The following is a 72,089-nucleotide window of genomic DNA, read 5'->3' as shown; positions in this document are numbered from 1 at the left end:
GGCGTGCATGGTCTCCCGAGGTGGAGACGAAAGGGATGAATGTTTGTTTCACCTCGGGGAGTCGCATGACATGGAAACCTGTCCCGTGGTGGAAGAATTGCTTCAGCGGCTCATGGATTGCGGGCAGCTTGAAGTGTCCATAGGTGGAAGGGAAGAACCACAAATTTGCATGCAGTCGGAAGAGAAGAAGGTTCCTCTAACCCCCAAGGCCCTAGTGATATGTTTTACTAGGAAAGGGACCGGCTCCACACCCATTTACCCCCGGACGGCACCCAAGCCAACACCATTTGCATATCAAAGTAATAAGGTCATTCCGTGGAAGTATACCCCTCCCGCGTCCAGCGAAAGAGTTGCAACCGAAGTTGACTCCCTGTCGGCTAAGGTAACCAACATCACCGGCCTCAGTGGCGTAACCCGCAGTGGTCGGGTGTTCGCTTCCCCTCACCCGGCGGAATTGCCCTCCAAGGGAAAAGCGCCCATAGTCCAAGAGCCCACAGACGTAGCCACCCCCTCGAAAGAAGTAGATCCTCCAGTGGTAAGAGGGGCTGAAAAGAAAGAAGGTCTTCAAGGTAAGACAGTGACTTTGGAAGAGGCCCATGAGTTCCTTCGCCTCATCCAACAAAGTGACTTTAAGGTAGTCGAGCAACTGAATAAAACTCCAGCAAGGATCTCTTTGCTTGAACTGCTCATAAATTCCGAGCCTCATCGCGCGCTGTTGATAAAGGTCCTTAACAATGCCCATGTAGCACATGATATCTCAGTGGAAGGTTTCGAAGGCATCGTTAATCATATAACCACCAACAATTATATCGCGTTTGCGGAAGAAGAGATTCCCATTGAGGGGAGAGGACACAACAAGGCTCTACATGTGTCGGTGAGATGTATGGACCATGTTGTCGCAAAGGTACTTATCGACAATGGATCAAGTTTGAATGTGATGCCGAAAACCACTTTGGAAAAGCTTCCTTTCAGTGCGTCACGTTTAAAACTGAGCTCGATGGTGGTGCGAGCCTTTGATGGTACTTGGCGGGAAGTGATGGGGGAAATCGACATTCCCATTCAGATAGGCCCCCACACTTGCAACATGGTGTTTCAAGTAATGGATATAAATCCCGCCTATAGCTGCCTTTTGGGAAGACCTTGGATTCATGCGCTAGGAGTGGTCCCTTCAACGCTTCACCAGAAATTGAAGTTCGCAGTGGGTGGACTTTTAGTGATAGTGTCGGGTGAAGAGGATATGTTAGTGAGCTGCCCCTCCTCCGCCCCGTACGTAGAAGCGGCAGAAGAATCATTGGAAACGGCTTTCCAATCCTTCTCTCTCCAACACCGCCATAATGGTGGCGCGTGTTATGCTCAGGAACGGATTTAAGCCCGGAATGGGTCTAGGCAAGGACGGCCTCGAAAATGCCGATGTGGTCGATATCAAGGGAAATCCATACAAATATGGATTAGGGTATGAACCCGGGATGCCGGGGAGGAGGAACGTGCCATCAAGATTTCGGGCGGATAGAGTATGGCTCGGCCGTATTAGCCAGTGTTTCACCAGTGCCGGAATGGTGTCCGAGGAGGAGGTGGCCGCAATAGAAGAGGAGTTCCCTCAAGACCCACCAAGTTTTGTGCAACCATGCCACCCCGATTCCCAAGTGGGGAACTGGCGCGTGATAAGCCAGTCAGAAGTCTATACCGCTGATTCAATGTAATTAGGGCCTATAGATTTCCTTTCTCTTTTGTTTTATGAAACCTACCTTATTAAATAAACAAAGAGATCTTGTTTCATCTGTTCTTGTAGTTCCACCTTTTCTCATATCATTTTGCATGTTTTTGTTTCTTTTGTCTTGTTTGGTATAGATATGAGGGTCGATTCTTTGAGGATCCTAACAACAAGGGTTTGACAATCGATTTCGATCGAGATATAAGCCAAACGATAAACGAGGAAGAAGAAGAGGACGTCCTTTCACCAGAGTTGGAGAGGTTGGTCGCTCAGGAATAACGTGAAATGAAGCCTCACCAAGAAGAAACCGAATTGGTAAACTTGGGGACCACGGAGGAAAAGAAAGAAGTAAAGGTAGAAACCGGTATGACCGCGCCTATCCGCCAAGGCTTGATAACCCTTCTTGAAGAGTATCAAGATGTCTTTGCGTGGTCATATCAAGACATTCCCGGTCTGGATTCCGACATTGTGCAACATAAGTTGCCTTTGAATCATGGGTCTTCCCCGATTAAGCAAAAGTTACGAAGAATGAGACTCGAGATGTCTTTAAAAATTAAAGAAGAAGTAAGGAAACAGTTTGATGCAGGTTTCTTAGCTGTGGCGCGGTACCCGGAGTGTGTGGCCAACATTGTCCCGGTCCCGAAAAAGGACGGCAAGGTTCGAATGTGTGTAGACTACCGGGACTTGAACCGAGCCAGTCCTAAAGACAATTTTCCCCTGCCACACATTGATATATTGGTAGATAATACAGCCAAATTCGCCCTTTTCTCATTTATGGATGGTTTCTCGAGTTATAATCAAATAAAGATGGCACCCGAAGATGTAGAAAAGACCACTTTCGTCACCCTATGGGGGACATCCTGCTATAAATGATGGCCTTCGGGCTGAAAAATGCTGGGGCAACCTATCAGCGTGCCATGGTGGCGTTGTTCCATGACATGATGCATAAGGAAATAGAGGTCTACGTAGATGACATGATTGCCAAGTCTCGGACTGAGGAGGAACACCTTGTCAATCTGTGTAAGCTGTTTGGAAGGTTGCGGAAATACTAATTAAAACTAAACCCAACCAAATGCACCTTCGGGGTAAAGTCGGGGAAGTTGCTAGGATTTATCGTAAGTCAGAAAGGGATAGAGATAGATCCCGAGAAAGTAAAGGCCATCCTTGAAATGCCGGAACCACGCACGGAGAAGCAGGTTCGGGGGTTTTTAGGCAGGTTGAATTATATCGCGAGATTTATCTCGCAATTCACCCCTACCTGTGAGCCCATTTTTAAGCTATTACGTAAGAACCAGGCGGTCCTGTGGAACAGTGACTGCCAAGAGGCCTTCGAGAAGATCAAGCAGAGTCTTGTAAACCCCCCGGTGCTCATGCCACCTGTAACAGGAAGACCTCTTTTCCTGTACATGACCGTGTTGGACGAGTCTATGGGGTGCGTGTTGGGTCAGCATGATGATTCTGGGAAAAAGGAGCAAGCCATCTACTATCTGAGCAAGAAGTTTACCGCATGTGAGATGAATTACTCAATGCTGGAAAGGATGTGTTGTGCTCTGGTATGGGCATCCCATCGGCTTAGGCAGTACATGCTCAGCCATACCACGTGGCTTATTTCCAAAATGGACCATGAAATACATCTTTGAGAAACTGGCCCTCACAGGACGAATCGCTAGGTGGCAGGTGCTATTATCTGAATTCGATATCGTTTACGTCACCCAAAAGGCGGTAAAGGGAAGCGCCTTGGCGGATTATTTGGCCCAGCAACCCCTCCAGGATTATCGACCGATGCACCCCGAGTTCCCAGATGAAGATATCATGGCCCTGTTCGAAGAGAAATGGACGCACGAGGACATAGACAAATGGATTGTTTGCTTCGATGGGGCATCTAATGCTTTGTGCCACGGAGTAGGGGCAGTCCTGGTATCCCCGGATGGTCAGTGTATTCCTTTCACGGCTCGGTTAGGTTTTGATTGTACCAACAATATGGCCGAGTACGAAGCATGCGCCCTCGGGGTTCAGGCGGCCATTGATTTTGATGTAAAACTACTCAAGGTGTATGGAGACTCAGCTTTGGTGATACGCTAGTTGAAAGGAGAATGGGAAACTAGGGATCCAAAGTTGATACCCTATCAAACTCACATCTTGAGGTTAGCCAAATACTTTGACAACATTTCCTTCCACCACATACCTCGGGAAGAGAATCAAATGGCTGATGCACTAGCCACCCTGGCATCCATGTTTCAACTTGCCCCACACGGGGATCTGCGGTACATCGAATTCAAATCTCAAGGCAGGCCGGCATATTGTTATGCAATAGAGGAAGAGCGGGATGGGAAACCGTGGTATTTCGACATCAAACGGTATGTCGAGAACAAAGAATACCCACCAGGTGATGGAAGCTTGCTTGTGGGGCTTCTATGGAGGCTGGATCTTTGAGCTTCAATGGGGTCCTTTAATGGTGATTTTCCACCATGGAGATGCAGCGGAAGACAAAGGAAAAGAGGTGAGAGGAGGCGCCATCCATTAAGGAATAAGCCATGGAAGAAGGAGCTTCACCACCAAGATGAGCCTTGGATAAGAAGCTTGGAGATGATGCTTCAATGGAGGAAAAGAAAGAGAGAAGGGGGGAGCACGAAATTGAAGGAATAAAAGAGGGAGAGAAGTGGAACTTTGAAGTGTGTCTCATAAGACTTTCATTCATCAAAGTTACAACAAGTGTTACACATGCTTCTATTTATAGACTAGGTAGCTTCCTTGAGAAGCTTTCTTGAGAAAACTTCCTTGAGAAGCTTCTTTGAGAAAACTTCCTTGAGAAGCTAGAGCTTAGCTACACACACCCCTCTCATAACTAAGCTCACCTCCTTGAGAAGCTTCCTTAAGAAGATTCCTAAAGAAGCTAGAGCTTAGCTACACATACCTCTCTAATAGCTAAGCTCACCTCCTTGAGATGAGAAGCTAGAGCTTAGCTACACACCCCCTATAATAGCTAAGCTCACCCCCATGACAAAAAACATGAAAATAAAAAAAAAGTCCTTATTACAAAGACAACTCAAAATGCCCCGAAATACAAGGCTAAAACCCTATACTACTAGAATGGCCAAAATACAAGGCCTAGACGAAGGAAAAACCTATTCTAATATTTACAAAGATAAGCGGGCTCATACTTAGCCCATGGGCTCGAAATCTACCCTAAGGCTCATGAGAACCCTAGGGCCTTTCCTTGGATCTCTAGCCCAATCTACTTGGAGTCTTCTAGCCAATGCCCTTGCGGGGTAGGATTGCATCACCAGGGATTTCTGACAATGACAAAAGGACGTTGAGGAGATTGGCTACTGGTTTCTTTGTAAGCGGTACCATCCTGTACAAACGAAACCACGACATGACCCTCCTACGATGCGTAGATGCCAAAGAGGCGAACTTTATGATTGAGGAGATCCACGAGGGTTCCTTTGGGACACATGCCAATGGGCATGCTATGGCCAGAAAAATCCTTAGGGCCGGTTATTATTGGCTCACCATGGAAAGCGATTGTTGTGCTCATGTAAGGAAATGTCATAAATGTCAGGCCTACACGGACAATGTCAATGTTCCGCCACATCCTCTGAAAGTTATGACCGCCCCTTAGCCTTTTTCCATGTGGGGAATAGATGTCATTGGGGCCATCGAACCCAAAGCGTTGAATGGTCACCGCTTCATTCTTATGGCGATAGATTACTTCACCAAATGGGTCGAAGCAGCTTCTTATACTAATGTCACAAGGAATGTGGTAGTTAGATTCATAAAGAAGGAGCTGATTTGTCGATACGGACTCCCCAGGAAGATCATTACTGACAATGGTACCAATCTGAACAATAAGATGATGCAGGAAATGTGCGAGGACTTCAAGATCCAGCATCACAACTCTACCCCTTATCGGCCAAAGATGAATGGGGCTGTAGAGGCTGCGAATAAGAATATTAAGAAGATTGTTCAAAAGATGACAGTGTCATACAAAGATTGGCATGAGATGTTGCCTTTCGCCCTGCACGGATACAGAACCTCGATGCGAACTTCTACTGGGGCAACGCCGTATTCCTTGGTTTATGGGATCGAGGCAGTACTCCCATTTGAGGTAGAAGTTCCTTCTCAGTGGATAATAGCGGAGTCAGGCCTAGAAGAATCAGAGTGGGCCCAAGCACACTACGACTAACTCAATCTTATTGAAGGTAAGCGTTTGGCAGCCATGAGCCATGGGCGTTTATATCAATGAAGGATAAAGAACGCATTCGACAAAAAGGTACGCCCGCGCAAGTTCAACGAGGGGGACCTCGTGCTAAAGAAGATGTCCCACGCTATTAAGGATAATCGAGGCAAATGGGCCCCGAATTATGAAGGACCTTTCGTGGTGAAAAGAGCTTTTTCTGGGGGTGCTCTGATACTCACCCACATGAATGGCGAGGAGCTGCCCTCGCCCGTGAACTCCGATGTAATTAAACGATATTACGCTTGAAGTCTGGGGCAATCGAGAGGACCGTTGCATGTTTTTATTTCTGAGTTTTTCTCGTTCTTCTTGGTTTTCTCTAGGGATTCCCATTCACTGTATTTGTCTCGTTTCTTTGAAAAGAAAAGATGGGCGAGGTTTCAGTCCTCCCTTTGGTTTCAAACCTTGTGTTTTAGATTTGTTATAACTTAAGCCCTCTTCGCTCGGTGTATGGGGTGCCCCAAACGCTTATTTAAAATTGAATCTAACCAGCCTTCACTAACATAAAATCATCGCATAAGAAACATTCATATATGCACATGCACATGCATATCTTGTGATAGCAAGGAGCAGAATCGTCTCAGGCCACGGTCAGAAGTCAAGACAAGTCAATGGTAGAAATCGACCAAGGTAAGACGATGACCGGTCACGATTGGCCGCATATTGTTTGTCTCCTACTTGCAGGTACTTAGGGAGGGAGGCGAATGGAGGATAGGATCGCGACCGACCAATCGTCACCCCTTCCCGGCGCTGGGCCAGCGGAGAACGTCGCTGCAAGGCAGCCCAGTATCCTTTGAATTTGAAGTATTTTACTACTGTTGTTTGTTTTTTAAGTAATCGACGCCTAATTCTAACTTAAGTAGGTTCAAGTAGGCAAAACGCTAACCCATAAGAGGGAGGGGGGGCATGGTTAATGCACTTTTAAAAAAAAAAAAAAAAGTTGGCAGGTTAGCTTGCCTGGGCGAGCAACCCCTGCACTCAAAATATAAAAACGAGGGAGGGGAACGTTTTTGTATCCAAAAACTTCCCCCCCCCCCCCCCTTCATTCAAAAGTGTGGACTCACGAAGGCTTGCGGTTTTTGCTCCCCTAAGCCACTTTTGGGTGCATTTTGCTTTCTTTTTTGGTGTTTCTACTCACTCCAACAAGTAAGTATTCAATCCTTGAGTTTTTAGCTTCCCATTGATGTGCTTTCTTCATCTTTTGGTGCTCTAAATTGTGAGAATGTGCTTATATTTGTGAGGCAGTTTTGGGTTGCTTTGATGCTTGTTTTCTTGAGTTGAGGATTTGAATGAGAAGGCCTTAGGCCTATGTTGTATTCTGAAGCAATGGGGCATGCCACATTTCTCCCATTCTCTTGTAATTTATGTCCCAATGTGAGACCACCAAGTGTTCGGTGAAATGCCCCAATGATATATGGGTATGATTTTGCAAAATTGGAATGTTGGGACTGTTATATATATATAGAGACAGCATAGGAGAGTCAAAATAGGTGCCCAAATGCAATTTCAAGTTTAGGAACCCAAACTCTTTAGCTTCAATGCAAGAAGATATACTCATGGCTAGGAATCCAAAATTTGGTTTTAGAATTAGAAAAGCATGAAAATTAAGACTTGCTTGTGAGAGTTTTTATTTGAATTTGGGCTGCCCCATGTTTGATACTTTGCGCCTAAGTAACGTGGGAAATGTTGTTCAATGGTACGTAGATATATGTGAAAATATAAGAGGCATGGGATTCCTTGCCGAGTGTGAATGATTATCTTCCTAAACGAATGTATGATAGTAGGGGATTCCCTTTTGAATGCAAGTGTGTGCATAATGTAAATAGCTTGCCATGATGAATAAATGTGAGTGAAACAATAAAAATTTGTATGATATATATTTCAAACATATGTAGGTAGTTTGTAAATAGAAAATGTTTAGGATATAAATTAAGTGTGAGTTTTGACGCAATGCCTTAGGCGTGAGAATGCATGTTCTTTTCTAATGCATATATGCATGACAATTAAAATGTGATGGATGGCCTCTATGTTGATATAAATAGTAGGATATTCCACACATACGTGTTTTAGCTGTTTTTGGGTGAGGGGTCAGTTCGTTCTAAAATCAGAGAGATTAGCATGACATTTTTTGCGTTAAGATAAGCATTATCTTGTAAAACTAACTTCTAAATGTTTGTTCTCGCAGGAAATGGCCCCGAGGAAGCTTGCCTCAAAGAGATCTAGGAAGGATAAAGCGGCTGAAGGAACCAGTTCCGCTCCCGAATATGACAGCCACCGTTTTAGGAGTGCTGAGCACCAGCAGCGCTACGAGGCCATTAAGGGATGGTCATTCCTCCGGGAGCGACGCGTCCAGCTCAGGGATAACGAGTATACCGACTTCCAAGAGGAGATAGTTCGCCGGCGGTGGGCATCACTGGTTACCCCCATGGCCAAGTTCGACCCAGACATAGTCCTCGAATTTTATGCCAATGCTTGGCCTACGGAGGAGGGCGTGCGAGATATGTGGTCCTGGGTGAGGGGTCAGTGGATCCCGTTTGATGCAGACGCTATCAGCCAGTTCCTGGGATACCCTTTAGTGCTGGAAGAGGGCCAGGAGTGCGAGTATGGCCAGAGGAGGAGCCGGTCCGATGGGTTCGATGAGGAGGCCATTGCCCATTTGCTATGTATACCGGGGCAGGATTTTGCCCGGACTGCTTCCGGGAGACGGGTGCGGATCATGCGCACCAACATGACCACCCTGACTCAGATCTGGATGACTTTGCTGCTCAGCAACATCCAGCCCAGCGATCATAATTCCGACCTCCCCCTGCCGAAGTGTCAGCTGGTGTACGCCATCCTGACACGGATGAGCATACACGAATGACCAAGTAAAATGGATCATTTTTAAGGTCCAACGCCTTAAAATGATCACCTTTCAAGTAAAAAGAATCGCTTGATTCACGCATGAGAAAGAACTATGTAGGTCTGATTTCCTCTTTGATGGAGGGTACGTAGGAGCAAAAGCCCCGCTTTTGTCGACCTCAAAAAATAAAAAGAAATAAAAGTTAAGGTAACACAATTTCCACAATTCTAAAAAATAGGCTGTTTTCCTTTGAGACAAACGTGAGAGGTGCTAATACCTTCCTCAAGCGTAAATACAACTCCCGAACTTAGAATTTTCATTTTGACCGGTTTCCTTCGGTTTTTCCGACGTTTCCCACAAATAAACGTTGGTGGCAACTCTGCGCATCTTTCCTCCTTTGGAAAGCACACCCGTGAGCCTCGCCTTCGCTCGCCCGCAAAAGGGCACGTTGCGACACATTGAAATACAAAACAAAGCCTTGCTTTTATAGACTCTTCATGTCTGGTCAAGAAAACCATTAGAAGAGTTATAACTTTAAGAAAAACTTAAAACCAATTTGAAAAAGTCAAAAACTATTTGAAGAGTTACATCTTTTGATTTGTTCAAAAACTATTACCGGTAATCGATTACCAAATCAGTGTAATCGATTACGCAAAGCTTTTTTGTGAAAGAATGTGACTTTTCACATTTGAATTTGAATTTCAACGTTCAAGCACACTGGTAATCGATTACCAAAACATTGTAATCGATTACAACTTTTTGAAATCAATTGGAACGTTGTAAATTTAGTCGAAAAATTTTTCAAAAACATTTTGCTACTGGTAATCGATTACAACAATCTGGTAATTGATTACCAGAGAGTAAAAACTCCTTGGTAAACATGTTTTAAGAAAAATCCATGTGCTAATCAGTTTTTGAAAACAACTTTTTCATACTTATCTTGAATAATTCTTCTCTTGATTCTTGAATCTTGAGTCTTGAATCTTGATCTTGATTCTTGGAAGCTTGAACCTTGAATCTTGAATCTTGATTCTTGAAATCAAATTTCCTCTTGAACCTTGAAGTGTTCTCGATTCAATCTTGAACATCTTGAACTCATTCTTTGATTCTTTGAGATCATCATCTTTTTTATCATAAAGTGTTCTTGACCTTTGAGCTTTTTGTCATCACCTTTGTTATCATCAAAACTCCTTTGAATCAATCTTGATTCATCATGAAGCTTGCTTCTACATTTTGCAGAGCTTTACTTTAGAGATATTGTCATTTTCTTTTGATATTTTTCACCAAGTCGCTTGTTTTGTAGAGTTTGCCTTCTATAGACTTCAATGAAGGATTCGTTACAAGATTATTGGATTGAGCACTTACCACTAGGCCAAAAGTTATAGTTGATAGTTAGGGCACAACTCTTTCTACTTAAAAGTATAACAGCCCAAGTGCCACGAGACGACTATGACTTGACCCACCTGGGCCTCCATCACTGGACAATTGATGCCACAACCCAAAAAATAGGGGTTAGTGCTAATTCCTTGAAATGATCGTTGTCTCACACTGAGAAAAAAAGCTATGTGGCATACTCTGATTTGAGAGGAGAGAAATAAAGGTACAAAGAGCTGCATGTGCTCTATGTCCTCGACAAAAGAGACCCTAGAAGAATATTCTATGTAAACCTTCTATTTTCTTCTATTATGTCATTTCCTTAAATTCAAATGTTAACAATCCAAATAAAGAGAGGCAAAAGGAATTTTTATGAGCAAGAATACATGTACTTCCCTTTTCAGCTAGCATAACTTTTTGTACTACATTAAATGTAATGAAGGTATGTATGAGACATATACCAACTGAACATGAGTGTTAATCATACCTAGTGTATAGCACTAGTTAATATAAAGAGTGGAGGCTCTTGGTTTTATAACGCGTTGGATGCTGATTAATACTTAACATAACATTTTGATCTTTGAGTGTAGATGAGATTTATAGATAATGTTTAAGTCCTTTAGCAAAGTTGGTCATGTCCATTTGTCATAAACTCATAAATATATCAACAATTTATACACTTAGTTAATCATCAAAATCTAAGGTAGGTGTGAATGGTGGTCCAGACCTGACAAATCAGCCTCATTAGGTGCTTTAAACTGTTGTTGATCACTAAAGTTTTTTATTGTGGGGCTCTTAAACTCCACCTACTTAGTGACAACCTTAGCCTTTCCCAACTCTTCTTCAAATTTAGAATGCAGCATAGAGAGTTCATCAAAGATGACATCTATATAAATGACCTTTCTTTTTTACAAAGACAAAATTCTAAATCCTTTGACTCCATCTCCAAAGCCCATAAAGACACCCTTCTTGGTTCTAGGCTCCAACTTACCTTCACTTACGTCACAGTATGGTTGACCTCCAAACACCTTCAGCTTTGAATATTCAGCAGGTCCGTTAGACCATACCTCAATAGGGGTCCTAAAATCCATGGTAGTGGATGGTGACCGATTCACGAGATAGCATGTTGTGCTAACTTCCTCAACCCAGAAACTCCTATTCAACCCAAAATTGGATAGCTTCTATTTGGCCCTTTCCATTAATTTTTATTCATTCTTTCATATACTCTATTATGTTGTGAAGTATAGCATGAAATATGTCATCTTGCAATGCCTTCATCTTTATAGAATTCATTTAATTCCCTAGAACAGAATTCCAAGCCATTGTCAGTCCTAAAACACTTCATTATCTTTCCTATTCGATTGTTCATAAGAATCATCCAATGCTTGGAAACATTTGAAAACTTTAGATTTATGCTTCATCATGAATACCCATGTCATCTTGGAGTAATCATCAATGATGGAGAGGAAGTACCTTATCTCAAAGGCCCCCAGTAATCATAATGGACGTAGTCCAGTATGGCCTTTGTAGTGCGCACAACCTTTGGGAATTTCACTTGATGTTGCCTCCTATAAACACAATTGTTGGATCAAGTGGCCTAGGAATAATTAAGAGGGGAGGGTTGAATTCATTATTAATGAACCTTTACTAATTAAAATTTACCCTTCTTAGGCTTTTACTATGTTGTTAAGAAAGTAAAGAACAAAAATATAAACTTAACCAAAAGTAAAAGCGGTAATTAAAGTGCACAATGGAAATTAAAAGAGTAGGGAAGAAGAAGACAAACACACAAGAGTTTGATACTGGTTCAGCAACAACCCGTGCCTACATCCAGTCCCCAAGCGACCTGCGGTCCTTGGGATTTCTTTTCAACCTTGTAAATTCCTTTACAAGCAAAGATCCACAAGGGATGTACCCTCCCTTGTTCTCTTTGAACAACCTAGTGGATGTACCTTTCACTAGAACTGATCCACAAGAGATGTACCCTCTCTTGTTCTCAGTCACAACAACCCAAGTAGATGTACCCTCTACTTGTACCACAAAGGATGTACCCTCCAATGTTTTAAGACAAAGTTCTCAGGTGGTTAGTCCTTCGAAACTTTGTGAAGGGGGAAACAAAAGAATTCTCAGGCAGTTAGTCATTTGAAATCTTTTGTTTATGGGAAAGGGAAGAATCAAAAGAATTCTTAGACTGTGTCGTTTTGAATTCTTTGACAAGGGAGAAGGGAGACACAAAAGAATTCAGGCGGTTAGTACTTCGTTCTTTTGGAAAAGGGAGAAGAGAGACACAAAAAGAATTCAGGCGGTTAGTCCTTGGCGAATTCTTTTTGGCAAAGGGAGAAGGGAATGAAAAAGATGAATAGCACAAGTTTTGTTTTCAAGGTTTGGAACACCAGAAAACTTAAGAAAGCTTTAGACAAAGGAAGAAGAATAAGAAATTCAAGAAGATGTTCAAAGAGACTCAAGGGTTGTAAAGGATTGAAATCAATGTATTCAATGTGTTGTAAAATGCAAGTTAAGGTCTTGCTTTTAAAGACTCTTCATGTCTGGTCAAGAAAACCATTAGAAGAGTTACATCTTTTGATTTTTATTCAAAACTTATCACTGGTAATCGATTACCAAATCATTGTAATTGATTACACAAAGCATTTTTGTGAAAGGATGTGACTCTTCACATTTGAATTTGAATTTCAACGTTCAAACACACTGGTAATCGATTACCAAATCATTGTAATGGATTACACCATTTTGAAATCAATTGGAACATTGTAAATTCAGTTGAAAGCTTTTTGAAAACAATCTTTGCTATTGGTAATCGATTACAATAAACTGGTAATCGATTACCAGAGAGTAAAAACTCTTTGGTAAGAGGTTTTGTGAAAAATTCATGTGCTACTCAATGTTTTGAAAACACTTTTTAGTACTTATCTTGATTGAGTCTTTTCTTGATTCTTGAATCTTCAACTTGATTATTCTTGATTCTTGATTCTTGATTCTTGAAACTTGAATCTTGAAACTTGATTCTTGAATCGTGAAATCAAATTTCCTCTTGATTCTAGAAGTGTTCTTGATTCAATCTTGAACTCATTCTCTTGGGCTTTTTGTCATCATCTTTGTTATCATCAAAACTCCTTGAATCAATCTTGATTCAACATCATGAAGCTTGCTTCTACAACAATGCTCACAAAACTAAAGTGGTCCCCACCTTATGATTTCCAAGCAAGTCATGCTTGCTTAGAATTTCCAGTCCTTTTTCACTCATATGGCCCAGACTTAGATGCCACAGTGAATTATCATTGGACGAGCCATTGGATGCATAGCTCCCTGCTTGTGAAACTATTGAGACAGAGCTTGTCATAGTGGACCCTTAAAGGATGTACATATTTCCTTGCTTGGTCCCCTGCATTAACACAAACTTCTATTTTTCTCTAATTAGCATAACCTCACCTTTAACCAGCAAGAAAAACCTTTTGAATCCATGGCACCCACAAATACTAGAATTTTCTGAAGGTCTAGAACATGACAAACCTTGGATAAGGTTCTAATAATCCTAACATGCATTCTAATTTGTATACAACCTATACCGACTGACTTGCAAGGAGGATTGTTACCCATCAAAACATTACCACCAAACTTCTCCTCATATGTAACGAACTGGCTTATGTGTTGACACATATGATAAGAACAACTTGAGTTTAGTACCCATTGCTCAGAATGTTGTTGTGGTTGTTCACCAACAACCAAAACCAAATTGTTTTCTAATAAGGAAGCATTATGAACCAAGACAACAATAGAATCTTTCTTTGGACAATCTTTCTTTCAATGACCAACTTGTTCGTAGTAATTACAGATGTCCCTTGGTTCAACCTTGATCTTCTTGTTGCCTTTGCCTTTCTTCTTCTTCTGTCATCTAGTAGAATCAATCATCGATAATCCAGACGCAGAGGTTTCATCACCATACCTAGACATTTTTAGTTAAAGTTCTCTAGAATAAAGACTAGACTTGAATTCTTCAAGCTTAATGGAGTCTTTGCCAACACTAAGAGAACTCACAAAATTCCCATAGGAAGTGAGGAGAAAGGCTAACAGAATCATTGCCCAATCTTCATATTCTATCTTGACATCAATGTTGTGGAGCTCCATCATAATATATTTTAACTCGTCGATATGTTCTTTTAGTGACGTACCTTCTCTCATTCAAAGACCAAACAAACCTCATTTCAAAAGCAACTTGTTACAAATTGGTTTTTTCATAAAGAGCTTCTCTAGCTTGAGCCATAAAGCAAAAATAGTATTCTCTTCAGAAACTTCATAAAGAACTTCATCAGATAGTGACAAGAGAATCAACGAGTAAGGTTTTTCATGTTGCAACTCAAGAACTAACTAATCAACCTTCAATGGTTGATTAGAAAAAGGTGCCCAGATTCCATGTTCTTTCAACAAGGCACACAACTTGATGCACCATAGGTTGAAGCTATTTTTCCTCATGAATTTCTTAATCATGAATGTGTTGATCATCTTCTTGATCAAATCATGAAGATGCAACATGAACAAAATAGAATGGTTGACCTCTAATGACATAGACCCACCACAAAATAGATGCACACTTTATATGCATCAAAGCTCTAGATACTAATTTGTTGGGAAAGATTTGAGAAATTCTATTTAGATAGGGAAATTTATATGATAGAAGGAGAATAGATATCGCACAAAATTTTAAGTTTATTGCGAGTAACAAAATTTACAATGAAGGGGTTCAAAGCACTCTCAATCTCAATGAACTTAGAATACAAAGCTCCTTATAGAAGTGATAATAGATACCTATCTAAATGGAAACAGTTACGACAGGAAAAAAATATAAAACAGTTACAGTTACAACACAACCTATGTTAATGAACTGCCAGACTGGACACTCCCTTCTATATGACTAGACGTTCCACCAAATTATAGAAGATTGAATGGCCAATACAGAAGACAAGAGTATTGGACCAGAGGTGTAACAACCCACCTCATCGCTACGACACCGCTACTCTAAACAGCATAAATTTCAATTTTTAAATGAAAACTTCGTTAATTTGCTTATGAAAAATTAGAGTAAGTTTTTCGGGATATACTTTCACCAAACAACGCACAAATACTTAAATGAATATGTGTGTGTGCGTGTGTATATACTAAGTACACATCATTCACATGACGAAAAGTAAATTAGTTCATACATGTAATTAAATCTGTGATTTACATCCTCAAATCAAAAGAATTATAGAATCAGCTACAGAAGAGTTGATTAACAAAACACAATTTTCTCCCAAAATAATCCCAATGTTATCACATCGGCTTGGCGGTTCCAACAAAAGAATCTCACTCCATGTAATCAACTGCTATCCATCTGCTCCCATGAACGAAGGTTCACAATCATCACAAGTACCAACCACACGGTACAAAAGAAATTGCAAGGGTGAGTTTATTATAAAGGGAATCAACACAAAAAAAATCAAATGACCATGATTAGTATGAAAACATTAATAGATACCATAATCATACACAAATATCCATCAGATCATCATACTCTTAACAATCATCAAATTTTCCACAATCCTAATCAATCATGCTCAGTATGTTGCATGCAACTGATCTCAACTCTCAAATGCAATGTGTTACCATTTGTCAAGAAATAGCCTAAGTGTGCCCACGTGACACTCCCCCCCCCCCCCCCCCCTCCATGGTGACCAGCCTGAGTCTCAAGGGAGTTACAAACCAAGTGACATGCCCCCAAGTACAAGTATTTTCCCTCATGAAAAACTACAAGTACTTACTGACAAAGTTTATACTATTTCCATGTAGTATATGAAGTATGAAACATAGGCACCATCAACGCACTGACCGTGGGACATCTAACTTGGTCACCGCACCCGTAAATACAGAGCACACATCATCACAATGACATCATCAACATCGACATTATCTCATTTTGATGTCATTATCATCATCAACATCATCTCATCTCAATATCATCAACAACATCAACATCATCTCTTTTCAATGATATTCTCAACATCAATATCATCTCTTCTCAATATCATCATCTCACCTCATATCATTATTATCATAAACATCAACATCATCTCATCTCTTTGTTATCAACATCATCAGTAATTACATTCCATATATATACACATACAAATTCTTATGCATGGGATTCACACTCCCCAGGTCTTTAGACAACAAAAGTCTTATACAACAGCGGTATCATTCACAACTTCCATCATCAATAACATTTAAATCGCATCCTATTAGTCCAAGACATAGTTTTTCTTGAAAACCCGCATGCAACAGGGACAGACATGCATAACTATAGTTGGGTTCCCTGACTCCAACTATGGTGTCAAAGCAGTAGACCAAAATAAACTCCCCCTCACCTATGGTGAGCTCTTCATTAGCTCATTTTTGCGTCACTCAAAGGCCTCTCTTATTCACGTTCGTCGGTCCAAACACATAGTTCGATATACCAAATTGAAGGGAATTTAGTATAGATTTCAAAAACAAAGTTTATAATAACATTTAGGGTCAATTACCCCTGTCAAAACAAAAAAGGGCTAAGTGGTGTTTCGATTTCTACCACAAAGAGACATCATTTTGAAATTCCGATAACACCAATATGATCGAGGTTCAGCGAAGGTCACAAAAATAACATCAATTCTATAAAAAGGTAACTTTTACAACGTCTCATTTGTTAGAGATAGGGGGAGCAACATGAAGACTTAGCCTTGAAGCTTGAAGAAACTTGAAGAAGTTTTGTCTTTTACATGCCCAACTCTCTTGAGTGGCATTTGTATTGATTGTTATATTGTGTGTTGCATCTGAGTCTCTATCTTTTCATATAAGCATCATGCATCATCATGTAGGAGTAAGAAGAAAGGTTCTAAAGTTAGAAAATTTCAGTGTTTAAAACTCTCAATTTTAATCGATTACAAGCATGACTGTAACCGATTATACAAGTGTTTGTAGCTTGCAGAGAAGTTTCGCGTATCGGTTTAATTGATTACAAGGTAACTGTAATTGATTACACAGTTCAGATTAGACAATGATTGGTTTTTCATAAGTCTTTGCTTAAATCGATTACCAAGTTATATAATCAAGTACTTCTCTCTTAAAAGTGTTTCAGAAGTGATCAAGAACACTTTAATCGATTCCATCAAAAATATAATCGATTACATTATTCTTGAAAGTTTTCCAATTTTTAGGAAGAACACTTTAATTGATTGAAATGATAATTTAATCAATTACTTCTTCTAAATAATCAATTACATTGTATATTTAATCAATTACAAGTGGTTATAACTATTTTCTCTATATATATCCACCTTGTGTGATGAAGCTCCATTGGAGCTTGTAGGCCTTGGATCTTCTTCATCAATGGAGTCCTTTGCTTCATTAATATCAATGGTAACAGAATGGAGAAGGAAGAAAGATGATTGGAGACGCCACTTCAAGGAGAAGATGAGTTAAGAAGAAGCTCACCACCAAAGGAAGCCATGGATAAGAGCTTGAAGGGAGGAGAAGATGAATGGAGGGAGAGGGAGAGAAGGAGCACGAAATTTTGTGCCTCAAATGAGGTCTGAACTTTGAATTTTAATTCTCAAATTTCAAAAAATGCACACTCATGGCCTTTATTTATAGCCTAAGTGTCACAAAATTGGAGGAAAATTTGCATTTCTATTCAAATTTCACTTGAATTTGAAATTGAATTTGTGGAGCCAAATTTTGGAGCCAAAATTTCACTAAATATGATTAGTGAATTTTAGCTATGTTTCATCCCACTAATCCAAGATCAAGTCCAAGATTCTCCACTAAGTGTGTTTAGGTGTCATGAGACATGTAAAGCATGAAGGACATGCACAAAGTGTGACTGTATGATGTGGCAATGGAGTGTAGCAAGCAAATGCTCACCCCTACCCTCTAAAATTTAATTGGATTAGGCTTCTACCAATTCAATTAAATTTATTTCCAACCACACACATCAAATATTCACTTAATGCATATGAAATTACAAAACTACCCCTAGTACAAAAAGTAGTCTAGGTGCCCTAAAATACAAGGGCTGAAAAATCCTACATTTCTAGGGTACCTTACCTATATTATGGACCCTAAATGAAAGGCCCAAAAATAATGAAACCTTAATCTAATATGTACAAAGATAAGTGGGCTCATACTTAGCCCATGGGCCCAAAATATACCGTAAGGCTCATGAGAATCCTAGGGCCTTCTCTTGCATCTCTGGTCCAATCTTCTTAGAGTCTTCTATCCAATGCCTTTGTAGGGTTGGATTTCATCATTGTGTTCTCACTTTAGTGCGTGAAAAATAAGTTGGAAACTTGTATAAGCTAAAGTAAGTGATAAAGAAGAGAAGATAAAGTGCTTAGATACAGTGTGACTTACAACTTCTAATATTTGATTATAAAGATCATAGTGTGAAAAGTGAGTTGTGAATTTCTCTTAAGTTCAAAAAGGCACTCATTCATTCAAGCAAGGTTCTTGCGTATGATTGATCAGGTTGTGTCTTTCTTTGACTCTACTTTTCGTGTAGTTGGCACATTTTTAGTATATGCATGAATTTCTTAAGGCATGCTAGAATAGGTTTTTCTAGTTTGGGCTAAGGGTAGGTTTCTCTTGGGCTCTTATTCACCAAGGACCCTAAGGTTGGGTACCTTAGTCTTTTTTTCTAGGGTAGGAACTGAAATTTCTTGTAAGAATTCTATATGCATAGTGAAAATCTAATTCGGGTTGGATTAGATAATTGGATTAGCTTCTCTAGAGATAAAGAGTGAACCAATATAAAAAATGGTGTACATCTTCTCTTGATCTTATCTTTCTTTATTATTCTGGTCTTGATCAATTTACTGAAGGTTAAAGAAAATATATTTTTGAAGAAAGAACTTTAACAAAGGATTTTGTGTAAATGGTCATTGATTAAATATTGATTTATCATAAGTTTGTGATACGATATTTGGAAAAGAAGTTTTTTTTATAACTCTGATTTTAAAAGTTTGTTTTGATTTAAAAACCAATTCACCCCCTCTTGGTTTGGTTTGTGAGTTTCATCATTTTCAAGGGTTTTTCAAAGGAAGTGTAAAAACATCCTATTATGGTACCCAAAACACAAAGGACACTAAGAGAAGCTCAAACTAATTAGGAGAAAGGCATAGAAGTCAAGATTACCTTAGAGAAACTATGAAAGAAATAATTGGGAGCTTGTTCTCCATCAAATCCTTGAGATGGATTATGAGGATTTCGCTCTGTCTCACTAGGAAAATTTCCCTCTCAGGTTATCATGCCCATCTCACTATGCAAATTTCCCTCTCAAGTTAGGAATTGCGCTTAGCGCACTAGTCTCGCTAAGCGAGCTGTACAAAAATGTTATCTGTGCAATCTCAACAGTTAAAACATGTAAGCTTGAGTTATGAACCTACAATCCAAATTTGAAGGTGATCTAATGGTTAACGAATCCGAGATTGTAGTTTTATCGGAACATGTTTGAATAAGACTTGAAATCTCATAATTTCAACCTAGGTCAGTAAAACTCCACAAAACTCAACATCCACATCAAGAAAATCACTCATGGCTAATTCACACAAATACCTCAACTTATCCAAATCAATCAAATAATCAAGTAACTTGAGAAATACATTAAACATCAATTTTAAGTTATCAAAATTTCAGGGCGTTACAAGACGGCCAAGGTTGTTGTCCACCCAATCTCTAGCGTCCATCGTCCAAAAATCAACAACTTATTTATTTATTTTTTCAAATAAAAACTATAAAGAGGTAAAAGTTGGATATTGATGCCATCGTCCAACAATCAACAAGATGGACCGCCTTGAAGATTTTAGACTTAGAAATTGATTTAGTTTTCTTTTAGAGAAGGATGTTGATGTCACACTCAAAAAATAGGTGAACAGGTGCGCGATAAGTCATAGATTTGATCCCCATAAGTTTGCTTGATAAGATCATATTTAATTCTTTGCCTAAGAACTAAGGGAAGCTCCACAAAAGGGAGAAAACTCAAACTTTCATGCAAACTCATTCTACCTCAAAGTTACAAAGTTTCCTCTATTTATAGCCAAGGATTCCCACTAAACATCCCACTAGGAATTAATTTCCTCTAAGAATTAAATTCTCACTTGCATTAATTTTCCACTAGAAGTAAAACTCTATTAACCACTAAATAACTTGGGAAGCCTAAAAAACATAAAAGCTGACCTAAAAGATGTCAAGAGTCATCTGAACTTAATACACAAAATAAAATACGAAAAATCAAAGAAAAAATAGAAAATGGACCTTAATTGGTTCTTTAGCCCAAAATCTATGTGATCCATCCAAATAAACTCCAGCCTATATTCGGATATTGAGTATAAGCACATGGATTATTGTCTTTAAGTTTATTGAATTTATCTTCGGGTTGTTGAAATGAAACAATTCTTGGTTTGGGAACTTGTATCACTAAGCTTTGAAAATTCTTCTTGATTCTTTTTGGTCTTGCATTAGTCATTGGGCCTTTCATCCATTGCAAAAGATACTTGAAGTAATTGGACCTTTGTTGGATCATATCATTCCCTCCTTCTTCAAAAACATTTGCCTTCAAATTGAGTTCATCATTTACATTAAACAAAGTGAAGTCAACAACAATAAAAGTGACATTGATATCACTAACTATAAAATGTGGCATTTCATTTTTCGCAATATATATTCATCAAACACTACACAAACACGTGAATAAATACATACATACATACATACATACATATATATATATATATATATATATATATATATATATATATATATATATATATATATTAAATCCCTATACATCATTTAAATGTCAAAACATAATTCATTTTTTACATATATCTAAATCTAGGACTTACATGCCCAATCAAAAAGAGTCAAGGAACCAACTAAGGAAGAGTTGTGATAATTGCCAAATTTCAGTTATTTTTAGGATTAAATTGTTAGCTCTTATCCTTTAATTGTAATAGTTTTCTTATAAACTACCCTTAAATCTAGTTGTTTATATATATTGTACATTTACTAATGTTGTTGTTTAAATATGAAAGATTCATCCATGATTTTGTAGGTTTTGATGGTTTTTTGTTAGATCCAGAAACAAAGCCAAAAAGAAGGACAAAATGGTCTTTTCACAAAGAATTCTAACCCCAAATTCGCCCAGTCTAGCATCTAGCTCGCTTGGGCTAAAGATGTAACTTCAGCCCTAAGCAACAAACTCGCCTAGGCAAATTTGTCTGCTCTCCTAGGTTATTTTCTATAAATAGCCATGCATGTTGAAGGAGAAAATCCATCCAGCAGAAGCAAAATACAGAGAAAAATGTAGAGAAAGTCAGGAAGAAGAAGGAGAAGAGGAAAAGTGGAGCCGAGGCATTGCAGAGTTGTGACCGTGAATCACTTCCTTCGTCATTTCTCTTGTAAGTTGTGATGATCGATTAATTTTTCTTAAGGATTGGATGTAATCTTTGTACCCTTATGTACCCTTCTGGATGTAATCTTTGTCATTACTCTTTATGTTATGTCGCTAGGAATAGAGTATAACATTTTGATTGCAAAAAGCATGAGAATATAATTTTAATGCTGAGGTATTTACTGCATATGCGAGGAATCAATATTTAGTAAATATTCTTAGGTTCTAAGTGCGAGGGATTGACTTGGGATAACTTAATGTGTGCATCGGTAATGTTGTAAAATGATTCAAATATGTTAATCTTATTAGGATACTAAGGGTATTAATGATGAAATCCAATCCTATGTTTTCTTGAATTAATTTAAGTCGTTTCCATAATTTATGTATTTCTGACGCACTGAATTTCGTTATTTTCGTATTTTTTTATTTTCGTATTTCCTTTTTTATTTCCGTAATTCCGTTATTTTCACTATTCATTTACTATAAGTTATCTTTTGTTAGTCAAACCAAAACGAATGACATTCGATTAAATTTGTACATAACTATTGAACTGATAACCTTTATCCGAATGAAGTAAGTAAACTCAAGTCCTTGTAGAGATGAACTCTTTTATAAATGTGAAACCTACAAGGACAATTGGTTGGCTTGCCAAAAGTCCTAACAACTTGATATCAAAACACATTTATCGCTTTCACTACCTTAGTTATTGTTTTGGATTTTTGTTTACAAACTTACGCTTTTTTATTTTGACTAATTTACGTGTGGTTTGATATTCTTTTAGTATAGTTATAGATTATAACTCTTTTTGGGACTTAAACAAAAAAATAATTATTGAACATAGCATGCTTTGGAAAGAATCAAACAACCAATTTTTTTAAAAAAAACTTATTTTTGGATTAGAACACAACAAAAGAATTCTTTTGAAAACATTGAGAATTGAAAAAACTGAAGGACTTTCTCACAACCCAATGAATTCATATGTTTTTGCATGGACTTGATAAAAGAATAACTTTCAAGTCATTGATTTGATTTGAATATGGAAACAAGCCTTAAGCTTTAGTGACTGTGTACAACGACAGATTTTACATTGAGTGTCCTCATTGATATGTTCTACAGTTGGTTTTACATGAATTTCTAATTATCATAACATGATTCATGGATATGATCTAGGCATTCTTTCTTTCTTTACATTTTAAGCCACTGGCCAGACAACTATCCCAATGTATATTATTCTACCATTTGCAAGCCCTTTGAGCCAAACACTTGATATTTTGTTGGAACACTAACCTAGGATAAAAGTTTCCTACCTTACCTGAGGTTAGGAGAGCAAGGGTGTTTTGATGGGGATTTCTATCATTTGGTGATTAATGTGATGTACATACTCTATTTTTATGTGTATTAAAGGAAATTAAATATTTATCAGAAAAGAAAAGAACAAAAATAGAAAAGAAAAGGAAAAACAATGTTCTTTGTAGATAAATAAATGTCTGAATCATGTACAGAGTTGTTGTAAATATCTAAATAGAAAGAAGTGATAACTTGGTTGAAACAAAAAAAGGATAGGAAGTGATTGTTCGTTGAAGTTATTAGTTATATTTTTTATGCCTGCTCTCTTATTCTCAAGGTATGTTTGAATATCTAGAAAAACCAAGATTTCCTTCAAAACCAGGTCCAACCTTAAAAGACCTACTGATCCATGATGATGATGCACATTATCTTTAATTTGATGGGAAATGACTTGCAAAATTGATTTATGACATATCAATGATTGGAATTGAGATGAAACACTTGCCTCTGTGAGAATTATACACCTTTGAGAGGTTTTCCTCTATTTGAATGAATCCAATGTTTCCTCTGATGTTCTTTAGAAAACAAAATGCAAATTGATCTTAATCTCATTTTTGGTTCTGTGAATTCCATTTTTGTGCTTTCATTTCTCATTGTTACATTTTGAAAAATGTTGTTCTAATCAGTTCGGGGATTGATTCTTCACAAAGCATGTTCACAATTTTTGAAGCATATTTATTTATACTTATACTATTGTTATTTGTAATTTTTCTTTACTTTGTTGAAGACAAGCAAGATTCTAGGTTAGGGGAGTTGATAAGTGCCAAATTTTAGTTATTTTTTGGATTAAATTGTTAGCACTTATCCTTTGATTGTAATAGTTTTCTTATAAACTACCCTTAAATCTAGTTGTTTATATATATTGTACATTTACTAATGTTGTTGTTTACATATGAAAGATTCATCCATGATTTTGTAGGTTTTGATGGTTGTTTGTTATAAACTACCCTTTTAAACAAAACCAAAAGGAAGGGCAAAATGGTCTTTTCACAAAGATTTCTGACCCCAAATTCGCCCAGGCTAGCATCTAGCTTGCCTGGGCTAAAGATGTAACTTTAGTCCTAAGCAACAAACTCACCTGGGCGAATTACAATTCGCTTGGGTGAATTTGTCTGCTCTCCTAGGTTGTTTTCTATAAATAGCCATGCATGTTGAAGGAGAAAATCCATCTAGCAGAAGCAAAATACAGAGAAAAACATAGAGAAAGCCAGAAAAGAAGAAGGAGAAGAGAAAAAGTGGAGCTGAAGTGTTGTAGAGTTGTGATCATGGATCACTTCCTTCATCATTTCTCTTGTTAGTCTTGTGCTCTGCACAATGATCAATTAGTTTTTCTTAAGGATTGGATGTAATCTTTGTACCCTTATATACCTTTTGATAAGTATTTTCTACTCATTATTGGTAATTTCATTCTACTCGTAATGCTTGATTCTATTTGATCACTAGTGTCATGAAAATGGATTTTAAGTGAGACTAGAAAGTAATCTTAGAATTTGAACTGAACAATTTTACTCTTTACATTACGTTGCTAGGAATAGAGCATAACATTTTGATTGCAAAAAGATCGAGAATGTAATTGTAATGCTAGGGTATTTATTGCATATGCGAGGAATCAATATTTAGTAAATATTCTTAGGTTCCTAGTGCGAGGGATCCACATGGGATAACTTAATGTGTGCATCAGTAATGTTGGAAAATGATTGATATATGTGGATACTAAGGGTATGAACGATTAAATCCAATCCTATGTTTTCTTGAATTAATTTAAGTCACTTCCTTAATTTACGTATTTTTGACACACTGAATTTCGTTATTTCTATAATTCTTGTAATTCTGTTATTTTCACTATTCTTTTACTTTAAGTTGTCTTTAGTTAGTCAAACCAAAACCAATGACATTAGATTAAATTTGTACATAACTATTGAACTGATAAACTTTATCCAAATGAAGTAAGTAAACTCAAGTCCCTATGGAGATGAACTCTTTTATAAATGTGAAACCTACAACGACAATTGGTACGCTTGCCAAAAGTCCTAACAAGTTGATATCAAAACACAACTCTCCTCCAAAATAAATTCCAACGTTATCACGTCAGTTTGGCGGCTCCAACAAAAGACCTGCCTCCAAGTCACCTACTGCTGTTCATCTGCTCCCACGAATGAAAGTTTAAGATCATCACAGGCACCAACCACACTGTATAAAAGTTGCAAGGGTGAGTTTATTATAAATGATCAACAAACTGAGTGACATGAGTCTTAAGGAAGTTCCAAACTGAGTGACATGCCCCCAAGTACAAGTATTTTTCCTCATGAAAAACTACATGTACTTACTGATAAAGTTTATACTATTTCCATCCAATATGAAGTATGAAACATGAGCATCATTGATGGAAGCTTGCTTATGGAGCTTCTATGGAGGCTGGATCTTTGAGCTTCAATGAGGTCCTTCAATGGTGATTTTACACCATGGAGATGCAGCGGAAGGCAAAGGAGAAGAGGAGAGGGGAGACATCATCCACTAGGGAATAAGCCAAGGAAGAAGGAGCTTCACCCCCAAGATGAGCCTTGGATAAGAAGCTTGGAGAGGATGCTTCAATGGACGAAAAGAAAGAGGGAGAGAAAGAGAGAGGGGGGAGCACAAAATTGAAGGAAGAAAAAGGGAGAGAAGTTGAACTTTGAGTTGTGTCTCACAAGACTCTCATTCATCAAAGTTACAACAAGTGTTACACATGCTTCTATTTATAGACTAGGTAGCTTCCTTGAGAAGCTTTCTTGAGAAGCTTCTTTGAGAAAACTTCCATGAGAAGCTAGAGCTTAGCTACACACACCCCTCTCATAACTAAGCTCACCTCCTTGAGAATCTTCCTTAAGAAGATTCCTAAAGAAGATTCCTAAAGAAGCTAGAGCTTAGCTACACATACCTCTCTAATAGCTAAGCTCACCTCCTTCAGATGAGAAGCTAGAGCTTAGCTACACACCCCCTATAATAGCTAAGCTCACCCCCATGACAAAATACATGAAAATATAAAAAAAAAATCCCTACTACAAAGACTACTCAAAATGCCTCAAAATACAAGGCTAAAACCCTATACTACTAGAATGGCCAAAATACAAGGCCCAAACGAAGGAAAAACCTATTCTAATATTTACAAAGATAAGTGGGCTCATACTTAGCCCATGGGCTCGAAATCTACCCTAAGGCTCATGAGAACCCTAGGGCCTTCCCTTGGATCTCTGGCCCAATCTACTTGGAGTCTTCTATCCAATGTCCTTGCGGGGTAGGATTGCATCATTCCCTCCACCTTGGAAAGGATATGACCTCAAATCTTGAGGTTCTTCATACTCTAGGCTTCTTCCCTCAACACCTGTAAAAAGAACAAAAACATATGTATTAGTGGTGTTTGGTATGTTGAAGTAAGGTAAGGTCTGAAAACCCATTTCCTGGGCATCTTCCCATGAAGGAACATGGTTTCTCACCAACTCAATAAGTGGTGCTACAAGTATAGAAAAATATGGGACAAACCTTTTGTAAAAGTTTGCTAAGTCATGGAAGCCCCAAATTTTTCTTATACTTGGTGGAGTGGGTCACTCAGGAATGACCTTTACTCTCTTAGGGTTCATGGGAACCCCTTGATCACTATTTGAAAAATTAAGAAAAGTAACGCAATAAAACATACATTTTTCTGTATTTTCATATTGATTATTCCTACCAAAAAGTATGACAAACCTAAGGTGTCCCATATGAGTACCTAAGTTTGTATTGAAACTAAAAATAAGAACAAACCTACCTAATGGGTCCCTATGTACACACACCACGAAGATAAGTGCACGAGTGATTTTAGAAAAGAGGGTTGCACCACTCAAAAGATTCATCATACCACCTATTTTAGGAACTTGGTTCCTAATAATACCTATTTTGGGCACCAACAAAGCACAAGGATTTAAGCTCTTGCGAACCAAACCCTCATCCCACAACTTCTTTACTAGAGGAATAAACTCAAGCCCAAGAGGTGTGGCAATGCTAGCAAGTGTCTTTTTACAAAAGAGAAAATGTGGAGGTTGTCTAAGAGGGAAAGTTTCTTTAATGTTTGTCTTTATTGTAAAATGAGTTTCCTTCTTAGCTAACCTCTTGGAGGAGACAGTTACCTCCTTAGACTTCTCTTTAACCACTAATGGTTGTCCTTCTTCTAGGGGGTAGATTTCTTCACTAGATTCTCCCCCTTTTGCTTTTTCACTTTTACTAGAGGAAGGTGAAGTAGTAGCCTTATCTTGGCTACTATAAATGTCTTGGCCCCTTATAATCATGGTTTTTATGGTGGGGCATTGAGAAGTAATGTGTTCTCTTCCAAGACATTTAAAGCACTTTATAGAGCTAGTTTTCTCTTGCATACTAACCTTAGGGGCTTACTTTTCTATTGTCTTCCCCTTATCATCTTTGGGCTTAGAAGGTGTCACCCCTAAGATGCCTTGACCTTGGTCTTTCTTTGGATAAGAGTGAGAGCCATAAGATTTTGATGTAGACTTCTTTTTAAGTTGTTGCTCTACCCTTATTTCCCAAACTAAGTTAGCCTCTACATTGTCCTTCCCATGGAAGTATGGGAGGTTAATGTTAGCCTCTTGAGGCTTTCTGTCCTTTTCTCTTCTATGGGAGTGAGGTCTAAGATGTGACCTATGCCTTCCTTCGTAATAGTCACGAAGTTCTTCACTTAGGCTCTTGCAAGAGTTATGACTAATATAGGAGGCATGTTTTTCTCTTTTCATTTCTTTCATTAATTTTCTTCTTTCTTCCTCTCTTATTTTCTTTCTTTCATCTTCACTTATTTCTTCCACTCTTTTTTTTCCTTTTTCTTTTCTCTATTGTTTTTCTTTCCATAACTTGAGGGAACTCAACTCATGTAAGATTCTAGATAAAGGGTCTTTATGACTAGTACCCTCCCCATTAACACTAGATGAATGATGACTTATGTTGGTTCCTAAGTTGTGGTTCTTTCTTATTGGAGGTTTGAAAACAAAAGGTAAAAGAAACTATGGTTGAAACTAGCCAAAATAAACACTAAAAGAGGTGTGAAAGATAAGGTAAAAAACTAATTGGTAAAAGGAAAGCTATCTAGGCGGTTTGACAATGGAAGGTAAAGGAAATAAGCTATGAAAGTAAGCAAGAAATGTAAACTAGGAGAATCCTAAGAGTGTTTGGATGACCACATTCAAGGTTCCCAACAAAACACTCACTATCCTAAGGAAAAATTGCCAAAAATTATTACACACAAATGAAAGTTTGGTAACCTATTGGAGGCTCCTAACACACTTCCAATGAAATACCTTTTTGTTACAAAACTTGAAAGCAATGAAGGTAAGTAAATTGCAAATTACAAAATTACAAAATGGTCCTCAATTTTGGTGGTTGTTCTCTCTTTGGTGGTTGTTCTCTCTTTGGTGATTCACTCAATTTGGAGTGCTTCTTAGTCCAATAGCTCTTAAGGTGGTTGGCCCATTTCTTCTTGACTCAAATTCTTCAAGGGATGGCACCAATCCTCCTTTCAATTCCCTATATGGCAACCCACAAACAAGGAAACAAAGAGACAAGCAATAACCAAAGACCAAAAAAATGAAATGAAAGCTAAACCAATGGAGTTTTAACAAGACAATTTTTCAAGGATTACTCAACAATTAAAGCAATGAAAAGGACATAGAAGCAAGCTAGGACTCAAAGAGAAACTTAGAATGGCTCTAAAGTAGAGTAAAAAAACTATAAAAAAAACACTCAACAAACCTCTAGCTTTGGCACTTGTTTTCACAGTTATTTTCAATTGAAATTTTGGAACTAAGATTGGTATAACATAGGCACCAATTATAGAATAAATTTTGAGCCAAAACAACAAGCACACTTCCCTTTCACTTTTTTTTCCTGGATACTGATTTTTTTGCCAACTTGTGTGATTTTTAGTATTTTTTTTCCTTTTATCCAAATCACTTGGTTCTTTTTGTATAACTTTTTTCCAGTTGTCTAGAAAATTCAGTAAAAATTTCAGCTCAAAATTCGAAGTAACCAATTCTCAGTAATTTTGACAAGTTTGTATGTCCAAGCTGCCAGCACCAGCGATTATTTTTTTAAGCATGGTATATTGATTGCCTTGGGCTTACTTTCAACCTTCCTATGTATGTTGAACTCACTAGGATTGTTTACCACAGTTTTAGGAGTTCAATATTCACTTAGGATCAACATTACGAAGGAAAAACCTATTCTAATATTTACAAAGATAAGCGGGCTCATACTTAGCCCATGGGCTCGAAATCTACCCTAAGGCTCATGAGAACCCTAGGGCCTTCCCTTGGATCTCTGGCCCAATCTACTTGGAGTCTTCTATCCAATGCCCTTGCGGGGTAGGATTGCATCAATCATCAATGCACTGACCATGGATAGTTAAAGATTCTAAGTTATCCCCTTCGTTCTCCAGGGATGCTTAAAACTCTTTAAACACTCTGTTTCCCCCTCCAGGGATATCCAACATAGTCACTGCACTCCCCATGTACATACACAACATACATCATAACAATGACATCATCTCATCTCAATATCATTATCAACATCAATATCATCTCATCTCAACATCATCATCAACATCATAAGCAGTCACATTCCACAAACATACATATAAATTCATGCATGGGATTCATATTCCCTAGGTTTTCAGTCAACATAAACCTTATACAACAAGAATCTATAATATCACGAGACTAATATTTTAAGAAAAACTCTAAATTAAAGAGGAGAACTATGGTATTCAAAACAAACTCTTATGCTCATTTAAAATTTAATATAAAAGCAAATAGAAGAACAAATATAAAATTTTGGGTAGAGTCTCCTCTGTAATTAAGACTTTTCCCAAAAATTCCAATCAATACAACAACATCATTGACAATTTCAATCATCAATAACAAATATATCACATCCCATTTGTTATAAACACAGTTTTTCTTAAAAATCATCATGCACAAGGACAAACATACATTCCTATAATTGGGTTCCCTGACCCAACTGTGGTATCAAAAGTTGTAAACAAACAATAAACTCCCCTCACCTATCTATATCTCTTGGTTAGTTCCTTGCGACGTTGTTCTAAGATCTCTTAGGTTCACGTCCATTCGTCCAAATGCAAAGCTTTATATACCAAATCAAAGATAATTCTGTATAGATTTCAAAGACTAGGTTAATATCAACTTTTGGGATCAAATACCCATTCAATTTAAAAAGGTGATAAATGGGTGTTTTGAGATCCAAATCAAAGAGACGTCATTTTGAGATTCTAATCATGCCACTGTGATTAGGGTTCAGTGAAGGTTACAAAAACGAAGTCTATTTTATAAAAATACAACTTTTATAACGTCTCATTTTCAAGGGTTTTTCAAACGAAGTGTAAAAACATCCAATAATGGTACCTAAGTCACAAGAGATGCAAAGATAGACTCAAACTAACTAGGAGAAGGCTTAGAAATCATGGTTACCTCGAAGAAACTGCGAAGGGAGGATTAAAGGCTCTATTCTCTACCAAATCCTCAAGTTGAGTTTTGAAGATTCCACTCTGATTAAAGTGTACCTAAATCATGGTTGTTTTACATTGCTGGATGTATTTGTAACCTACAAGACTCGCCCAGGCAAAATTTTGCTCGCCTGGGCGAGCTAATCCAACTCTAACTCGCTTGGGCGAAGTTATGCTCGCCTGGGTGAATTCTGCTCCAAAGAATCATACTCCAAATGTTATTTTGAAAATCACAACGGTCAAAACTTCCATACTTTGGTTGTAAGCCCAAATTCCAAATTTGAAGGAGATCTAACGGTTAACAAGTCTAGGATCATAGTTTTACTGGAATAGGTTTAGGTAAAACTTGAAATCTCATAATTTCAACGTAAGTCAATAAAACTCCACATAACTAAACATTCACATCAAGCAAATCACACATGACTAATTCACATAATACATCAACTCATCCAAATTAATCAAGTAATCAAATAACACAAGAAATACACCAAACATCTATTTTTAGTTATCGAAATTTCAGGGCATTACAATACTTACCATGAAACTCATGTTTATAAGTACTTAAGTAGTATAATTGATCTTTTCGACCACTTGGAAAGGATAATGCCCTTCCATTGCAACGTCAAATGCCTTTGAAAACTCAAGTTGATATTCATTTGATGCTTTGCTTTCCTCCTTTTTAAGAAATTCTTAAAATCCTTTCACAAGATGATCCTGACAATCAAACAATGGGTTAGAATAAAAATAAGAGTAATCATATTTCTCTTTATCTTTTGGTGTTTCTTTTTCACTCTCTTTTTCAATTATTTATCTTTCTCTTATCTCTTTTTCTTTCACCTCTTTCTCTTGAATTTCTTTTTCTCTTGAATATCTTTTTCTCATTTCATTTCAACTTTTTTTTCTCCTTTCCAACCCATCCATACTAAATCCCCAATGAGCACTCATAGCTTCAAACAACAAACAAGTAAAAATATGGATCCTCCCCACTAACTAAGTGTTTCACTCAAATAATGGGATCTCTCGTGTTTCACACAATCAAGGCTTTCCTTCGATGATGATCTCACCACTCTTGCCTTTTAAAGCTCAACTTTCTTTGCTAATTCTTAAGAGAGAACCTTATCAATGATGTTTTACAAGACAACAATGGGAACAATCAAGTGACTTAGAATTTATGATAAGAACAAGATGGAAGATAGACATACAAAAGATAATAATAAATACAAGATAATGAACAAAGACACAAGATCAGATTTCACAAAGAGAGCATAGAGTCCTTCCAATTCAAAAACTCTTTCATCCCCCATTTTTTATAATTTGGGTTGTTCAATATATTGTTGTTGCACTCTTGAACCCTCTTCATTTTTTTTTCACAACTTTTTTTTCCAACCAGTATAATGATTCAAGTAACTTTTCTTCTTCTTCTTCTTTTTTGTACGAATTTCCTTTTATTTTTGGACAAAACTCAAAGTTAACTAGAAATTTGATGTTGAACACAAAGATGATGAATAAAAGTGAAAAGACACAAAACAAGAACAAAGACTCACAAAAAGCAAAACAGAAATAAATAGAAAAGAATGACACAAGGACTGAACAAGATGAACAAAAATTAGATAATTTTAAAAGGGATTGAGCTCAAGAAAACTCAAACCCTAACTTTAAGGAGTCGAAGCTTTGATGCCTAATGATATGAACACAAAAATGGAACGAAACATCTTGAAGATTTTAGACTTATATATTGATTTAGTTTTCTTTTAGAGAAGGATATTGACGCCATACTTAAGAAATAAATGAGAAGGTGAGTGATAAGTCATAAATTTGATCGATACAAATTTCCTTTATTTTATAGCCTAGACTTCCCTTTAAACATCCTAGTAGGAATTAATTTCTACTAAGAATTAAATTCACACTTACATTAATTTTTCACTAGAAATAAAATCCTACTAACCACTATAATAACTTGGAAAGCCTAAAAAAAATGACCCTAAAAATGTCAAGACTCATCTAAACTTAATAAATAAAATAAAATATGAAAATTCAAAGAAAAATAGCTATGTGTCTGTCCAAATAAACCTTAGCCTACCGTTGCATGTAGAGTATAAGCTCTTTAACTCATTGTTGTATTCAAAATTATTGATTTTAAATTTGTTAAATTTATCTTTAAATTATAGAAACGAGACAATTATTGAATTAAACACTTGTATTACTGAACTTTGAAAAATCTTCTTAATTCTTTTGGATCTTGCATTAATTATTGAACCTTTCATCCATTATAAAAAATACTTAAAATAATTATTAAACCTTTACCGAATCATATCAATATGATGCGTTGTTACATGAAATTCAACTGATTAGATCAAGTAAAGATTTTAACATTTCAAAATAAACATCAAGTTATTGGTAAGTCTTAAAAGTAGTCTCATGATAAAACTATCAGAAAAGACTTACCGTTAGAAGAATAAAATTTTACGGTATCCCTCAGCCGCAGCACACAGGTTCGTAGTTCGTACCCACACCTACCCAAATTGTGGGACCCATCGTAGAGCGGCTTTGGCATGCCACATAGAACAACTCACACGTGGCGTCACTGTGAATCCGTAGCTGTCGACAAAGAAAACAGAACAGTTATGAGGTCGAAGTTGGTAATTAGTATAGACAACACAGGCACAACAAGAACAACAACATGGACCCCACTCTTCCTCCTCCTACCCCCTCTTCTTCGTTATAAATCAACCTTCTCCTCTCTCAGCAACAACCCTCACACCACACGCCCTCAGCCGTCACTCTCTCTCTCCCTCGTCTGTTCCTTCCTCCTCAGTCTTGGTATTGTGTCTGCAACTTACGAGACAGCCCTTTTTGTGATTCGAATCTCTTTTAAGCTTTAACCTCTTCAATTGTTACCGTTCCATCACAACCCCGTGCTTAATAAGCCATTTCACCCAAATCCGGATCTTATTAGATCAATAAATTCAGATCTGTTTCTTTTAATGTGAAAAAAGCCCCAATCCTTTTCATTATTTTTGGATATATTTCTTTTTTACTTTGTCTATTAAGGCGGTTGTAAGTTGTAACAGAATTTGGACGCTGAAATAAGAGTTCCCACAAATACAAGAACACTTCTTCACTGAACATATTAAAAATTATTATAGCAAAAAAAGAAACACCAACACCAAGGCTTTTCCTTTTATCTCTTTTTATTTGTTGTTGTTTTCTGTAAGGGAACAATGTCGAACGCGCTGTCGTTTACGCTCCCGGCTCTCAACAACCCTCAGCTAAACGCTTTGAATAGCCCTAACAAGGCGCGTCTGCGCCTCGGCCTGAGAATCCGGGTTGTTGCGTCGTGCATAGAGAGGAAGAGGTTCTTGGGGACCCGGGTGCGGCCAAGTGGGTCGGACAGGATCTGGTTGCTGCAGTCGGGTCGGGTGCCGAAGCTGAGGGTGGCGGTGCGGTCGGCATTCTCGGCGGTGCCGGAGAAGCCGCTGGGGCTGTATGATCCGGCGATGGACAAGGACTCGTGCGGGGTCGGGTTCGTGGCGGAGTTGTCTGGCGAGAGCAGCCGCAAAACGGTGCGTAGCGGGGTTTGGTTTTTGATGGATGTGGCGTGGCGTGGCGTTTATGAATGATTGAATGAATGGGGTGTCATTTTGTGTGTGCGTGTGCACTGCAGGTGACGGACGCGCTGGAAATGTTGGTGCGGATGACGCACAGAGGTGCATGCGGATGCGAAGCCAACACTGGAGATGGTGCCGGCATTCTTGTGGCTCTGCCTCATGTCTTTTACCAGGAGGCACGTTTTTTTTTTTTTTTTTGTTTCTGTTGCTGTTTCTTTTTAATTTACAAATATATATCTGTATGTTCTGTTTTTGTTCGTGTGCGTGTGTGTTTTTATATATAAAAAAATTGTTTATTAGATTTTTTTGTTGTAAGTGTTAAGGGGAAATGGTAGAGGAAAACGTCGCAGCTGGATCCTTCCGCTAGCAAAGCTAAACTTGTAACAAAATAGTTTGTTGTAAATATTTTCTGTATTTTTTTGTTCTTGTTTGAGATTGGTGTTCTTATGAAAGTATGTTCGATTTTAGTTTCGATTGATGATATTTTGATTTACTAATTACTGTTTGATTTGCTTATGAAGGTTTATTTATTTTATGTTTGTTATACTTTTTACCGTAAAAGTATTAATTTGTTTTTTTATACCGATTCAATAATAGGCATTAACTGTGGATGCTAACTTTTTTCTTTCTTTCCGTGTATTCTTGTTATTCTTTTGCTGATGGCAGCCGTTTTAATTTTTTCCCTGAACACTATTATTATTCGTAATTCGTAAATAATATATTATTGATTATTATTGTTATTTTTATCATGGAATGGAACATATTTTTTCTCTATTTCTGAGACCATTGAATTTGAATTATTATCTACTAAACTAAATAGTTTTTCATTAGCTTTTTAATGTTTTTCCTTTTCCCAAAGGGCTTTTATTTGAGATAAGTACCTGCCGCAATAACTTTTCAGTTAGGTGGAAAATAAAGAGTAAATAATATTTAATTGCATTAATGTAAGTTCTGATTGGTTCATGCCAACCTCTTTATAGATCATAAATCAAGAAAAAAGTATTTGAAATATTGGGACCTGGCTTAGTATCTCTCACCAGTTAAATTAAGTAATGGGTTTTCCTTGTTGTAGGTTGTGGATTTTGAGCTTCCTCCGCAAGGAAAATATGCAGTTGGCATGCTTTTCTTGCCGAAGTCTGAGAAACGAAGGGAGGAAAGCAAAAAAATGTTTAGCAAGGTAAATCTGATTTTGAAGTTTCTGTCTTAATGGCTTTTGGTTTCAACTTTCAACATAGATTTTGTTATACCATACCATACTTTTTATACTATTTTGATCATGCAGAAGTTATTGTGATTTTATATTTTACTGACATTTGTTTGTAATTATGGTTTACTGTATTAAGGTTGCTGAATCTCTGGGGCACACGATTCTTGGATGGCGGTCTGTGCCTACTGATAATGCAGGATTGGGAAAATCGGCCCTGCAGACTGAACCAGTGATTGAACAGGTGTTTCTTACACCAAGTGCTAAATCAAAAGTTGATTTGGAAAGACAGGTACGTTTTCTACATGTTGACATTTGTGGCAAGACATGCATTCAAATAATTTAAGTGAACAAATGATTGAATTGGTTATGTTTCTCAAGAAAAAGATTAAGAAATATTTTTTTCAGTGAACGTTATAGATGATATAACATCATGGTGAGAGTTGAATTTATTGCTAAAGAAAGTGGTCTTAATAAATTTTGGTTTAGCTCTTTTTTACATCACTGTATAATTAATTTTAAGATTTAATTAATAGTGCTTAGTAGGTACTTGGTTTTTGCAGATGTACATATTAAGGAAGCTCAGCATGGCTGCTATTACATCTGCATTAAACCTCCAAAATGATGGCATTACAGATTTCTACATCTGTTCACTTTCATCTAGGTGTGTTCTCAAGAGGCAACCACATTTTCTTGAGAAGTAAATTATGGTTACTGTCACTGTTATCAAATCAATTTCAAATTTCTGATAACATCCAATTTTGTTCAGGACTGTTGTTTACAAAGGTCAGCTAACACCAGCTCAGCTGAGGGATTATTACTTTGCAGATATTGGCAATGAAAGGTTTACGAGCTACATGGCCCTGGTAAATATATTACCCATTAACCTATTTTCTTTCTCCACTAACTCTATACTCCAACAAACAGCATGGGAAACAACCAGTAACTGAAGAGAGGCAAGGTTGGGGAATGACTTCTGAGGCATTGAGGTTTGAATGATCTCTTAAGTTCTTCCGCTTCCTTGATTACTATTTGAGTTTGGATGCTGGATTGGATGCAATGGTTGAGTTGGTAAGAAAGTTCATTATCAAGATAAATCATGTTTGCGGAAATTTCTGCTGATGCTTTCTATCGGTAGTTGATCTGGAGGATAATTTCTTCCAAGTGGTGGAGTGAAAAACCATTTTTCGTGAAAGTGGATAGGATTTCTAGAATTTCTGCTGGCACTTAATATATGCTTTGTATTGTACCTGGAAGAAAAAAACATTTTTGCATTTGATTTTCTACACTGTTTTATATTGTGTTACAAGAATATAATCATGATTACTGACAATTTGGCATGCATATGTGCAGATACACTCACGGTTTTCTACAAATACTTTCCCTAGCTGGGATCGTGCTCAACCTATGCGTGTATTGGGACACAACGGAGAAATCAACACACTCAGAGGCAATGTTAACTGGTATGTTTTGAATAAGTTTTGCATTACTGTAGTTTGATGGTATGACCTATAAGGACGAATATTTATTGCACTGCAAACTTAAATGGTGTATCAGCATTATCCCAATGATGCTGAAATGAATGAATGGTAAATATTGTCTGTTAATTACATGATTGTATCTTTTTTCCTCCCCAAAAAATGGATACTGTATCAGTTCAGTGTGCATCAAGCTTGGTGCTAGATGATTATGGGTGGGTATAACAGCATTGAAAATTGTGTGGGATGTACTCATTGCATTTTGATTGATGTAGTGTACAGTATATGAGCTAATGTTGTCTAATTTTGTAGGATGAAGGCACGTGAGGGTTTACTCAAATGCAAGGAGCTTGGTTTATCAGAGAATGAATTAAAGAAGCTTTTGCCTATTGTGGATGCAAATTCGTCAGATTCAGGTGAAATTTTATCTGAATGTTAATTATTAGCACACTAGACTATGGTCATATACTGAATCCTAAAGGGTAGATTTTCTTTTGTAGGAGCTTTTGATGGTGTGCTTGAGTTTTTGCTTCATTCGGGAAAAAGTCTTCCTGAAGCTGTTATGATGATGATTCCTGAAGCATGGCAAAATGACAAGAACATGGATTCTCAGCGTAAAGCATTCTATGAATACTTCTCAGCTCTCATGGAGCCATGGGATGGGCCAGCTCTTATATCATGTAACATTTTGGGACTATGGTTCTATCACATGTCGATGTTCTCTTCATTTTGGTTTTATGATTTGGCACTAATCCAATCTAATATCACTACAGTTACTGATGGTCACTATCTTGGAGCTACATTGGATAGGAATGGACTGCGACCAGGCCGTTTCTATGTCACCCATAGTGGACGAGTTATTATGGCAAGTGAAGTTGGGGTTGTAGACATTCCACCAGAAGATGTGCGTAGGAAAGGAAGACTAAATCCTGGTATGATGCTGTTGGTTGATTTTGAGAAGCATATAGTCGTAAATGATGATGCCTTGAAAGAACAGTACTCTTTGGCAAGACCTTACGAGGATTGGCTCAAAAGGCAGAAAATTGAACTCAAAGACATCGTTAACTCTGTTGATGAATCTGAAAGAGTGCCGCCACCCATAGCAGGAGTTGCTCCAGTAAGAATAACAAAAAATGATGTGAACATCTCATAAATATCTTGTATTCAATGATGATGCAGATATAAGTTTTAACTGTTGCATCTTCCATGAATTGCAGCTATCCAATGATGATGCGGATATGGAAAATATGGGAATTCATGGTTTATTGGCTCCATTGAAAGCTTTTGGGTATGCAACAACCATCATTAATATTTCCTCAACTTTATCTGATGTATTTATGAAGGAAATATTTTTTATATTATGCTTTATTCATGCAGATATACAGTTGAATCATTGGAAATGCTATTACTTCCTATGGCCAAGGATGGCGTAGAAGCCCTAGGGTCAATGGGAAATGATACTCCATTGGCTGTCATGTCTAAAAGAGAAAAACTCACTTTCGAGTATTTCAAGCAAATGTTTGCTCAAGTGACAAACCCTCCTATCGATCCTATTAGAGAGAAAATAGTCACTTCTATGCAATGTATGGTTGGTCCAGAAGGTGATCTGACAGAAATCACTGAGGAGCAATGTAACCGGCTTTCACTAAAAGGTCCTCTTTTATCCACTGAAGAAATGGAAGCCATTAAAAAACTGAATTATAAGGGATGGCGCAGCAAAGTTATAGACATAACTTACTCAAAGGAATGTGGTAAGAGAGGGTTGGAGGAAGCCTTGGACAGGATTTGTGCAGAAGCACACCATGGAATTAGTGAAGGCTACACCACTCTTGTGCTGTCTGATAGAGGTATTACACTACTATGTTGTGTTTGTATTGCTAATAGTTACTTTTTACTGTGCATGTCCATCTAATTTATTTGTATGTGATTGAATCATTAGCCTTCTCAAAGAAACGTGTTGCTGTGAGCTCCCTCCTTGCTGTTGGTGCTGTCCATCAACATCTTGTTAAAAATCTTGAGCGCACTAGAGTTGCCTTAATAGTTGAATCTGCTGAGCCACGTGAAGTGCACCATTTCTGCACACTTGTTGGTTTTGGTGCTGATGCTATATGCCCGTATTTGGCAGTAGATGCAATTTGGCGACTGCAGGTTGATGGAAAGATCCCACCAAAAGCAAGTGGTGAATTTCACTCAAAAGATGAGTTGGTCAAGAAGTATTTCAAAGCAAGCAACTATGGAATGATGAAGGTTCTGGCCAAGATGGGAATATCAACTTTGGCATCATACAAAGGTGCTCAGATTTTTGAAGCATTGGGTCTTTCGTCGGAAGTGATTGCAAAGTGCTTTGCTGGGACTCCAAGTCGAGTTGAGGGTGCAACGTTCGAGATGCTTGCTCGTGATGCTTTTCAACTACATGAGTTGGCTTTTCCTTCTTGGGTTTTCTCTCCTGGAAGTGCAGAAGCTGTTGCTTTGCCAAATCCTGGGGATTATCACTGGAGAAAAGGTGGTGAAGTTCACCTGAATGATCCACTTGCTATGGCAAAGCTTCAAGAGGCTGCCAGAACTAACAGTGTAGATGCATATAAACAATATTCCAAGCTCATTCATGAATTGAACAAGGCTTGCAATTTGCGTGGGCTTCTGAAATTTAAAGAGACAGCAGTTAAGATTCCTATTGATGAAGTGGAGCCTGCTAGTGAAATAGTTAAACGGTTTTGCACTGGGGCCATGAGTTATGGGTCAATATCATTGGAGGCACACACAGCATTAGCAATGGCTATGAATAAAATGGGAGGGAAATCCAACACAGGTTTGTTAAACTTATTTTAAGAATATCCAAACAGATTTTTTTTCTCTTCCATCATAAATGAGGGAAACAAATATGTGTAGTTTTTTATCAAGTGTCAAGTATTAGCAATGGTTATGAACAAAATTGGAGGGAAATCCAACACAGACAGATTTTTTTAAGAATATCTGAAGAGATTCTTTTTCCTCTTCCATCATATAAGAGAGAAACAAATATATGTAGTCTTTTACCGAGGGGCAAATATGTCAGCATAACATGCTTTCCCGCATCATTTTTCCTTGAATATATCTTGGGGATTACTTTCCTCTTGCACTTCTATTTCTACTAGATGAAGATTGGTCTCATCAATTTCTGTGATTATCTGATGATCTGTTTCCTGTATATTCGCTATAGGTGAGGGAGGGGAGCAACCATCTCGTATGGAGCCTCTTCCTAATGGCTCAATGAATCCCAAAAGGAGTGCCATTAAGCAAGTGGCTAGTGGGAGATTTGGAGTTTCAAGTTACTACCTTACAAATGCTGATGAACTGCAGATAAAAATGGCCCAGGTAGTTGTCAAAATTATTTTTTTGAATTTAGATTATTGGTTTTTTACTTATATATCAAGAAATTTCATTGACTGGTCTCTAGACCCTATAACATTGGAGTTAAATTTCTATTGTTTATGAATTTATATTCATGGCAGATGATGCTATGATTTCAAGGCACCTCTGGGTGCTCTTGTGTTGTTAAGTATACCTGCATTTGACCTTTGGTAAGGTTAAATAAAAGCTGTAGTTTTTCACTTACCTGTGGTAGTGTCTTAACATTATAATTGTCATCTTTAGGGAGCAAAACCTGGTGAGGGAGGTGAACTTCCTGGCCACAAGGTTATAGGAGACATTGCTGTCACTAGGAATTCAACTGCTGGGGTAGGACTTATCAGTCCACCTCCCCATCATGATATTTATTCAATCGAAGACCTTGCCCAGCTAATTCATGATCTTAAGGTATTTTCATCTGTGTATTCTATTCTTTTACAATCAATGCTTCTAATTGAATATTACTCAAATATGTTATTCCTGTTTAATACATTTTGTTAATTTGTAGAATGCCAACCCAGCTGCTCGGATTAGTGTGAAGTTGGTATCGGAAGCTGGAGTGGGGATAATTGCTAGTGGAGTTGTTAAAGGCCATGCCGACCATGTATTGATCTCAGGTCATGATGGAGGTACTGGGGCTTCCAGATGGACTGGCATAAAGAATGCCGGGCTGCCTTGGGAACTTGGCCTGGCTGAGACCCACCAAACTTTGGTTGCTAATGATCTACGTGGTCGCACAGTCCTCCAAACTGATGGGCAACTGAAAACCGGGAGAGATGTGGCCATAGCCACTCTTCTTGGTGCAGAAGAGTTTGGTTTCAGTACTGCTCCGCTCATCACTCTTGGCTGCATCATGATGCGGAAGTGCCACAAGAACACTTGTCCAGTTGGCATTGCTACACAAGATCCAGTACTTAGAGAGAAGTTTGCTGGAGAACCTGAGCATGTTATCAACTTCTTTTTTATGGTAGCAGAGGAAATGAGAGAAATTATGTCCCAGCTTGGGTTTAGAACAGTTAATGAGATGGTTGGCCATTCCGATATGCTTGAATTTGATAAGGACGTTGTTAAGAGCAATGAAAAACTAGAGAACATTGACCTCTCTCTATTGCTTAGACCTGCAGCTGAACTGCGGCCAGAAGCTGCTCAATACTGTGTGCAAAAACAGGATCATGGTTTGGACATGGCCTTGGATAATAAGCTCATAAGTCTGTCTAATGCTGCTTTGGAAAAGGGTCTTCCAGTATACATTGAAACTCCAATCTATAATGTTAACCGTGCTGTGGGAACTATGCTTAGCCATGAGGTGACTAAACGGTACCACCTAGCTGGTCTTCCAACTGATACCATCCATGTTAGATTTACTGGCAGTGCAGGCCAGAGCTTTGGTGCATTCCTCTGTCCTGGTATCACTTTGGAACTTGAAGGTGATAGCAATGACTATGTTGGTAAAGGATTATCTGGTGGCAAGATTGTAGTGTATCCTCCAAAAGAAAGTAACTTTGACCCTAAGGAGAACATTGTGATTGGTAATGTTGCACTGTATGGGGCGACATGTGGGGAGGCTTATTTCAATGGGATGGCAGCAGAAAGATTTTGTGTGCGTAATTCTGGAGCTAAGGCTGTAGTAGAAGGTGTTGGTGATCATGGGTGTGAGTACATGACTGGTGGGACTGTTGTTGTGCTTGGTAAAACTGGTAGAAACTTTGCTGCAGGTATGAGTGGTGGGATTGCTTATGTTCTTGATGTGGATGGAAAATTCCAATCTCGATGCAACTTGGAACTTGCAGATCTAGATAAGGTTGAAGAGGAAGAGGACATTCTTGCACTTAGAATGTTGATACAGCAGCATCAACGTCACACAAATAGTCTGCTAGCCAAAGAAGTGCTTGATGATTTTGAGAATCTTCTTCCTAAATTTATCAAGGTGTTCCCTAGGGAGTATAAACGTGTTCTTGCAAGTATGAAGTCTGAGGAAACCTCCAAAGATGCATTGGTGCATGCTGCTAAAGACGACCAAGATGATGAAGCACAAGCAGTGGAGAAGGATGCTTTTGAAGAGCTTAAGAAACTGGTGATGGCATCTTTGAATGAGGAACCGAGTCAGGTCAGTTTTTTTAATTTTTATTATCTTTTTATGATACTTGTACCTTTGATGTTCTTAAGAAAAAAGTGATTTTTTTTTTTAAAAAAAAAACCATTAGATTGGGTATTCACACTTCCTTAAAGTAGTTATTGAGCTATTGCTTATTCAAATAAAATTCAATGGGTGGTGTTAGATTGAATTGAGGTGAGTTAGAAAATGGAGAGGTTATCTTCATTAATTACAGGGTAGGATGCCTAGAAATTCTATTTGGGACTGTTTCCCTTTTATGTGAGATGGAAAGATCTTTTTATAAAGGAAATTATTTTACTTCCTCTTTGCTGTAGGTGTTCTATAAATGTTTTAAAGGAACCTAGTAGATACTGTGCTGCATTTAATGGGTGTTTGGCAATATCTTTTGGGGGGGGGGGGGGTGCAATAATAGTATAGTATGTGTATTGCATGTATGTGAATTACATACAGGGAAAATAAGTATCTAGAGTAATTTTTGCAGTTTATCCTGGTTGATGTCTTTGAATATCTGCAGGCTGAATCACCCAAGAGGCCAAGTCGAGTCACTGGTGCCATTAAACATAGAGGGTTTGTTGCTTATGAGCGGGAGGGTGTTCAGTATAGGGATCCTAATGTTCGCATGACTGATTGGAAGGAAGTGATGGAGGAGACAAAGCCTGGTCCCCTACTGAAAACACAGTCAGCCCGTTGCATGGACTGTGGTACTCCTTTCTGTCATCAGGTGTGCTTTTCGACTTCCAAGTTTTCATTTTTAATTTACAGCTTACATCGTCCCTTCAATGGTTATTTGGACATGCATTTAAACTGAAGATATTTGCATAAAATTTCAGGAAAATTCTGGATGTCCTCTTGGAAATAAAATACCAGAATTTAACGAGTTAGTATACCAAAATAGATGGCGTGAAGCATTAGAGAGGCTTCTTGAAACAAATAACTTTCCAGAGTTTACTGGTCGGGTGTGCCCAGCACCTTGTGAAGGTTCTTGTGTCCTTGGTATTATTGAGAATCCCGTATCCATTAAAAGCATTGAATGTGCCATCATAGACAAGGCTTTTGAGGAGGGTTGGATGGTGCCACGACCTCCAGTCAAGAGAACTGGGTATGCTGTTTTTCTTTTTAACATCTCATCAGTTTCATTTTCGTTATTCTGCTGTTCCTTTTCAGCCAAATATGCATAACCCTCCAAGTTGATGTGCCATAATTTTTCTATCTTTAAACTGTTCAACTTTGTTACAATAATTAGCGTTATTTGACTAATATCTTTACCGATACAGGAAAAGAGTAGCCATCGTTGGAAGTGGACCATCTGGCTTGGCAGCTGCTGATCAGCTAAATAAAATGGGTCATACAGTAACCGTGTATGAAAGAGCTGATAGGATAGGAGGGCTTATGATGTATGGGGTTCCCAACATGAAAACTGACAAAGTGGATATAGTTCAACGGCGAGTAAATCTTATGGCTGAAGAGGGAATAGATTTTGTGGTAAATGCTAATGTTGGACATGATCCTTTATACACTCTTGATCGGCTTCGAGGGGAAAACGACGCCATTGTCTTGACTGTAGGAGCTACAAAACCTAGGTGAGGCGGTGACATGAATCCTATTTATGCCTATTGATTTAGTTCAATTTCTTTGAGACAGAACGAAATTGTACTGAGAAATATATCTTTTCATGAAGGGATCTTCCTGTACCTGGTCGGGAGCTGTCAGGAGTTCATTTTGCCATGGAGTTTCTCCATGCAAACACTAAAAGCTTGCTTGATAGCAATCTCCAGGATGGTAACTACATTTCTGCCAAGGGCAAGAAAGTTGTGGTCATTGGTGGGGGTGACACTGGCACAGATTGCATAGGAACATCCATTCGTCATGGTTGTAGTAGCGTTGTAAATCTTGAACTCCTTCCTCAGCCACCACCAACTAGGGCTCCCAGCAATCCATGGCCTCAGGTTAGATTTGAATCATTAGTTTTGAAAGTCTCTGTTATGTATCTTCTTAGCAATAGACAACCCGAGAGAACTTGGAGACTTGTAATTACTAGTAATGGCTCAACAATTTATTTCATAGTAATTGTTCTTGACTTGAGTGGTTGAGTTTAACCAAATGTTTCTGGAATGCAGTGGCCTCGCATATTCCGTGTAGATTATGGTCACCAAGAGGCTGCAGCCAAATTTGGCAAAGATCCAAGATCGTACGAGGTACTAACTAAGAGGTTTATCGGAGATGAAAATGGAGTTGTCAAAGGACTTGAAGTGATTCGTGTTTGCTGGGAGAAAGATGAAACTGGAAAGTTTCAGTTTAAGGAAATTGAGGGATCGGAGGAGATTATTGAGGCTGACCTAGTTTTACTAGCCATGGGATTCCTTGGTCCAGAGTCTGTAAGTATTCATCATAATAAATTATCTTAATTTTGTATGTTCAGAAGTTTCTTAACTGAACTTGGTATATTTATGGTAGATGAGAAGTTAAGAGAAATAAGTTGTTTCTGTTGTGTTACAGAAGTAAATTTTATTATGTTCTAGCCACATTCAGACTTTGTATTAATCTTCTTCCAACTAATCATGTTTTGTTTTATTCTGCCAGACAATTGCAGAGAAGTTGGGTGTGGAGCGAGACAACAGGTCAAACTTCAAGGCCGATTATGGCCGCTTCTCAACTAATGTCAAAGGGGTGTTTGCAGCCGGTGATTGTCGCCGCGGTCAGTCCCTGGTGGTGTGGGCGATTTCAGAGGGACGGCAAGCGGCAGCACAGGTGGAAAACTACCTCATCAAAGAAGACCAAGACCACAGGAATCAAGATGGGCTTGTCAAGAGGCAGCAGGGCCTCAACATGAAGCAGCAGGGCAGCAACAAACACACAGTAATGACTTAGGTGGCTTCTCTGATTTTTCATGCTCATAAAATTCCAAAAGGAATTTGCACAGAATAAAATAAGATTGTTCCAAGTTTGAGCAAGAGATTCATTGGTTTACTTTAGGTATTCTTGGTTGGCAGTTGCTACCCAAAGGGGCGAAATAAGCATAAATAAAGTGAAGCTTAGTGCAGAGAAAGCAAGAGTTGTTTTGGTGTTTGGTGTGGTCTTAGGGTATGAAGTTATTGCAGATTCGAGTGTTCAGTTGTTCATAGATTGTTTTATTCGGGCTTTATTGTTGGGAAGGTTAACTTTCTTAGTTGGTAATGGTGACGATGATTGCATGTAATGAAATATACAATTTGATTATTATTTAGATGTTACATCGTTTCAATTTTTAAACTTTGTTTTTGAACGAGTTAACTCTTCAATTTTTCATTTTTAACGTTTTATTTGAACTTTAAAACAAAAATTCATAATTCTCTTTCCTCTTGAATGCAACACTTTTAAGTAAACTTTCCATCAGTTTTAAAGTTGTGATCTAGTGTCGATTTTCGCATATCAAGTGAACTTTTCCATAAGATAAAGTTGTAATCTAGGGCATAAACAATGCCAAGTTATTTTGGGGTCGGTAGAGTTTGAGCTGTTAGATATTACGACTATTACAAATGAACTTGAAAATTATCGATAGGCTTCCTTGGTCATTTATTTATACGTTTCAAAATGTTGGTTTAATGTAATTAGCCTGTCTTTCATCAAATAAAAAAAAATGTAATCAACTTGTCGAGTGTCGACCTTGCATGTAGGCTAACACTGCATTTACAACTTGCCCTGTTGGTGGATGGTGGTATATATGAGTGGAATTTAGTATAATATTTGTGTAATTGCATGGATCACATTTTATGTATGTTTTAACATCTATATAATTTTAAAGCAAAATTACAAATTTGGTCCTCCTATTTGTCTTAAAATTGTAGGTTTGGTCTTATAATTTAATTTACGAATCTAGTCCCCAAGTTTTTTGCAATTTCGTTATTTCAGTCCTCAACCCTGAAATTGAGTTTTGATTGTAAATTGTCAACATTAACCATCACTTGTCGTGCTTTTATTGGATATTGACCGCCACATATCGCGCGTTTATTGAATGTTAATTTCGTGCACCTAATTAACGTCAACCTTCAATAAAATCGCGACACGTGACGGTCAACGTTCAATAAAAGCGTGACATCACTACTATGAAGTGCACTTTCTACAATAGCAAAACGACAACGGTTGATGAAGAACCATCTTAGTATATAAGACGGTGGTAATTTTTTAAATAAGGGATTTTCAACGAAGATGGTTTTATGAAAATCGTCTTAGAAGGTTGTCATTCTAAGAAGGTTTTTACAAAACTGTCTTAAAAGACTTTTCATTGTTTTTAATTAATATTTAATGTCTCTGCGACTCCTCCTCTTCCACTCCTCCTTTTCACTCTTTGATTCTCAGTCTCCCCCTTTCCCTCTTCGACTCCTCTCTAGGGTTTCCAAAATGGAGCACTCGCACCAGCCACCATCACTTCCACCCGGCAACGGCGATGACGGACGGTACCAGCTGGCGGAACCATTTTCGCTGAGGACTGAGACGCCGCGGTGGCGGCGCATGGTGAAGGTAGCCCTTCAAACTTGCTCTTCCTAGCTGGTGGTGGTTTTGTTGTCTTCTAGCTTCTTCTTAACTCTTTTTTTTACTACTTTTAAGCTACCTAGTTTTCAAAATAACAAAAACAACGTTATTTTCTTCATTATCATGCAACATAGCACAAAACCCTTAAGCCGTTAGGCACCTTCAACGTCTTCGTATTTTGTTATTGGTTTGATTTGATGGAGATGGAGGGTGAGAAACAACAAAAGTTTGATGTAGACCTCGACAACCTGATGGCTTTCGACTCCTATCACACCTTCCCTTCTCAACCATCTCTTTCCAGGTACCTTCTTCTTCTTCTTTTTTGTTTTTTGACACTGCCCTTACTCACGTTAATTGAACACAGGGAGGACCTCATGAAGCAATGTTTACTAAAAGGCACTCACTTGGTTCAAGCTATTGCAGATGCCCTCTTTATCTTACCATCAACCGAAGATTTGGATGGACCCTTGTCACCTTGCCTCCCCCACTCACTCAATTGCTTAGAGAAAAACATGTAACCCCTCACTCCAATCTCTTCTTTCAAATTCAATAAATTATTATTTGTTACTTGTTCCTATAATGTTGAAATTTTCCGCATAATCTCAATCTTTATCCCCTACTATATTGCAACTTTCCAAGGGCTAAATAAAACCTTCTTCCTCTATATATTTGTTTGCATTGCTATTAGCTTTAAACTTGTCTTCATTTTATCTTTTGTTCTATGCTTCTAGTATTTTTCTATGTCTAGTCGGTTTAAACATTGGCTCATCGATTTTTGTGATGCTTTCAGTTGCCAAAACCAAAGCCTCCTACTGAATGGGAAGCTTTTGCCAAAAAGAAAGCTTTATGGTTATGAAATTTATTATAGCAGTAGGCAAATGCATACAGAATCAGAGGCACTGTAATGTCTTTTTATTTAAAGGAATCTCTAAACCAGTAGTAGTTAGTGTTACTCAATTGGCAAAGATCTTGCTGGATTGTGCACTAGTTCATGTTTTTGTCATTGAAACACACTATTGATGCAACTTTTATGCAGCTGATTCTTCTAGTAGGGGAATGAAGGGTGTCTGTTGATTGGGTATAATGAAGTTGATTTCTGTTGTTTGCATTATATGTGGTATGAATTGTGTGTGTGCTGTTTAGTTTTTGTAAATCTTTATGAATTGAAAACAAGTTGTTTGGCTAGAATGGACTTTGATTTCTGCCTTTTGCATTGTGTGTGTGTGGGCAAACTCGTTTATTTTGTGTTTGTGTTGTGGCTAGTTGGTCATTATGAATTGAAAACAAGCTGTTTGGGTAGATTGAAATATGATATTGATTTTTGCCCTTTGCATTATGTTATATGTATGCTTGTGCGCATGTGCAAACTCATTTATTTTGTGTTTGTGTTGTAACTTGTAAAATAAGTTGTTTGGGTATATTGAAGTTGATTTTTGTTGTTTGCATTATATGTGGTATGTACAGGATAATGCAACTGCTTTGAAGATGCAGCTTGATCAGCAAAAGAATGTTACTGATGATCTTGTGTCCAAAACACAGGTTAGTTGCATCTTTTTTGTTAAGTTTTGCATTGGTGGCCATTCCATAACTTTCCAGACATAATACCAGAACTCGATTGTTGACCACTTACTATGTTTTATTTGTTTAATTTATTTTCAATTCAAATTGAATGAGAAGGAGGAAAATGTAGAAATGTGAGGTAGTTAGAGAGCTTGAATGGGAGAGAATAAAAAAAATGAGGAAAGAACTGGGGAAGTGGAGTGAATTAAGAGAGAGAATTGAAATCAATAGTAGTAAGAGCATGCTGTCATTTGATGAACTTCAATCAATTTACAATTATATTATTTACATGTAAATAAATTTTAAATTTTGAACAGTGGAAGTGAAAGAGATGTGGTTCCTAAAGTAGTAAACCATTCTTTTTTTTTTTATTCAGCTAATCAGCTCTATATTGTAGTATAGGCATGTGATTTTTTTTTTTTTTTATCTTGGTTCATGAAAATTTTCTGGCAATATAAGCTACTGCTATTTTGAACAAAGCAAATAAGCATATGCTTATCAAGCTTGCATTGCACTGTGTTGCTATTTCTGAATTCTTTTAAAATCAGTTATTTATTAGAACTATTTGGGAATCATGTTGGAGTAATGCATGTAACTATTTTTTTTTCTCAACAGCTTTTGGAGAGCAAGATACAGGAGGCAAAGTCAAAGAAAGATACCCTCAAAGCATGAGCTTAGTCTGCAAAGTTTGTCTTTAGCTCATCTTTCATTCTTTGAAAGTCATGTATTGGTCTCTCACCTTTGTTCTTTTACATAGCTAATTCTTTTTCTTCTCTTTAGGACTTCAACCATAGTTAGTGAGATGGTGGGCATTATCAACACAAGCAGTGCCCTTGCAGCTTTTGATAAGATGGAGGAAAGGGTTAGTTTTTTCTTTTTTTAATATTTATATTTCCACCCTTTTGAATGCTCCATATGGAAGAAATGGCTTCCATTCATGTATCAATAGTTGATGACTTGGCATGCATATATAGTTCTTATACAATTTACTTCAAGCAAGCCTTAGAAATTTATTTGATTTTATTTTTACAGTATTAACAATGGAGGCTTAGGCAGATGCTTTGAATCAGTTGAGTACTGAAAATCTTGAGGGAAAGGTAGTATAACTTTTCATATATAACTAAAAGATAGTATATATCTTTAACTGAGTTGTGCTAATTAATAAACTTCAATCTTGAGCCAGAAATTGAGGCCACCTGAGCTGTTTTTCGATACCTAAAAAGGATACCGAACCAACTGATGTGCCATTATTTTCTCCTATTTCTTAACCCTTTTTGCACCATTTTAAGTACTGATTATTCTTAATTATCAAATTAATTAGGCAGTTTTATTATTTGGGCCCATTCAGCTAATTTGATGTTTTTAATCTAATTTCAGGAATTAATGAAACATTGGGCTTGAATCCAGAATTGGGCTTTGACTTGAAGAGGGCAGACTATTTTATTCTACAAAATTAGATCTTATCTTATCTTTATCTTATCTAGATAATATTTAGATTTGATCTCATCTAGATGTTATTTAATCTAGATCTTATCTTATCTTATCTAGATTTGAATTTAATTTATTTATGGGCTTGGATTTAAAACAGATTTGTAAGCTTTGGGGCTGGAAAAAACTATATAACAGCACCAAGGTTCTAGTGTAGCCCTCTCTTCTCTCTCCCCTATTTTCGTTTTTTAGTTTTAGTTTTTTTTTTCTTTGAGACATTTTTTCATTTTGCAATTCCAGTAGCAATAAAATTTCGTTCTTCAATTTATAAATTCGTTATCTATTGATTAATGGAAGGCTAAGTCCCCAGTGTTGCTTTCTCTTGAGGATCAAGCGCAGTTCTCTTTGAGGTTCTATTATTACTGTTAAATTCTGTTCAATTTTTCCTTTTCACTAATTACTCTAAATTTGTTACTATTAATTCATGCATGCTTAGTGCTTGATTAATTGTCTCTGCGCTTAATTTACGTTCATGCTTAATGATTGTTTATGAGTAATTGGTGTATGTGTTGCTTAATCACATAATGAATGCCTTATGTCAAATTTCACTTAGTAATTTAATTTAGGGTTGGATTAAGTGGTTAAATTGATAAAGGATAAATTCTCGCAACCTAGGATAAGAGACTTGCTTGTGAATCAAGGGGAAGCAACATATTTTAATTCTGATATTTTTCTAATTCAATTTTACTCGCTATTTAATTTACAAAAACAAACAACCCCCCCCCCCCCCCCCGGCCCCCAATTTGTTACTATTTCCTACTATCTGTTATATGAACATTTTGTTTACCATTGCTCGTTGGGAAATGACCTAGGATCACTGCCTAGTTACTTCATTTTAATGTTTATTTGATTCGGGTACGGCCTCGATCAAATTTGGCGCCGTTGTTGGGGAGCAGTGTCCAAAGGTTCATAATAGCTAGTGTCGTGTTAGTGTGTGTGTTAGTTAGTGTTGTTTAGTGTCTTGGTGTTTTGTTTAATGTGTGTTCTGTTTTAGTTTTTCTGTTAAGGGCTTCCCCTGTTTCAGTTTTGGGTGTTTTGCTGTGAATAGTGTCTTGCGACGGATTTTGCGACCACTTTTGCTTGCGGTAAAACTGAGTAGTAGTGGAAATCCCTGAGCGACGGATTTTAGAGACCACCCTTGCTAAATTAATTAGGATTTTTTGTTTTGGTAGCTAGAGTTGTTATTTTTCGCTGCATTTTATTGTGGTCACTTCTTTTGATCCATATTTTGTGAGAAAAATAGTTGGAGCCCTTAGTTTGCTCAGATTTGAAAGTTCCAAAAAAGTAGCAAATTTGATTTTTGTCAAAACTTCAAACGACCATAACTTTTACTCTGGGTATCAGAATGACTATTATTATATGTGTATTTGGGGTAGAAAAAAATTTCCCATGTTGTGGCAGCCCGCTGTAGGCCGGCTGCGGTCTCCATCTTCCAAAAATTGCAATTCTGTCAAAAGTTTTTTATTTTCCAAGTATTATTCCCTTATTTTTCTTGACTTATCATTTTTAGCTTATAGTTAGACTTTGAATTTTCATTTGAAATTTTTTGTGCTATCTTCTCATCATTTTATAAGATTTCTCACAGAATTTCAAGTCATTTGGATATCATTTAATGGTAGCTGTAGTTCAAACCTACACTGTTACTTGCATAAGAAGGAAACTAATTGTGCATGCTGAATTTAGTGTAAGACTAGAGGAAATCCATCTGACTTACAACCCTTTGATCCTGAGATAGATAGGACATTTCATAGATTAGTTATACATCATTTAGTACCTTTTGAGCATCCTGAGAATTCTGTTATTGGTAATTTTGAGCATTCTGATTTTGTACATTCTGATTTTGTACATTCTGAGAATATGGCACAACCTCCACCCCGTGAGAGGACTCTAAGGGAAATGGCTACACCTGATTTCTCCTATGAAAGCTTATGCATCCAATACCCTGATGAGGATGTCCCATATGTTCTTAAAACTGGATTGATCCATTTGCTTCCAAAGTTTCATGACCTTGCAGGTGAAGACCCACACAAGCATCTGAAAGAATTCCATATTGTCTGCTCCACCATGAAACCACCAGATGTCCAGGAGGATCACATATTTCTGAAGGCCTTTCCTCATTCTTTAGAGGGAGTGACAAAGGACTGGCTATATTACCTTGCTCCAAGGTCCATCAAGAGCTGGGATGACCTCAAGAAAGTATTCTTAGAAAACATTTTCCCTGCTTCCAGGACCACGACCATCAGAAAGGATATTTCAGGTATTAGACAACTCAATGGAGAGAGCCTATATGAATATTGGGAGAGATTTAAGAAATTATGTGCCAGTTGCCCTCACCACCAAATTTCAGAGCAGCTTCTTCTCCAATATTTTTATGAAGGACTCAACAACATGGAGAGAAGTATGATAGATGCTGCCAGTGGTGGAGCCCTTGGAGACATGACCCCTGCTGAAGCTAGAAATTTAATTGAGAAGATGGCTTCAAACTCCCAGCAATTCAGTGCCAGAAATGATGTTATTGTCATTAGAGGAGTGCTTGAAGTAGCCATGAATTCATCTTCATCAGGTGAGACTAAGAAGCTTGAAGGTAAACTAGATGCCTTGGTTAACCTGGTAACCCAACTGGCCATGACTCAAAAATCTGCACCTGTCGCCAGACTTTGTGGTTTATGCTCCTCTGCCGACCACCACACAGACCTTTGCCATTTTGTGTAATAATCTGAAGCAATTGAACAGCCTGAAGCTTATGCTGCAAACATCTAAAACAGACCTCCTCAACCTCAGCAGCAAAATCAACCACAATAGAACAATTATGACCTCTCAAGCAACATGTATAATCCCGAGTGGAGGAATCATCCCAACCTTAGATGGTCGAATCCTTCACAATAGCAGCAACAACAACAACCTTATTTTCATAATGCTGCTGGCCCAAGCAGACCATACGTTCCTCCACCAATCCAGTAGCAACAACAGCAATAGCTCCAAAAACAACAAACAGTTGAGGCTCCTTCGCAACCTTCCCTTGAAGAACTTGTGAGGCAAATGACTATGCAAAATATGCAGTTTCAACAAGAGACCAGAGCCTCCATTCAGAGCTTAACTAATCAGATGGGATAGTTGGCTACACAGTTAAATCAACAACAGTCCCAGAATTCTGATAGATTACCTTCTTAATCTGTCCAGAATCTCAAAAATGTGAGTGCCATTACATTGAGGTCAGGAAAGCAGTGTCAAGGACCTCAACCAGTAGCATCTTCCTCATCCGCCAATGAACCTGCCCAACCTCACTCTACTCCAGAAAAAGATGATGACAAAAATTTAAAGAGTAAGTTACCTAACAATTTCTATGCAGGTGAATCTAAAGAGAAGCAGCATATCCCTCTTCCATTCCCTCCAAGAGCAATTTCCAACAAAAAAATGGAAGAGGCAGAGAACGAGATCTTGGAAACATTTAGAAATGTAGAGGTAAACATACCTCTGCTGGATGCAATAAAGCAAATTCCAAGATATGCTAAATTCTTGAAGGAGCTGTGCACTAATAAGCGGAAGCTTAAAGGAAGTGAAAGAATTAGTATAGGCAGAAATGTCTCCGCATTTATTGGTAAATCTGTTCCCCAAATCCCTAAAAAATGTAAAGATCCAGGTACATTCAGCATACCTTGTATTATAGGGAACAATAAGTTTGACAATGCCATGCTAGATTTAGGAGCTTCTGTTAGTGTTATGCCTCTGTCTATTTTCAATTCTCTATCTCTAGGTCCTTGTCCTTTGCAGTCAACTAATGTGGTAATTCATTTAGCTAATAGAAGTGTTGCCTATCCTGCTGGTTTCATAGAGGATGTCTTAGTTAGAGTTGGTGAGCTAATTTTCCTTGTTGATTTTTATATTTTAAATATGGAGGAGGGATTTTCTAAAGGATCAGTTCCCATCATTCTAGGCAGACCTTTTATGAAAACTGCTAGAACTAAGATAGATGTATATGCAGGCACACTATCTATGGAGTTTGGTGATATAACTGTTCATTTTAATATTCTTGATGCTATGAAACACCCATATGAAGATCTTTCTGTATTTCGTGTTGAAATAATTGACCATATTGTTGATGAATATATGACTGATCTTCATTCTAATCTGCATGCTTGTCACTCTTCATGCATTGAATATGAATTTGTATTTGATCATATGTCTGAATTTGATGCTGAGAGTGAATCTGAATTTGATATTGATTACTTGTCTGGTGATGTTTTACCTCTTGAGATTGATTTTATAGAGTTAGATAGAACTAACCATGTTTTAGGAAGTACACATACCTCTGACTTTCTTTATGAGGTACAGGCTGAGAAACCATCTCTTTCTACAACTATCCAACCATCCACACCAGAATTGAAGCCTCTACCATCAAATTTAAAATATGCTTACTTGGATGATAGCAAAAGTTTTCCAGTAATTATATCTGCCTCCCTTGTTGATGAGCAAGAGGAGAAGCTATTATCAGTTCTCAAGAAGCCTAAGAAGGCTATAGGCTGGACCCTGGCGGACATTCCTGGTATTAGCCCATCCACATGTATGCATCGAATAAATTTAGAAGTTGGGGCTAAACCAGTAAGACAACCACAGAGAAGACTCAACCCGATGATTCTTGATGTAGTGAAGAAGGAGGTAACCAAGATTTTGCAAGCTAGAATCATTTATCCTATCTTCGACAGCCAATGGGTGAGTCCCGTCCAAGTAGTTACGAAGAAAATCGGTCTCACCGTGATAAAAAATGAGAAGGATGAGCTGATTCCTACTTGGGTGTAGAATAGTTGGAGAGTATGCATCGACTATAGGAGGCTGAACCATGTAACCAAAAAGGACCATTTTCCACTGCCATTCATTGACCAGATGCTTGAACGCCAGGCAGGTAAATCTCACTACTATTTCCTTGATGGTTTTTCTGGTTATATGCAAATCACTATTGCTCTTGAGGATCAGGAAAAGACCACATTCACCTGCCCCTTCGGCACTTTTGCCTATAGGAGGATGCCTTTCGGCCTGTGCAATGCCCCTAGTACCTTCCAGTGGTGCATGATTAGTATTTTTAGTGATTTTTTAGAAAATTGCATAGAGGTGTTGTCATACCCTAATTTCGTCCGGGGACCTTTGCTTGATGACATGCGACCTTTCTTTGGTCCTTGTGAGGTGCTTGGCACCCATCATTAGGCAATTTGTGAAATTCCAGGACATGCCGGAAAACCAAAAAATATTGATGCACAATCCGTAAGTTTCCGTGACACACCGAAAATCAAATGGAAGCATCGTTGCATAATTAAGTGAGATTCCGTAACATTCCGTAAGTCAAAAAGGGGATGATTATGTAATCCACAAGGTTCCGTAACATTACGGAAAGAAAACAAGTATCGTTACGAGATTCGTAAGTTTCCGTAACTTTACGAAAAAAGAATCACCAAAAAAGGTAAGGGGGTGAACTTATCAAGATAGGGGTGTAAATAGCAATTCAAATCTAGGCCCTTCCAGAACATTTTGGAAGTTGGGTTGCTTAAGGAGGAAGCAACTGGGCGGCAAGCTCCTCCACGTTTTTTGAAAAATGGTTTTCGGGGCTTCCGCGGCTTCCGTAATACTTCCGTAAAATTTCCGAAAACCTTGGGTAAGCATATTCCACTTAACATTGGTGAAAGGGAAGAGAAAAAAGATGAAAATCAAATTCGAAAACAGTTCCGTAAGGCTTCCGTAACTTTTCCGTAAAATACGAAAAGGGGGGTGAACTTAGTAATTCGGGTGCGCTTAGAAATCTTCTTCATTAAGTCTTTGGGCGGCAAGCACCTCCTTTTTTTTCTATAAATAGGGGAGGGGGGAGCTGTTTCAAAATGTTCAAGACCCCTTTGCTATGCATTTCGGCTATTTTGGGCAAAAAACACGTTTTCGTGAAGAAAAATCAAGTCGAAGTGCTTCTGTAACGCTTCCGTAAGCGATTCTGTGGAAATTCTTCATCGTTCTTCGTCGTTCTTCACCGTTCTTCATCCGTTCTTCGTTCGTTCTTCGTTCTTCAACGGGTAAGTTTTCGAATCCGAGACTTTCAATTCATTTCTTGTTTTGTGTACTTTCACTTTAATTTCGTTTACTTTCAGTTTTCTTTTCTTCCCTTTTGACGTGCTTAAGCCATTTATTTAAGTCATTTCTCGCTTAATCTAAAAATAAAATAAATTTCCACCGATCATTTGAATTGTATCATCCGTTAATTTTGGTTAAAATGAATTCCGACCGTTCGGTCGTGCCGTAACCACGTTGGAAATCAAAAAAAGAGGTAAAATAATAATATAATAATCAAAAAAAATATTTTTTAGTAAAGTAAAGCGAAAAATCAATCGGACGTTTTCTCTTTGGGATTTCTCATTCTTAATCGAATTGACTAATAACTAAGGTGAAACTAAGGCTAAAATCAACTCGCCTAGTCAAGCTCGTCCACAAAAATAGGTTTTTGAAAGTTTATCACTTCAATTTCTTATTAAGTAAAATGGGTCATTTTTAAGGTCCAACGCCTTAAAATGATCACCTTTCAAGTAAAAAGAATCACTTGATTCACGCATAAGAAAGAACTACGTAGGTCTGATTTTCTCATCCCAATTGAGGAATACGTAGGAGCAAAGGGAAACACCCTTGTCGACCACAAAAAGAGAAAAAAATATAAAAAGGGTATAAAGGATATAAGGACATAAAAGGGAACGTAAAAATCAAAGTCATGTTTGCACATTCGATTAAAGGCTGCCGTCCCTTGTGACGGACGTGTGGGGTGCTAATACCTTCCCCGCGCGTAAATACAACTCCCGAACCTTTCACTTAAAAGTTCGTAGATCACGTCTTTTCCGGTTTTTCCGACGTTTTCCTCAAATAAACGTTGGTGGCGACTCCGTGCGTATTCCTTTCATGGAACACGCATCCCGCGAGTCACCCGTCGCCCTCCCGCCGAAGGGTAGGTTGCGACAGGTGTTTATGGATGATTTCACTGTATATGGATCCTGTTTTGATGTTTGTTTGGATAGTCTGGAAAAGGTTTTTAATAGATGCACTGAAACTAACCTTGTTCTAAATTTTGAAAAATGTCATTTTATGGTTGAGCAAGGTATAGTTTTAGGCAACATTATTTCCAATAAGGGCATTGAAGTAGATCCTGCAAAAATTTCTGTTATTTCACAATTGCCTTACCCCTCTTGCGTGCGAGAGGTGCGATCTTTTCTTGGTCATGCAGGATTCTACAGGCGCTTTATAAGAGATTTTAGCAAAGTAGCCCTTCCACTATCCAACTTGTTGCAAAAAGAGGTGGAGTTTGACTTTAATGATAAATGCAAAGAGGTTTTTGATTGCCTAAAAAGAGCATTGACTACCACCCCCATCATCCAGGCACCCGACTGGACAGCCCCTTTTGAGCTTATGCGTGATGAATCAAATTATGCATTGGAGGCTGTCCTTGCTCAGAAAATTGATAAATTGCCTAGGGAGATATATTATGCTTCTAGGACTTTAGATGCTGCCCAAGCGAATTATACTACTACTGAGAAAGAGCTACTAGCCATAGTTTTTGCTCTTGAAAAATTTCGTTCTTATTTGTTTGGTACTCGCATTATTGTTTATACTAATCATGCAACTTTAAAGTACTTGTTGCAGAAGGCTGATTCAAAGCCTAGGTTGATCCGATGGATGCTCTGGCTCCAAGAATGTGACTTGGAGATCTGTGATAGGAGCGGAGCACAAAATTTAGTTCCTGATCATTTGAGTCGGATCGAACATGTGTCTGATGAGGACTCACCTATTCGGGATGATTTCCCGGATGATCATTTATATATATTGTATAGTATTTCTGATTCTCTTTCTACTCCCTGGTTTGCTAACATTGTCAATTATTTAGTTGCTTCTGTTTTTCCTCCCTTAGCATCTAAGGCTCAAAAAGATAAAATTAAAAGTGATGCTATGCATTTTATTTGGGATGACCCCTACTTGTGGAAATTGTGCAGTGATCAGGTCATTAGACGATGCATTCCAGATCATGAGACTGACTCAGTCCTGCAGTTCTGTCATTCTTCTGCACAGGGAGGTCATCTGGGTGTTCAAAGGACAGCTCGCAAAGTGCTTGACTGTGGCTTTTATTGGCCCACCATCTTTAAAGATGCGTAGAAGATTTGTAGCACTTGTGAGCAGTGTCAGAGAGCAGGAAGTGCACTTACATAGCGACAACAAATGCCTCAGCAACCTATGCTATTTTGTGAGGTGTTTGATGTCTGGGGTATAGATTTCATGGGCTCTTTTCCTGTATCTTTTGGTTATGTTTACATTCTCCTTGCAGTTGATTATGTTTCAAAATGGGTGGAAGCCAAGCCCACTAGAACTAATGATGCTAAGGTTGTTGTAGATTTTGTTAGATCTAATTTGTTTTGCAGGTTTAGAGTACCTAAAGCAATCGTTAGTGGTCAAGGAACCCATTTTTGCAACAAATCAATGCATGCCTTGCTTAAAAAGTATGGGGTTGTCCACAGGGTATCCACACCATACCACCCCCAAACTAATGGGCAGGCAGAAATTTCTAACAGGGAGGTCAAGAGAATTTTAGAGAAGATTGTGCAGCCAAGCAGGAAAGATTGGAGTACCAGGCTAGATGATGCTCTTTGGGCACATAGGACTGCCTACAAAGCACCCATAGGAATGTCTCCTTATCGGGTTGTCTTTGGAAAGGCATGTCCTCTTCCAGTGGAGATTGAGCACAAAACATACTGGGCAGTGAAGACCTGTAACTTCTCTATGGATCAAGCTGGTGAGGAAAGAAAGTTGCAACTAGGTGAGTTAGATGAGATCCGCCTAGAAGCGTATGAGAATGCCAAGTTCTACAAAGAAAAGACCAAGAAGTTCCATGATAGCATGATAATTAAGAAGGACTTCATGGTTGGGCAAAAAGTGTTATTGTATAATTCTAAGCTTGGACTCATGAGTGGTAAGTTGAGGTCTAAGTGGATTGGTCCTTTTGTTGTTACTAATGTTTTTCCTTATGGTACAGTTGAGATCAAAAGCGACTCCACAAACAAGAGCTTCAAGGTCAATGGACACCGACTTAAGCCATTCCTCACAAACCCCTCTTTAGTGGACGTAGTGGTGGAAGAGACTTCCTTACTCCACCCTACTCTTCCTCCACCATGACTTAGGAAGTTTTTCTTTTCCTATCTCCTTCTTTACTTTTATTACATTTGTCCGATTCTATTTGATGGTTTAATTGCTTTTAATCTTTTAATTGTGCTACATTGAGGACAATGTGTTGTTTAAGTATGGGGGGAGTGTGTTCTTTGGTTTTGGTTTTGTTAGTTGTGTTAAATTAGTTTAATTTTGTTAGTTTTGTTGGGTTCTAGTTTAATTTTGTTAGTTTTGTTGTATTAAATTTGCATGTTTGTCTTTGAATTATAGGATATGTTCAAGTAATGGGTAATTGTTCAGAAAATAAAAGTCTCTTGACATTTTGTGATTTGAAATCCTTGTTTTTCCTCTACATGTCATGATAGATTTGAAAGCTCAATTTGAAAGTGATAAGTTTACATTTGTGAGAATTTGAGCCATCCATCATCATAATCTTTTGGTGTGTTTTGCCCCATTGATTGCTTGCACAATAGCCTTGGCTTGATTCTTGTTGATGCTTCCTAATTCACATGCATATTTGGAAATGATTTAGGCAATTTTGTTCTTATAAACTTCTATCCAAATGGACTTACCTTGAATTAATTCCTTTGATAGCCCCTTGGAGCCTATGCTCCCCTTTCTTTGTTTTGAAACTCATTACAAGCCTTAAGTGAAAAACCATGATATCACCTTACCCTTAAGGAATTTTGGAGCTTTGGAATTATTTTGGGAATAAGTTGGGAATAAGTGTGGTGGGGGGTATGTTTCATTGGAAGATATAATTTTTGGCCATGCTTAATGTTTTATTTTGGCCATGCTTGATGTATCTGTATATTGCCTAGTTATTGCTTTAATCTTCAATTTCATACTGTTCAATCGAAAAAAAAATTAGAAAAAAAAATTCAGTTTTTGCAAATTCTGCAAATTCGTACTATTAAAAAACAAAAGAGAAGAAAAGAAGTGAAGTTGAATAAAGGAGGTCTTGTTATGAGGACTTGATTTGGGAGCCTTGGTTGATTTTGTTGATATTAGAGGGTTTGGGTTTAATGCTTGTACTTAATTTCCACTTATTCCCCATTGCTCCTCTACTCCTTTGGGATTTAGCTACTCATTCCATATTTTTCTTCCCTACCTTGTCCTTGGCCCCATTACAACCTTTAAAAACCTTTTGATCCTCATGTGCATGTGTTTGTTAAGTTGTTGTCAATTTTAGAATTTTGCCAAGTCTATGTGGTGTTTGTCTTCATGGGTGCTTCGAGAGTAAACAGTAGCCTAGACACTTGAGAGATAGAGTGTATATCTTGTGAGGCTTTATCTCTTTTCATTATTGAGCTGATTAACTATTTTGCCATGATTGGGTTGCTTGGATGATTTTCATGAATGTCTTGACTCTTTGGATCTCTTCATGTTAGATGTTACCCACTCCTTTCATTCCTTGATGTTCATTGAGAAATATGTAAATGTTTTGTCTGTCTCTCTTTGATATCCTTGGATTTTGTTCTTTATTTCATTTTGCCCAGGAGTGCAAAAGGCTAAGTATGGGGGGTTTTGATGTGCCATTATTTTCTCCTATTTCTTAATCCTTTTTGCACCATTTTAAGTACTGATTAGTCTTAATTATCAAATTAATTAGGCAGTTTTATTATTTGGGCCCATTCAGCTAATTTGATGCTTTTAATCTAATTTCAGGAATTAATGAAGCATTGGGCTTGAATCCAAAATTGGGCTTGGACTTGAAGAGGGCAGACTATTTTATTCTACAAAATTAGATCTTATCTTATCTTTATCTTATCTAGATATTATTTAGATTTGATCTCATCTAGATGTTATTTAATCTAGATCTTATCTTATCTTGTCTAGATTTGAATTTAATTTATTTATGGCTTGAATTTAAAACAGATTTGTAAGCTTTGGGGCTGGAAAAAACTATATAACAGCACCAAGGTTCTAGTTTAGCCCTCTCTTCTCTCTCCCCTATTTTCGTTTTCTAGTTTTAGGCTTTTTTTTTCTTTGAGACATTTTTTCGTTTTGCAATTCCAGTAGCAATAAAATTTCGTTCTTCAATTTATAAGTTCGTTATCTATTGATTAATGGAAGGCTAAGTCCCCAGCGTTGCTTTCTCTTAAGGATCAAACGCAATTCTCTTTGAGGTTCTATTATTACTGTTAAATTCTGTTCAGTTTTTCCTCTTCACTAATTACTCTAAATTTGTTGCTATTAATTCATGCATGCTTAGTGCTTGATTATTTGTCTCTGCGCTTAATTTACGTTCATGCTTAATGATCGTTTATGAGTAATTGGTGTATGTGTTGCTTAATCACATAATGAATGCCTTATGTTAAATTTCGCTTAGTAATTTAATTTAGGGTTGGATTAAGTGATTAAACTGATAAAGGATAAATTCTCGCAACCTAGGATAAGAGACTTGCTTGTGAATCAATAGGAAGCAACGCATTTTAATTCTGATATTTTTCTAATTCAATTTTACTCGCTATTTAATTTACAAAAGCAAACAACCCCCCCCCCCCCAATTTGTTACTATTTCCTACTATCTGTTATGAACATTTGGTTTATCATTGCTCGTTGGGAAACGACCTAGGATCACTTCCTAGTTACTACATTTTAATGTTTATTTGATTCGGGTACGGCCTCGATCACCAACCCTTCTTGAACCCCTAACCCCTTCAAAGGTTAGGAAAATATAGGAACAAAAAACTATGCCAAGGAGACATGCCAATTCCTTACTTAATTAGCTTGTTTTGTATTGAGACAAGAAGTGGTGGTAACTTAAAATGAGTGACTTAGACATGTTTAAACTGATTGCTTAATTAGAAAGCCAAGAGATCATGAACTGTGTATATAACTATATATTCATCCTTGTCATTCCTTCAGGGCAAGAAAAAATAGGTTATGTTTATGTGATGAAAATAGATTATCTTTGTCCCAAGCATTTAGTGTTAGTAATATTATATAATTCCCTAAGGCCCACTTGTATTCAATCATGTTAAGGATATGCCTTATTTTTTTATATATTGATAAATTAATTAAAGTGGATTAAAGGTAATTAGTGTTGTTGTGTGGAGGTGATGAACACTTCTTTTTTGGGAAGTTAGTGGAATTTCTCACCAAACACAAGGGAATTGTTTCAATAAAGGTAGAAAAATAAGACAAAATCTAAGTAGCTTTAATAGTTGGAAGTGGTGGCAACTCTACTTCCTCTCTTTTGCCTTATGATGTATGTGCAGGAACCTGTCACTACTACAAAAAACACTACATTATTTATCTCCTTTCCTTGACAGACTTCTCCCCATGAATTGAAACTAATTTAATTCTTATGAAAATTGTAATTGCATTAGCCAGGAGATCTGCCCCAAGTGACGTGAATCTTACGGGGCAGAACGTTTGACACAGGATTGTTAACGAAGAGGGACGCCACTTCCAGAGATGGAAGATAAGTCAAGGTGACGCCACAAGGAATCAACCTTGATAAGTCAAAATTTGGTTCAACAGGAACCCTGATAGAAGCTTTCTCACGTATTTGAAAAGAATGCCAAAAGTCCCTTCATTCATTTTGACGAAAATATATATAGTTCACCAAACCCTAAAAACGAAATTAATTGGTGCAGCTGAAAAGGCATAGGTTTCAACCACAACCACCAATTTATTCATTTAATTGCAATAATTAAATATTAAAATAAAAATAAAAATTATGGAAACATGGGCCTTCAATCATCATCAATGGCAGCTATACAAATGATCAGCCTTGTCTCTATGACATGCTGGGCCTGTTTAAGTCTGCCTCTGATCATGGGCCCTTCAAGTGCTTCATGGTCTTTGCCCTTAGTTGTGTCCTCATCACTGTGTTGGGCCTTTTTAAGTATGCCTCTGGTCATGGGCCCTTTAAGTGCTTCATGGTCCTTGCCCTTAGTTGTGTCCTCATCACTCCCTCCTTCTTAAAAAGGATTTATCCTCAAATCCAAGGCTCCTCCATTGCATCAATAAGAGATAAATCAGACACATTGAAAGTGGCACTTACATTATACTCACTAGGCAAATCAATCTTGTAGGCATTGTCGTTGATCTTCTCCAACACTTGGAATGGTCCATCTCCCCTAGGTTGAAGCTTGGACTTCCTGTGTTCTGGGAACCTTTCCTTCCTCAGGTGTACCCAAACCCAATCACCTAGTTCAAGCACGACTTTCTTTCTGCTTTTGTTGGCTTGCCTTGCATAGCTTGCATTTTTCTTTTCAATTTGAGCCTTCACTTGCTCATGCAACTTCTTCACGTACTCAGTTTTAGCCTGTGTGTCCTTATGCTTAAACATAGCAATGTTAGGCATAGGCAACAAATCAAGAGGAGTCAAAGGATTAAATCCATACACTATCTCAAATGGTGAACAATTAGTTGTGCTATGGACAACCCGATTATAGGAAAACTCAACATGAGGCAAACATGCTTCCCAAGATTTAAAATTTTTCTTTAAAACAGTCCTAAGCAATGTGCCTAAAGTCCTATTGACTACCTCAGTTTGACCATCAGTTTGTGGGTGACAAGTAGTAAAAAAACAACAATTTAGTACCAATCTTACCCCCCAAGGTCCTCCAAAAGTGACTAAGGAATTTTGCATCCCTATCACTGACAATGTTCCTCAGTAATCCATGAAGCCGCACTATTTCTTTGAAAAACAAATCAGCCACATGACAAGTGTCATCCACTTTCTTGCAAGATATGAAGTGTGCCATCTTAGAAAACCTGTCAACCACAACAAACACAGAATCCTTTCCATTCTTGGTTTTGGGCAGCCCCAAAACAAAGTCCATAGATATGTCAGTCCAAGGATATTCAGGAACAGGAAAAGGAGTATACAATCCATGAGGTTTAACCTTAGATTTAGCCTTTTTACACACAATGCAATGATCACAAATCTTATGCACATCACGCCTCATATGAGGCCAAAAGAAATGCTCTTGTAGAATTTCCAGGGTCTTTTGAACCCCGAAGTGACCCATCAAACCCTCCTCATGTGATTCACTCACAAGCAACTCTCTAATGGAACACTTAGGAACTCACAATTTATTTGCTTTAAACAAGAATCCATTATGCCTATAGTAACCATTTTCAGAAAACTTTTCACATGCAGCAAAAATTTCAGCAAAGTCCACATCATGCTCATACATGTCTTTCAGCGACTCGAGACCAAACAGTTTAGTTTCAAGCATAGCAAGTAAAGCATGTCTCCTAGACAACGCATCAGCCACTACATTCCCTTTCCCTTTTTTATGTTCGATGACATATGGAAATTGCTCTAAAAACTCTACCCACTTAGCATGCCTCTTATTAAGCTTTCCTTGTCCTTTTAAGTACTTTAAGGACTCGTGATCACTATGGATGACAAACTCTTTGGGTAACAGGTAATGCTGCCAAGTTTGTAAAGCTCTAACCAAAGCATACAATTCCTTATCATAAGTTGAATAGTTAAGGGCAGCAACTCCTAACTTTTCACTAAAATAAGCAATCGGATGTCCCTCTTGCAACAAAACAGCCCCAATACCCACATTTGACGCATCACACTCAATTTCAAATGATTTTGCAAAATTAGGCATAGCATGAATGGGTGCATTAGTTAACCTATGCTTGAGGGCAGCAAAGGCCTCTTCTTGTTTCTTACCCCATTTGAAACCCACATTCTTCTTAACAACTTCAGTTAGAGGTGCAGCCAATGTACTAAAATCCTTAACAAATCTCCTATAGAAACTTGCTAAACCATGAAATCCCCTCACCTCACTCACGGTCTTAGGTGTTGGCCATTCTTGGATGGCCTTAACCTTTTCCACATCCACCCGTACTCCCTCAGCACTAACAACAAAACCAAGAAACACCACATGATCAGTACAAAAGGAACACTTTTCTAGGTTGGCATACAATTGTTCTTTACTAAGCACACTTAAAACAGATTGCAAATGTTCAGCATGCAAATCAAGACTAGTGCTATAGATAAGAATATCATCAAAGTACACCGCCACAATTTTTCCAATAAACTCCCTTAAAACGTGGTTCATCAATCTCATGAAAGTACTAGGTGCATTAGTCAAACCAAATGGCATAACCATCCACTCATACAAACCATATTTTGTTTTAAAGGTAGTTTTCCATTCATCTCCCTTTCTGATCCTAATCTAATTATAGCCACTTTTCAAATCAATTTTAGAAAACACATATGCACCATACTGTTCATCAAGAGGATCATCTAACTTGGGGATTGGATGCCTATACTTGATGGTGATGTTGTTTATGGCTCAACAATCAGAACACATCCTCCATGAGTCGTCCTTCTTTGGTATTAGAATGACAGGTACAGTGCATGAACTCATACTATCTCTCACCCAACCTTTGCTCAGGAGTTCGGACACTTGCCTTTCGATCTCCTTAGTTTCTTGTGGGTTGCTCCTATAAGCTGGCGATTGGGCAATGACACTCCTAGAATGAGATCAATCTGATGCTCAATTCCCCTCAATGGTGGCAAACCATCCAGTAAACTTGCTGGAAACACATCATCAAAATCCTGTAGAAGAGACTCAATACCAGAAGGCAATTTAAATTCATCAAATTGGTTAGCATGCAACATCTGACGTTGACAAAACAATAAATAAAGGGGTTGTCTCATGCAAAGCACCCTCCTTACCTCCCTTTTTGTTGCTAAACAAAGTTGTTTGCCCTCAAGTGTTTCACTCTTTTTGTTTTCTCTCTTTTCCCTCTCAAGTGTTTCACTCTTTTTTTCCCCTCTTTTCCTTCTGAAGTGTTTCACTCTTTTTCCTCTCAAGTGTCTCACTCTTTTTCTTTTCTCTCATTTTTATATAATCCTTACAAACCTCTCTAGGAGATAACGGTTTGAGAACAATTTTCTTGTCATCTTGCTTGAAAGATATTTTGTTGGTGAAGCCATCATGCACTGCCTTGGTATCATACTGCCACAGTCTTCCTAACAACACATGGGTCGCTTCCATTGGGACCACATCGATCACACAACACCCTATCATTATATCTCCCAATGGTGAGACACACCTCAACTTGTTGAGTCACTTTTACCTCTTCATCTTCACTAAGCCATTGAAGTTTGTATGGCCTAGGATGGGGTTTAGTTTCCAAATTCAGTTTGGTCACTAACCTGGAACTTGCAACATTGGTACAACTTCCTCCATCAACAATTAAAAAGCATAGCTTACCATTAATGACACACTTGGTGTGGAAAATATTTTCTCTTTGGTTGTCATCCAATGGCTGCATCTGATTTCCCAACAGTCTTCTCACCAGCAGCATATCACCCTGCAGAGCTTCCTCCTCATACTCTTCTTCTTCCACTTCTTCTTCACTGAGTTCAGACTCACTAGTGATTTCTCCATCAGCCTTCACGATCATGGTCCTCCTGGTTGGACATTCAGAAGCAATATGTCCTCTACCTAAGCATTTGAAGCATTTTATGTTTCTGGTTTTGCTTCCACCAACACTGGGCGCTGCTGACTTTCCATGTGGGGATGTTGCTGCTGGGCTGGACGAATTACCTCCCTCCTTCTTGGATTTGTTGGCCCAGTTTTGGTTGTAAGTATTGGGTGAGTTCCTCCTTGTTGCACTTTTTCTTTTAATTTGCTATTCAACTCGTAGCGCCTTATGTAGCAGGTCATCCAACTCCACATACTTCTGTAATTCAACAACATCTTTGATTTCAGGGTTTAGACCATTCAGAAAACGAGTCATTGTGTCTTCGGATTCCTCTTCGATGTTGGCCCTCACTAACGCCATTTCCATCTCTTTATAGTACTCTTCCACAGTTAAATTCCCTTGGGACAGCCTTTGGAGTTTCTGTCGCATGGTTCTGTTATAGCTAGTGGGCACATACCTTTTTCTCATCACCCTTTTCATCTCAGTCCTTGTATCTACCTCTCGCCCTCCCTCTCTCAGCATTTCTCTCTGGTTTTTATGTCACCAAACAAGGGCATAGTCGGAGAATTCAGCTACTGCTAGCTTGATTTTGTACTGTTCAGTGTAGTCATTGCAGGCAAATACATGTTCAATCTTCATTTTCTAGTCCAGGTAGGCATCTGGATCACTTCTGCCTTTGAAGGGAGGAACATTGAGCTTTACTCCCTCAACCCGATTTTGCCTCGGTCCGTCATTACCGCCATTATTACCTCTGTTCCCACCTGTAGTTCGTCTAGCATTCTGATTCGCTTAGTTCTCCAATAATTCTAGTCGTTCAAAGACCTCCTGATTGTTACGATCTAGCAAACGTTGAATCTGCACATTCATCGCGTCCAGTAACATACGCTAAGCTCCGTCCAACTGATGATACTCATCACCACCACCACCACCACCTGCTCTTGCTCCTGCCATGATTCAACATAAAAGTTTGCGGTAAAAATTATTAAGGTTTCAGGACCACACCACACTCTACTCACGTGTTTATCTCTTAATGCTCTCAATAGGCTTTTGTGTAATGTACTCCCTCTTGCCTTTTACCACTCGTGTTCCCTCTTAAGTTCCTGGATGGACCAAATTGGACTCATAAGAAGGTTGCAACAATGATTAGACACACGAAGAAGTGACGCTCCAAAACTTAACACAATTAACAGTGACTATCCTAAACTAAACCGCATGCAAACTTGGGCAAAGACATAAACAGAAGTTCAAGGATAGAAATAGAACATAAACAGAACAAACAGATAGGATTGAAAACAAGGAAACTATGCAATCAACAGAGAAGAAGACACAGAAATAGCAAATTTGACATGCAAATTTCAAATGACCATAACTTTTGCTACAGACGTCCGTTTGAGGCCCACTATATATCAAAATTCTCATAATTGAGAGGAGAAACCCTGAGCAAATCCTCTAACTGCCTTAATTTTGTGTTCAAAGATCAAACACCCAAATTTCTTCCAAACCTTTTTTTTGCAACTATTTTTTTAAACAGTCATCCAAATATTAGAATTCGTTCAATAGATCAATAGGCAATCGGCATTAGGAAATTTGACAATTTAGCAATTTGGCAATTAGTCAATTTTTACCCAAACAGAATTCGAATAGGCTGAAACAATTTGACAAGCACAAACATAATACAATACGAAAACGAAAGCGATGAACAGAAGACAAAACGAAAACGGCGAGAACAAATCAAAACGAACAGAGTACAAACGAAATACGAACAGAGTAGCAATGACAAAATGAACTCGAACAATCAACAAAAATAAACGAAATTGACAACCAATGAAAATGACAACAGAACCTGTATCAAGAGTCGAAGCTCTGATACCAGATGATGTGAGTTTTACGGGGCGGAACGTTTGACACAGGATTATTGACGGAGAGGGAAGCCACTTCCAAAGTTGGAAGATAAGTCACGGTGACGCCACAAGGAATCAACCTTGATAAGTCAGAATTGGTTCAACAGGAACCCTAAGAGAAGCTTTCTCACGTATTTGAAAATTATGCCAAAAGTCCCTTCATTTATTTTGACGAAAATATATATAGTTCACCAAACCCTAAAAACGAAATAAATTGGTGCAGCTGAAAAGGCATAGGTTTCAGCCACAACCACCAATTTATTTATTTAATTGCAATAATTAAATAATAAAATAAAAATAAAAATTATGGAAACATGGGCCTTCAATCATCATCAATGGCAGCTATACAAATGACTAGCCTTGTCTCTATGACGTGTTGGGCCTGTTTAAGTTTACCTCTGGTCATGGGCCCTTCAAGTGTTTCATGGTGCTTCATGGTCCTTGCCCTTAGTTGTGTCATCATCACTGTGTTGGACCTTTTTATGTATGCCTCTGGTCATGGGCCCTTCAAGTGCTTCATGGTCCTTGCCCTTAGTTGTGTCCTCATCACCAAGTTTGGAGCCAACATATACTACAACAGGTGATTTAAAATGCTTCTTATTGGCCAAATTTCAAACAACTTCTGCTTATTTTGCTTTGACTTAACCCAATTAGCTAGTTGCTTGACAACCTTATTTGGTGTATTAGGTTCTCCAACAAAGATAACCATTGTACCTTTATATTAGGTTGCCAAGAATATTCAATTGTCAGTTTAGCTAGTTGCTTCACAACCTTATTTGGTGTATTAGCTTATTCACACCTTTACAATATTTTCTATTGTTTCTTTTGATTAATCTCTCCTCTGTCTCTTTTTCTATAAAAAAACCTTTCTTCTGATTTTTTTTACTTGATTCTCTTCCAAGTCATTGATTCTATTTCACTACTTCTTTCTTATTATCGTATCTCTCATGTATTTTTATGGATGACATAGGAGAATTTGTGGGATATTTTGCTAAGGCGAACATACTAATGGAGTATGTGTTCTCTAATGCTGCTGTATCAAGTAGTTTCACAGAGTATTTGAGCTTTGCATTTGGAGAAAGTGATCAAAATGTGTGGAGAGTGAAAGTGCATGGATTGCTAAAGGACTTTAACATATTGGATTTCCCAGCTGTGTCTTACTTTCTTGTCACTCTCTTGCATGTGTCATAGGTTTGATTTTTCTCACTTTATTTTTTTCCTCCATGAGGTGTACTACTGTTATTTATGCCAATCTCATTGACTCATTATTAAGAAAACTACCACATACACTGGCAGAAGAGAATGATTGTTATTTTACTTGTTTTTAATAATATATTGTAATTTTTATCCAGAAAAATGATATTTTAGTATAAATATTATAACTTCATATAAACAAGAGTGAAAAGAATAAATTTTGTCTATATAATCATATATAGACTATTTATATTTGATATCATGTGATCTCTTAAAGTCAAATTACATTTTAAAAACTCATAGAAGTTGTCTTTTATATAATCTTGATATATTATTTATATTGAAATCTAATGGTCAATATTTTTTCCTTAAACTTTTGGGTAAAAAAAAAATCCTTTCACCATTTCCTATATCTATACACTAGTAATTTATTTCTGTTAGATAATTGAAGCCTGTATGGACAAAAATTCCTTTCTGCTAGCTTGATTCAACTTATTCATGATCGGTCTTAATTATCATGAATTTGCTGTGGACAATCTCTTATAGGCATACTCTTCGTGAAGATAATGCATACGCAAACTGGCTTGTCAAATACGGTGCAATGCATGAAAATGCCTTTCTCAATTGGAATGTTTGCCCAACTCAGTTAACCCCTTTTATATTGGCTGACACAATAGGTGTAGTTCACATTAGAAAATACTAATCTCTCTTGTTTCTGCTTTGTTTTTTAGATGTTTTTTTTCATATACAAGACTTGAATATGAGACCTTGCTTAAGGGGAACCAAATCTAGTACCAATCGAACCAACAACTTGTTGGTTATAAACTAGTATTTTAATTAGGGCTTGTTCTGAGACTTTATGGGCCAAAGGTGAAACAATCAATATGTATTGTTTAGATTTAAAAAGATATTATCTTATCTTTAGGATTTGTTTAGATTTTAAGATATTATATGTAAATTAGAGATTTATCTTCTCTTTTAAGATTGTTAGGTCTATAAATAAAGGCTCTTGAGATGAGAAGAATCATCCAACCTAAAGAGGCGGTCACCATCCTAAGTGAGAAAGAGGTTATGAAATGCAATCCTACCCTCCAAGGGTATTGGATAGATGACTCCAAGAAGATTGGGCCAAAGATGCAGGAGAAGGTCCTAGGGTTCTCATGAACCTTAGGGTAGAAATTGGGCCCATGGGCTAAGTATGAGCCCACTTATCTTTGTAAATATTAGAATAAGTTTTCCTTCTTTTGGGCCTTGTATTTTGGCCATTTTAAGGTTTTAGGGTACCCTACTAATTAAGGGCACCCTACCCTACAAGCTAAGGGTACCCTAGTAGTATAGGGTTTTAGCCTTGTATTTTAGGGCATTTTGAGTAGTCTTTGTAGTAGGGACTTTCTTGTATTTTCATGTATTTTGTCATGGGGGTGAACTTAGCTATTGGAAGGGTGTGAGTGTCCCCCTTCTAGCTTCTCAAGGAAGCTTTCTTCCTTGCTTCCCAAGGAAACTACCTTCCATGCTTCTCAAGGAAGCTTTCCATTTTATTTTCATGTATTTTGGCATAGGGTGAGCTTAGCTATTGGACGGGTGTGAGTAGCCCCCTCTAGCTTCTCAAGGAAGCTTTCTTCCTCTATCTTCCGAAGGAAGCTACCTTCCTTGCTTCTGAAGGAAGCTTCCCATGTGCTAGGCTATAAATAGAAACATATGTAACACTTGTCATAACTTTGATGAATGAGAAACTTGTGAGACACACTTCAAAGTTCAACTTCTCTCCCTAATCTCCTTCAATTCCCATGCCCCCTCCCTCTCATTCTCTTCCTCCATTGAATCTTCCTCTTTAAACTTCTTATCCAAGGCACTCTTTTGGTGGTGAAGCTTCTCCTTCCATGGCTTATTCTCTAGTGGATGATGCCTCCTCTCACCTCTTCTCCTTTATCTTCCGCTGCAACTCCATGGTTGAAAATCACCATTTAAGGACCTTATTGAAGCTCAAAGATCCAGTGATGTAGCTCCTTGTGGAGCTTGTAGGCCTTGGATCTTCTTCATCAATGAAGTCCTTTGCTTCTTGAAGATGAATGACAATGGAATGGAGATGGAAGAATGATGATTGGAGACGCCACTTCAAGGAGAAGATGAGTCAAGAAGAAGCTTACCCCCATAGGAAGCCATGGATAAGACTTGAAGGTAGGAGAAGATGAGTGGAAGGAGAAGGAGCATGAAATTTTGTGCCTCAAAAGAGGTTTGAACTTTGAAGCTTAATTCTCAAATGATCAAAGTTGAAAAAAATGCACACACATGACCTCTATTTATAGCCTAAGTGTCACACAAAATTGGAGGGAAATTTGAATTTCTATTCAAATTTGAAATTGAATTTGTGGAGCCAAATTTGGAGCCAAAATTCACTAATTATGATTAGTGAATTTCAGTTATGGTTCAGCCCACTAATCCAAGATCAAGTCCAAGATTATCCACTAAGTGTGCTTAGGTGTCATGAGGCATGTAAAGCATGAAGGACATGCACAAAGTGTGACTATATGATATGGCA

General features: G+C 37.8%; 1 protein-coding gene, 1 non-coding gene and 1 pseudogene across 6 annotated transcripts; 2 read left to right on the top strand and 1 right to left on the bottom strand.

Annotated features, from left to right (window-relative positions):
- Positions 1 to 33,178: 33,178 nt before the first annotated feature.
- On the top strand, positions 33,179 to 45,560 carry LOC114384447 (glutamate synthase [NADH], amyloplastic). Of its 5 annotated transcripts, XM_028344118.1 has the most exons (23): positions 33,179 to 33,338; positions 33,734 to 34,081; positions 34,183 to 34,302; positions 35,199 to 35,303; positions 35,470 to 35,622; positions 35,894 to 35,994; positions 36,100 to 36,196; positions 36,684 to 36,793; positions 37,121 to 37,224; positions 37,309 to 37,488; positions 37,582 to 37,925; positions 38,026 to 38,096; positions 38,186 to 38,655; positions 38,748 to 39,617; positions 40,008 to 40,162; positions 40,442 to 40,603; positions 40,704 to 42,302; positions 42,826 to 43,032; positions 43,142 to 43,410; positions 43,586 to 43,891; positions 43,990 to 44,257; positions 44,429 to 44,686; positions 44,892 to 45,179. In XM_028344118.1, exons 2-23 carry the CDS (start codon positions 33,740 to 33,742, stop codon positions 45,177 to 45,179), a joined length of 6,579 nt encoding a protein of 2,192 aa, XP_028199919.1. In that variant the 5' UTR covers positions 33,179 to 33,338; positions 33,734 to 33,739. The 5 variants fall into 5 exon arrangements, with proteins under 5 accessions (XP_028199919.1, XP_028199918.1, XP_028199920.1 ...); XM_028344117.1 differs by having other exon boundaries at positions 33,179 to 34,081; positions 44,892 to 45,560; XM_028344119.1 differs by lacking the exons at positions 33,179 to 33,338; positions 33,734 to 34,081; positions 34,183 to 34,302; ... (2 more) ...; positions 35,894 to 35,994; positions 36,100 to 36,196 and adding an exon at positions 36,246 to 36,401 and having other exon boundaries at positions 44,892 to 45,560.
- A 1,457-nt stretch (positions 45,561 to 47,017) lies between these two features.
- On the top strand, positions 47,018 to 49,052 carry LOC114384062 (annotated as a pseudogene).
- A 3,051-nt stretch (positions 49,053 to 52,103) lies between these two features.
- LOC114385537 lies at positions 52,104 to 52,210 on the bottom strand. Its single transcript, XR_003660907.1, has one exon. It is a non-coding gene; the product is annotated as a small nucleolar RNA R71 (small nucleolar RNA).
- Positions 52,211 to 72,089: the final 19,879 nt, after the last annotated feature.

Source organism: Glycine soja, chromosome 14 (assembly GCF_004193775.1).
Source record: "Glycine soja cultivar W05 chromosome 14, ASM419377v2, whole genome shotgun sequence".
Lineage (NCBI taxonomy): Eukaryota > Viridiplantae > Streptophyta > Magnoliopsida > Fabales > Fabaceae > Glycine > Glycine soja.
This window is presented reverse-complemented; position numbering and strand designations above follow the sequence as displayed.

Bases quoted from the DNA above. Each gene is read 5' to 3' on its own strand.
- LOC114384447 (XM_028344117.1), top strand. From the start codon at position 33,740: ATGTCGAACGCGCTGTCGTTTACGCTCCCGGCTCTCAACAACCCTCAG. The intron at 35,623-35,893 runs GTACGTTTTCTA...TGGTTTTTGCAG, and splicing joins AAGTTGATTTGGAAAGACAG to ATGTACATATTAAGGAAGCT. The intron at 36,794-37,120 runs GTATGTTTTGAA...CTAATTTTGTAG, and splicing joins CTCAGAGGCAATGTTAACTG to GATGAAGGCACGTGAGGGTT.